This window comes from Lolium rigidum, chromosome 1 (genome assembly GCF_022539505.1).
Source record: "Lolium rigidum isolate FL_2022 chromosome 1, APGP_CSIRO_Lrig_0.1, whole genome shotgun sequence".
In the NCBI taxonomy this organism is placed as follows: Eukaryota; Viridiplantae; Streptophyta; class Magnoliopsida; order Poales; family Poaceae; genus Lolium; species Lolium rigidum.
In genome coordinates, this window is record NC_061508.1 from 6814058 (window position 1) to 6883693 (window position 69636).

General features: G+C 44.9%; 3 protein-coding genes, 1 long non-coding RNA gene and 1 pseudogene across 10 annotated transcripts; 4 read left to right on the forward strand and 1 right to left on the reverse strand.

The window, feature by feature from the left end:
- The first annotated feature begins 1949 nt into the window (after positions 1 to 1949).
- LOC124666659 lies at positions 1950 to 7415 on the forward strand. Of its 4 annotated transcripts, none has more exons than XR_006990984.1 (6): positions 1950 to 3117; positions 3720 to 3814; positions 4247 to 5987; positions 6420 to 6553; positions 6664 to 6724; positions 6856 to 7415. XR_006990984.1 is itself a non-coding variant. In XM_047203999.1 (3 exons), exons 1-3 carry the CDS (start codon positions 6330 to 6332, stop codon positions 7027 to 7029), a joined length of 366 nt encoding a protein of 121 aa, XP_047059955.1. In that variant the 5' UTR covers positions 6263 to 6329; the 3' UTR covers positions 7030 to 7415. The 4 variants fall into 4 exon arrangements, 1 of the variants encoding a protein (XP_047059955.1); XR_006990981.1 differs by having other exon boundaries at positions 1950 to 2231; positions 3034 to 3117; positions 3720 to 5987; XR_006990980.1 differs by having other exon boundaries at positions 3720 to 5987.
- Positions 7416 to 7678: 263 nt separating this feature from the next.
- Positions 7679 to 9049, forward strand: LOC124703540 (annotated as a pseudogene).
- Positions 9050 to 11701: 2652 nt separating this feature from the next.
- LOC124684858 lies at positions 11702 to 16345 on the forward strand. Of its 4 annotated transcripts, none has more exons than XR_006997186.1 (4): positions 11702 to 12133; positions 12223 to 13705; positions 15168 to 15373; positions 15956 to 16345. It is a non-coding gene; the product is annotated as an uncharacterized LOC124684858 (long non-coding RNA). The 4 variants fall into 4 exon arrangements; XR_006997187.1 differs by having other exon boundaries at positions 15168 to 15278; XR_006997188.1 differs by lacking the exon at positions 15956 to 16345 and having other exon boundaries at positions 12223 to 12405; positions 13642 to 13705; positions 15168 to 15908.
- An 859-nt stretch (positions 16346 to 17204) lies between these two features.
- LOC124666681 (leucine carboxyl methyltransferase 1 homolog) lies at positions 17205 to 21943 on the reverse strand. The gene is made up of 13 exons (XM_047204015.1): positions 21841 to 21943; positions 21193 to 21281; positions 20953 to 21089; positions 20633 to 20680; positions 20404 to 20485; positions 19755 to 19857; positions 19267 to 19387; positions 19134 to 19181; positions 18298 to 18381; positions 18162 to 18226; positions 17851 to 17902; positions 17701 to 17739; positions 17205 to 17540 (listed from the first exon to the last, which is right to left on the reverse strand). Exons 1-13 carry the CDS (start codon positions 21933 to 21935, stop codon positions 17508 to 17510), a joined length of 996 nt encoding a protein of 331 aa, XP_047059971.1. The 5' UTR covers positions 21936 to 21943; the 3' UTR covers positions 17205 to 17507.
- Positions 21944 to 43953: 22010 nt separating this feature from the next.
- LOC124666691 (homeobox-leucine zipper protein HOX28-like) lies at positions 43954 to 44870 on the forward strand. The gene is made up of 2 exons (XM_047204027.1): positions 43954 to 44295; positions 44391 to 44870. Exons 1-2 carry the CDS (start codon positions 43954 to 43956, stop codon positions 44868 to 44870), a joined length of 822 nt encoding a protein of 273 aa, XP_047059983.1.
- The last annotated feature ends 24766 nt before the right edge of the window (positions 44871 to 69636 follow it).

Below are 69636 nucleotides of genomic sequence, written 5' to 3' on the forward strand. Positions count from 1 at the left end.
AACTAGCGAGGCATCATCCAACACCTTCACGACCGGTATAGGTCGGGTGGCATCTGCCACTGACGCATCGGGCGTGTGTACGGGCGGAGGCTGCGGGCCGTCGCTCGGGAGTACTTTCATTTTACCTTTTTTTTGTGAGACTCAGCAAACATTTTATATACCGAGTATCCGTAATTTTACACTGGACAAATTTTGGAATACTCGGCATATCAGTATGAGTATGTTGACATGCTAACATTTGAAAAGGAAATGATGTACAGTCGTTGTTTGTTTTATCCGGTGTCAATTTAAAATAGTGTGTGGCTATTTATCAGTCGACTGAGAATTAACTTCGTTCTCCGAGTTATAACTCAAATTGCAATTAAGATTAGCATGAATCACGAAGCAAATCTAACCATCAGTATAATTTTCTTAGTTGCATCCCCAGTTGCAGTTGAAAAAATCCAATTTCGGTTCAACTTTCAATTTATATGCACGAATTATGATGCACGAAAAAATCCAGTTGCATCCCTTCGAGCACTACGTCCCTCCGTTGGCAGCAACGCCGCCAGCCCATGGTAGCAACAGTGCCCGCCGCTGCGAGCACCTCCAGCCGCTGCTCGAAGTAGCGACTCCCGACGCTCGTAGCATCGCAGCCGATGGCTGGCACACCATCGATGGTAGGGCGTTGAGGAGATGTTCATCAAAGCAGCCAACGCTGGAGGCTCCCTTCGATTTCCCGACGCACCTCCGTATCATGAGGTTGACGCGGAGAGATGGAGATGGAGGGATAGTGGGGGAGGGAGAGGATGAAAGGCGCCTACGCCTTCGCACGGCGCGAGGCCAACGAGGTCCACGATGGGCGGCGCATGGTAAATCGGTGGTGGCTGCGTTCTTTGGATGGGAGAGCATTGACGGAGAAGAAAGCATGAAGATTTGATTGGGGATGAACAAAGCGGATGGGGTGAGGTTTGATCAAGAGGATAAAGGTAGGGCAGGAAGCGGTGGAAGTGGGACAAGCTGTAACTGTCGTTTTAATTAACTAGGACAATACCCATGCTTGGCTACGGAGCAAGTATAGATGGATGGGGCACACCACCCTTGCACGTGCGCGTAACCGCACCGTGTCGCCAGCAAGCGGACGATGGAAGCGTTCCATCAGCCAGGGATCGTCACGCTTTCCCATTAACTAGTAAGTGTGCACGTGCTACACGCACGTTTTATATCAATGTAAAACTATTTATTTTGAATCTTAACTTTCTTTTAGTGAGTTTTCTTTTCGATCCCCTTAAATCTGTATCATGGCCACCAATGTGAGCGTGCATGTAACAAACGATCCGCACACATGACTTCACGTAAATTTCACGATCATGCAAACATATTACTTCCTCTGATTCATATTACTTGCCACTAAAATAGGTGTATCTACATTAGTTATAAAATAATTTTATTTCGAAAACAATTACTAAGGAACATTATTTGTTTTCTTATGATGGTTCCCTTTGAAGGTCCACCTATCCTTTTCCCCCATAATGTATCTATACCTGCACCGACTACACCCGGTGCCTCTTCGGTCATGGAATGGAGTAGAGATGGCTAAGATCTGTTGACTGCTATCATATTTATGAAAGAACCTCGTAGTTCACTAAAAATCTAAAGGTTTAATAATCTCATGAGTTGTTAGAAGTGGGTGTTTTGATGCGGAAAGTTCATATCAAATGCACCCAGGAGTTTGATATTTATGATTTTATCCATTGTGGTCATGGATGTAATAGGGTAGCACATGCCTTGGGTCGATGTGGTTCCTTCTTTTTTATCTGTTTTGGTTGCCAACGATATTGCCGAGCACCACGGTTAATAGAAATTTCGTCTTTTTTTAAAAAATAATTATCTAAAATCAATCGGCACTCCAAACTGGTACAGTGGATATGTTTCTCCCTTTTTCCCTGTCACACCTCACTCTCTCCCTCTCTATTTTCTGCCTTTTCCTCTCCACCCCGAGGCTTCTCTCATGTTCTTCCATGGAAAATAATTACTATCTTTTCACCCAAATTAGTCAGTCCACACTCAAATCCAGCATTTCCTCTCCCAAATCCGACGCTGGTAGAGGAATACCTATATATGAACTTTCGGTTTCTTCTCCACAGCTGCTCGAGCTCACAGTCAGCCATGGATGGAGCCCGCCATGGGATCGATTGTCTCCCCTTGCGAGATGGCGTGCCTGGACCGTTGGACGCGGTCTCCCCTGCAGTGTAGCTCCCCTCTTCCAGTCTAGTTCCTTCTCCTTCTCTTCCGTTTAGGTCTGTCCCCCACCACCGTGGTGCCACCCAGCGAGGTCTTGTGCCCCCTCTTCCCATCGCCTGGTCCCTAAGACTCACACTACATCTCGAGCTCGGCATTATTGCGGGTGACCCAGCGCTAAGCGCCGACGGAGGCAGAGACGCTGCCATGTCTCCACCGGATCCTCGGCCAAGGCACATTGGAGGGCTCCACGACGCCGTCCTTGTCCCACGGGACAAGCCGATGAATCGGAGAAAGCATCGAGTGGGCGCTGTTCCGGCCCGGGACCACCTAATTAGCACAATCCCAGCGGGCTGGTGCTGCCGCCACACGGACTCTCCAACAAGGAGTGCCGTCGCGTCCGTCGTTGGGTACCCCTGCGCGGCATACTTCTTAGGCGGAGAGGAATGTCAGATGCCCGTTAGGACATCTTGAGTGTATAAATTTACTAAGCTTTGTACATTCAAAGGGATGTATCCAATCCTCGATCAATAGATATATGTACTTCAGATATATGTTTGTTCTTATTATTTATTGGTTTTGTAGTTTATGTGCAACAATATGAATACTATTCCTGTTACATCTGATGATTGTTTTTCATCCAAATGTGAGTTTTGGACAGTTAGCTTTACGCCTGAAACAGTTTTCGTTAGTGTTTCCCAATCTTTTCTGTGAAACTATTAATCAAATTGGGTCTTCAAATGTCAGTATAAGTTAGCAGATTTGGACACTATGATTAATTCCTAGTCTGATGAAGCTACTATTCCAATGCAGGACAACCTGAGAAGGATCATTGGAGTGAAATAAAGGGAGGACAAGGGAAATATAAAGACAACAATAGATGTTTTATCCTGTTAGGTATGTCAAGTTGAAGTTATGTTCGAATTGGTTATAAATTGGATGGCAGCTATTGAATTCTTAAAAATAGGAAAACCGGATGCTATGCAAGGTAGGACCTATAGTTATGTATAGAATAATGTTGTTCTGAGACTGCTGGCAACATTTTATCTCTAAATGAACTTAAGACATTGCATGCTGCATTATTCTTGTTGCAACACAGATTAGTGCATGCCCAGCCTGTCGTGTACAAGGTGTTTATCATTTTTTGAATTTTTATTATGAAGAATATAGAGAAACTGGTCCAGTTCTTACTATCCTAAATTGTATGTCACTGTTGCAGTACTTGCAAATCACCCCACATCACCTGTCCTGATGTAAGCCATAGACCGGTTGCAGTAGCTGATTCTGTCCAGTTTTTACTGTCTTTTAATTATACTGCTCGTTCGAAGTAGCTGAGAAGGTCCTCTTTAATTCTTTAGTACAGCAAAAGCTTGTAGAAGGCCCATAGCGCAACTTTGAAGGCCTCTCAAATTTGTGCTTGCTCTGCTGCAGCTTTCGTTTGGTTAATCAACTAACCCACCAAGAAAAAGATATTGACATGGTTCTTATTCTTGTAACAGGAAGGGGGGTTTGATTTAAATGACATATATTGAACATTATTGCTATGGGTTTTCCTACGGATAATTTAAGCTCTGGTACTTTTGGATATGTTGAGGTAAGTGTTCTAAAGAGGCTGTAAAGTTTGCTTGTAGGTTGCTGCTTGGTATATGCACAGAAATATCCCAATTATAAAGAGATATGCCCACACAAGTGTCCAGTTCTTTTTTTATGTTAAAATTGGATAGTTTGTCCGGTTAATATTTTTGATTTGTCTTATCATTGTCGTGTGTCTATTTGAATTGCGGTATTCACGTATTTCGTTAATCAATCAATATGATTACTGGAATCCACCACTGCTACTTCCCTCATGCCTTGAGGGAAATATGTGTTGTGGTGGTCAATAGGGCCAACATACATGATAATGCCCGAGCCATATCTAAAAGATACAACATGTTATTAGATAAAATATTTAGTTGTCACCCAGTCAATATATTGTAGTCATGTATAAATATATGTTCATGTAAATTGAATACAATATGCTTGTTAGGTCTGTCACAGGGGCACACATACCAGATTGTGAAGATGATGCCCCCATTTCTTCGAGAGAAACATTATTGCATCTCACAAGATCATCAATGCCTGAACACCGAAAAACAATCTAGATGAGATTGCAGAGTATATTTTTTGTTGAATAAATAAAACATGATGGATGATATTATATTACCTGAAAATTGGGTGAGTGAACCTGTCCTTACAAAATTGTACTGGGCAATAAGAATAGTGTAGTTCCCCTGGTTTTGCTTGCATATGGTATGCATCATTTCTGTGCAACCAATCGAACATGGCTTCAGACACATGCTGTAAGTATATAACACAAAACCTTCAGTAGCCCTGTGAGGGTTGGCAGCTCGCTCGCGGGAAACCTGGTCGAAGCCCCTTCCCACCTCGCCTGCGACAGGTAATCCTCCTTGTCCCTGTTCTGCTCGATTCGCTGCTGTCCGATGCCACTGCCTTGACGCCGCCGATTCAGCTACAGACACACGCCTCGCGACTCCTCCTCCGCCTCCGCCACAGGCCCATGCCTCGGCGCCCTGCTCCCTCCGCTAACCCCACTCCTCAAAGTCGCCGCCACACCTCGCACACCCGGAGCATTGGTCTACGAAATGCTTCAGGAGAAGGCACGAAGATAATATACACTTTCAGAATGGAAGCTTTCTAATAGCATTTTTCGTTGCAAGCCAAAGCTTACACAACCTTAGTGAATTCTAAGCGCCATGGGCTGGCTATAAAGTTTGATAATCGAGGAACAAATGATGTGTGTACTTTTCTTTTCTTTCCTATTGGTATACTTCTGGACTCATAGCTTCTGAATTCCCCCTTTCACCGGTGGATGGTGGTGCTAGCAGATGGGGGATTGGTACATGCATAAATAGGACATAAGTGATAGGTTAAATGTTTATTCTTTAAATTGATAGTATTTGTTTTGATTCAAAATCTGGAGTTGGAGATTTTCAATTGCTTCATGTAGGTCTAGAATTTTTTTATTTATGTATAAATTTTGTTGATGAAGCCACATAGATTTTCTTCACTACCATAGCTCCAAGATTTCATGAGTATGTTTCATGGTTCATTTTTTTTGTTTCGGAAACATATTGGTTTTTTAATCTGGTTAAATAATTTCACTTCAATTCTACTGCAGTCTGACCAAATTTGCCAGAATTTTGCATTTGGCTTGAATCAGTACATCACTGGAATATAGTTGAATCAGTTTGTAGCTCGCAACTTAATTTCCATCACCCTCCTCTATGGTATATACGTATACTCACGTTTGTATGAATCTTTTTATATTATAGGGTCATGTCCACTGTTTATGCAAAATAGTTATGTCAGTATACCTTTTGTTCTTCTCGGGTTTTTTCTCTGGATGTACCAGTAACATCTAGAAATTGAAGCCTCTACGATGTTGCTTAGAGGCATGTGCACGCTACATCATTTTGTTGAATTGTGACAATGCACAAAAAGCTTCTTGTTTGACATTTCTATCTTGTGTTCACTTGCCTATTTGTGGGCTGAACATCATGTTTCTCAGGTCTCTATTGATTATTTCACTACAGACAATGCCATGATATTGTGTGTTTACCTGATTTACCTATTGCTTTTCAGATAATGTACCCACTCATTATTTGTTAGAGCATATAATGATACATGCCATCAATCATGACCAATGGAAAGGGCCAATTCGACAGTTTGTTGAAGTGGGTTAGCCAGCAATTTTTGATTAGTTTCAGGTATGCATGATCAGTATAATCCATGGAATGCAATGGCCCAGAACCAAATGTGGATGAGTATTAACTGATAAACTGTGTGGAACTTTGTGTAGTCGCATGTCTTTTTAGTGGCAGTTACTTTTTATTTCTACACATGATTATTTTCTCTGATTTTCTCATAGAATTTATCAATGCAAAGTGAGTTGTTGATTTCACAATTATGAAAAGAACCTTCCATGCTTACATTATTCACTTGACTTTGATTTCTGATGATCTAGAGAGGTGTAATCTTGGCAAAATGAAACCAGTTATCTCTGTTAAAGTATTTAAGACAGAGAGTGAAGTTGTAGAGCTTAGAAATGGATGACCCCCTGTGGGTTTCTTGGTTTCACAGTTGTGAAAATAACCTTCCATGCTTATATCATTAACTTGACTTCTCTACCATTTTTTCAGTTAAAGCTTGGCTGGGGTGTGATTTACAATGATCTAGAGAGGTGTGAGCGCATATAGATTCTACCATTTCTACATCTGTACACTATTGTCAACAAGGGGAGCCGATGTTTTGTTAGAACCAGCAGGGTTCTGGAGTATGTGAACAAGCCTCTCGACTGTCGTGTTTCTATTTTTTTCTGCAATTGATTATCTAGTAAACTGTGTATTGGGAGGACTTAGTGAATCTCTATATTATGGTTTTCAGGACAATTGTGTATCGTGGTGCATTGGGTGGCAGAGGAGCCAGGGAGTCACTATACATGGAGGTTAGAAAGATTTCCACTCTTCCGAGTCTGAACTTGCTTTCAAGATAGAATGACATTATTCAGGAAGAAAAAAATAATGAATCATTCAAGCAGAAAAAATAACTCACTACAGCTACGTTGCTCTTTGACAGTTTTGTTCCAGGGCAGGGCTGGAAGTACGGCCGGCGATGGTTGGACGCGATGGTGACCTGTGTCCTCGAGTCGGCGCAGCAACCAGGGCGAGGATGGCATGTGGACACCGGAGCCAGGGACAGCTCGCTTCGATGTGCCGGCGTGTCCTCGAGATGCCGCGGCCACAGGGTTGAGGACGGTGGACACCGGAGCCAAGGCAGCGTGCTTTGATGGTCCGAGGCCCGCGGTGTCCTCGAGATGCTGCGGCCACTGGGTCGAGGACGGTGGGCGCTAGAGCTAGGGCAGCGGGTGGCATGGTGCGGTGCTGATCAGCTGAGCGAGTTCGTGAGCGTGGTGTGGTGCGGCGTTGTCCGACTGGGAGCGAGATCGTGGGCATGTTGGCGGCGTTGATCTGCTGAGCGAGATCGTGGGCCTGTTGTGGAAGTTCCGATCGAGTTATTTGTGATGCGCGTGGGAAAATGAAAGCGGATTAGCCATGTACGTGTTGTCTGCCGCCCGTCAAACACGGAAAGGATATGAGGCGTTGGATATTTGGATTGTAGGGCTGAGATGTCTTGGATGGGACTCTCTGGGTCTTTTATTAGTAGTGGTGATGAAGCTCCGCTCCCCCGAGACCCATCAATCGAGAACCAAGCGCACACACAAAAAGAGGCCATAGTTCCATTTAAATAGCTCGGTCAGCCTCTTGTTCGGAAATCGCGAGAACCAAGCAAGCTACCACAAGTCTTTGAACTGGAGGCCACCGATATGATAGCTTCATCGAGCGGAGCGGAGACCAAATTAAGCATGTCGAGCAACGCCGACGCGACGATGACCAGCTGCCCGCCGCCGGCCATGGGGCAGCTCATCACGGTGCTGAGCATCGACGGCGGCGGCATCCGTGGACTTATCCCGTCCACCATCCTCGCCTGCTTGGAGTCCAAGCTCCAAGTACGTGCGTCCCTCCGAACCTAGATACCTAGACATGTTGATTGTGACGGGGTGCTTATACTTTTGAGGGGGGCAGGAGCTGGACGGGCCGGACGCGCGCATCGCGGACTACTTCGACGTGATCGCCGGGACGAGCACTGGCGCGCTGGTGGCGACGATGCTTGCGGCGCCGGACGAGAACAAGCGTCCTCTCTTCGCCGCCAAGGAGATCAACAAGTTCTACCTCGACAACGGGCCCAAGATCTTCCCGCAGAGGAGGTATGTATGTATGTATGGCTTTGCCTCTCTATCCATCGGCGACGTACTGTATATTGGCGCCTTTTTCTCGAAGAATAATCGATCCGTTGGTAATTATAGCTACGGGCTCCTGACTCCGGTGGCGAAATTTTTCGGCGCGGTGATGGGTCCCAAATACGACGGCAAGTTCCTGCAAGATAAGATCAAGAACCTCACCAACAACGTGAACATCGCCGACACTGTCACCACGACATCAAAGCCCTGCAGCCGGTCCTCTTCGACACGTCCGAGGCCAAGAATGAACAGCTCAAGAACGCCCACCTGTCGGACATCTGCATCAGCACGTCGGCGGCGCCCACCTACTTCCCCGCGCACTACTTCAAGACCTACGATCCCTTGGGCAAGATTCCCGAGCGTGAGTACAACCTCGTTGACGGTGGCGTGGCCGCCAACAACCCCACCATGGCTGCCATGTCCATGATCACCAAGGAGGTTCTACGCTGGAACCCCGACTTTACCCTCGGCAAGCCCGCCGATTACCGCAACTACCTCATCATCTCCATCGGCACCGGCTCGACCAAGGAGGCGGAGATGTATACCGCGCCGGACTGCGCCAAGTGGGGCCTCCTCCAGTGGCTCCACAATGGGAGCTTCACCCCGATCATCGACATGTTCTCCCACGCCAGTGCTGACATGGTCGACATCCACGCCGCGGTGCTCTTCAAGGCTCTCCGAGTTGAGAAGAACTATCTCCGCATCCAGGACGACTCACTCAGCGGGAACATCGCCTCGGTGGATATCGCCACCAAAGAAAACATGGAGGCGTTGATCGACATTGGTGACAATTTGCTCAAGAAAAAGGTGGCCAGGGTGAACGTTGACACAGGAAAGTACGAGTTCGTTGACGGCGAGGGAACCAATGAAGAGGCGCTCACACGCTTCGCCAAGAAGCTCTCCGAAGAACGCAAACTGCGGATGCGCAATCCACCCTTGGCTACCACTAGCAGACACTCGGAGCAGAGATGATGATCTAGCTGAGTTGTAACATTGTAATGTGAGTGACTGATTAGCTACTATGAACATTTGCTTGAATAATGACCGTTGGTAACATATCATACTAGTATAGATCGGGTTTTCTGAGTTCCATCATGACACATGGAAGGCCCTTTCCGTGTCTTGTACAGCACGATGTTAATTCCCTAAAATGCTGACCGTCTATCTAGGCACAGCCAGCCCCTAGGGCGAAAATATAGCACACGAAAAATAGATGAAGACCCTGTGTGACTTTTCACAAACGGTTTCGGAATAGACACTCGCATACGGTAATTATATTTAAATCATGTGTATGTAATTATCTACAGTTTTGTTACTTCTGGTGTTATTTTTCCTAATAGCTATCTCATACGCTTTTTGTACTACTTGGGTCGCGTGTAGGGTTTTTCCTCATATTTTTGTCTAAATTGGTTCAAAATTAATTTTCAAAAATATTGGGCGAGAAAGGTGCTATAATTTTCTACTAGCACTTAAGTAATTTGGGGAACTAAATAGTTATTAATAAGTAGTTCTTTTGCACACGTTATTTCCTCAAGTACTTGTGGATGACTGATGGAAGTGCACACCCTGTCTCATCTTTACTATCCCCATCTTATCTCTCTGGTTGACGGGCGACTAACTGAAGAAGCTGCCTCCTCGGCTTCATATCTGGTAGCCTGTCTGCAACACACAAGGTTAGTTACTACTGCTTTCTTTTCCGCTAGTATTAGGTCTTTTTTGCATGAAATAGCCTCAGGTATATTATTTGCCTCTCCTTATATGGTGTGCTTATATTTCTCAATTGTTGGCAAATATAACTAGAAATAAGTTTAGTTTTTCCAGTTCATGCTACCTCGGCACTTTGTTTGTTTAATTATGGTGATTGGTGTTATTTATGCTAAAGTAGATATATACATAGGGTATCACATTGCACACGATTACTAAGTAACGAATCATGTGTTATAATAGCAAACACATTTTATGACGCGCAATTATTTGCAAATATCACACATAGTTTCCCCCTCACACGTCGTGTGATTTGCTTAGTGGCCCGTCAGGACCCATTTCGTGGAAGCCTATTGTATAAAAGGGGACCAAGCATATCCAACAGACATCACGCTCCACAACAGCCCACTTGTGTGCTTACAAGCAATATACCAAAATGAGCACCTGGACGGAGCAAACATCGGCAAGGTGTTGCATCTCCGGTGCAATGTGCATCAACGTCAGCGACACACTGCATCTGCATCGTTACCTCCTGTTCGTATTCATATTATGTTGTGCATGATTTTTTATGTAAGTTAAACTTTAAGAACTTTGATAAAAATATAGATAATAATACTAAGATCTACTATACCAAATGCATATAATATTAAAATATATTTCATGAAAATTTTAAAAATAGTAATTTTCTGTATATGTACAAAGTTTGACCATGACCAAACTTTACAAAGTTTGACCAAAACCAAACTTTATATGCAACTTATTTTGAGCAGGAGGAACTATAATGCATTCACAAAAAAATATTGCTTCTTAAGTTTTCTTCAAACAGGGTTTAATATTGTAATTTATTAAAAGCTAATTGTAATATTTTTTTTTGTAATTCATAAGTTTTAGTTGGTGTGGTGCGTGTGAATCATACACGAGCATGGTTACACCGTTATGCCATGAGCCCATGATACCACTTTAAATGAAAAGATGCATAAAAATTCGGCTAGAAATAAATAGGATTTAGAATACACATGTTATATCTGAAAGACACGTGTTGCATGTAAACACTTACTGACACTGTCGCAGCTAAGTAGGGGCCTAACCGGGCTGTGGCTCGTCCTGGAATTTTGCTAACTCCAGCTCATTTCTACAAGCAGACCAGCAATGCAATGCAAAAAAAAGTCTAGATGCTTATTATTTCTCCTAGGCAAACACAGCCCTCGAGCAAGCCTACGAGACAATTTGCAAAACTGTTGAATGGCATGTCTTTTCTCAATTTTTAGCTAAGCTTGAAAACTTCTGATAATAATATATTACTATACTAAAAGGGAACAACTTCCTTTTTTTCTAGAATTTTGAGGTATGGTTAGAATTAATGTGGTGTTAACACGTTAGCAGTTTGGATGTTTTAATTTTGTTGGGTACTCTCTGTGTGCAGTTTTGATTTCCTCTAAGAATTTTTGGGAGGCTCAGAGTTCACATGCTGCCGCCATGTGGGCACTTTTATTTGTTTTCCTTCCATATGCATCTTTGGTGGGCTTTTTGAGGTGCCTTAGTCGTGTGTCTCTAGCGATGGCTTAGTTTAGATTGTTGTGCCAGTCAAAGCGGTGCCGCCTCCTTTCTGTCCCCTATTTCTTCTCTCTCAGTACCTCACGGCACCCCTCTCAAAGAAAGGAAAAAAAACTCACCACACCTACCGGAGCTCCTCGACCTGGGCGACAGGCGGCCGAAATGGCGAAATCCCGGCGAGGATGGACGGCCAACACTCGCGGAAGGTGGGGCCCGTCGCTGCTCACGAAGGATCCAGTCTGTTCTGGTCGGGGCCGACGGCGAAGGCCCGGAGAGCCGCCAGGTCGCAGGCGCGCCGCACCCTCCTTTCTCTCCCGAGTCGGCTTGCGGTGTGGCGGAGCTCCGCGTCCTCCAGGCCCTCCCGAGGCGGCTGAAAGCGTAGAGGACGACATCGGCGCACTCCTCTTCCTCTTGAGCTGGCGTGGTGCTCTGTCCCCAACCTCCGAATTTTCCAATTTACATACGAGTACGAGGGCAACGATGCAGCCACGAGGACGGGAAATCTCCATCCCCACCGGCTGGTCAGCAGTGTGAGCTCTCGACGGTCATCGACATCGTCGCCCCACTCGCTCCCGAGAAGGCTGGAAGCGCAGAGACGGACATCGGCGCACTCCTCCACCTCCAGCGATGCTCTTTCCGTAATATCCGGCTGGTGGTGAGGAGGAACCCAAACCTCCGGCAGGCGGCCGACAGCTGGAGGCGTCGGGCAGGCAAGGTGAGTTGGTGCACGTGCAGGAGCTCACGCCGGCCACAAGCCGTCGATGCGGCAGCGGGGACGGAGATCGAGCAAGATAAAAGGTAGGAGGCCAATCTAGCGTTCAATCTTGATCCCCTCTGCCCGGTAGGCAGTTGCTGATTCGGGTCTGTTTTTGTGGTTGTTGATGCAGTCTAAGGCAGCAGCCGTGACAAGTTTGATGTTGACGCGCTGGATCCATGGCCACGGTGGAGTGGTCGACGCAAGTTTGATGGCTGCGCTGGATGCGGGAGGAGCCATGGTAGCAACAGTGTACTCTACGGAGGGCGCTAGATGTGGTGCGTTTGGCTCTAGGAGGAGAAGTGATCCAGGAAAGGTTGGACTACAATTCGTGCTCCCTTCCTCTTCCATCTCTCCCTCTCTCTGATTTTTATTTATTTGTTTAGAGCATGTTCATGTACTGTCTGATACTGCTGGTTTTGCAATGGAAATTTCCCTCTATAAGCTCCTTCGTTTTACATTCTCATGTTTCTCAGCTAGATCACTAAGCACGATAGTGTGATATCAGTTGTATTATGTCCACATTAGCTTTTTAAACTCTACACAATCACTCAACACTACTGTCAAACTGACAGATAACCAGACATGCATTGTGAAACTAAACAATTTAGTTTGGAATTCTGCTATCATGTGGCAGCCCATTATCCTACTCCACGCAGATTTCTGTAGAGTTTGATTTGTTCATTTGATTGCCACGGTCATCGTAGGTTCATATGTCATCGTGCACTGCAGCGGCCGAAGCACAGCTGAATGTGCATTGTTAGGCATATCACATACCAGTTATCTAACTGCAAATTGGTGTATAGGTAAAAGGTACATGCACCCATCCACAGTAGGAGCAAATCATATGGTGTTGAACTGTTTTGTTTTCATGAGTTTCTATTGATTATGCATCTGATGGAAAATTGTGCTTTGAAATATTCAGATGTACAATATGGTTTCAACTGAATCCTTCCATTTCCATACCTAAAAATATAGGGCACAAATCTGTAGGTCGACCTCAATGAATATGTCGAAAATCATGGATTTGTATTATGTTGTTAATAGGGACATTTCATATGATGGGGTGATCAATGGACTGCACTTCAAACTATTGGTGTATTTTGCCAAAGCTGAGCCCATCTGATTTTCGTTTATATCCAGTATAGCACCAAGAGAGTGGCATATTTGGAGCCTGAGAACACAAGATATTACAAGTTATTTCTACTCTCCCAAGTCCCAAATCCTCTGTTCGAGCTGAATCTTATTACAAATAATTGAAAGAAAATATGGTTTTACATGCTCTGACTATCTTAGTCTCGATGGGTACCTAACTTGTTCATCTGTAGTCTTACAGTGCACATACTAGAGCACAAAATATCTGAGTTGTATATTTAGAATCTACGTGGCCAACCACTATAAATGTAATTATTTTTTACATTTATTACTTGTGGCCGCCTATTTTAATTATTTTAGTGACTATCGCCTGGGTTGCAATATTTTTTAGCATCTATTGTACATGCCATGTATAAGCTGTTGCCGAATCCGTGAAGAGGCACATACTTTTTTGCAGGGATCTTACATATGCACTACTTGTGAGCAAAGATTTGATTGGCCGGTTTCCTTCATCATTCGAGGTATGTAGTGTGTCAGTCAAATGCTTACCTACTCTTTATGCAAATATTCTCTCAAATAGCTGTTCCCAAATATTTTCTACATTCGAATTTGATATAACAATTATCTTTGAGGTTGTCATGTAATATTTTTCAGTTTTCATCACGCATAATTGCCAATTTTCCTTAGTACTTAACAATATGGTGGTCACTGCTGAATACTTACAAGCTTTTTAGGTGCTAGCTATGGGCCCAAATCTTGAATAAAAAAAATGTCCAGGAAGATGAATGTGCAACCTAATTTTGGCCTACTAATGAAAAAAAATCCGTTGGGGGGCCTTTTTTCAGTATAAGCAGTATGATACATTAAACTATAATCAAGGCCATCATTTATTTACATGTGTTTGACCATGCTGAAATCAATGTTCTTTTTTATTTTAAGGTTTCCAATGTTTTTCTTCTTTCTTAAGTAGAAACTGCAGTTGTATGACCAGATCACTAGGATAGGTACTGTACATATTGGTTTAGTTTGTAATAGCATTGATGTATGCTGGTGAGTATCCATGCATATTTAACATAGTTGGTACCTGGGATATACACAGTTGCAGAAGTGGTATTCTTATCATGTAGTTATGTTGCCATTGAGTACCATATTACCAATTTATTGTTGGTCAACGCATGTTTTAATTTACATCCTCAAATGAATATGGGTTGTAAAATTATTTTAGTAGTTGTTCAAAGGAAAGTGGCAAATGTTTCGTCGTCAACGCAATTATATCTGATGGTTTAGCCCAGCCTTCAAAAACCATATTGGTAAAGCCCACAAGGGGGTTTTGATTGATTTGGACTTACAGTATAAGTTGCATGTCCTACGATTGGATTGATAGTGTGAGCAGTTGGTCCTCCTTTCACTTACCATGGTCTCTACAATGATTTAGTAAGTGCGTTATTCCTGATTCTAATCCCCAACTTCTCATGCTTATGTGTTTCTAGAACGCTTTCGCCCTGTACATTAGGTTATGCATTGTTCCTGGTACTATGTCCAGGAGCCATTATTTAGGTTCTTTTTGACAAAAAAAATTCATATGTAGTAATCAAGAGTATTTTCTTCCAGTCCTCTCTGTGTGTGTGGATTGTATGTGTGCTTAACAGTAGCAAAAAGAATAATAAAGAAAAAAAAATGTGAGCAAACAGAGTTAACCTTAAGGTACCACTTCACCTTTTCTTCCACAATATTGGGCAAACAGAGTTAACTTTCTGGCACCACTTCAGCGTTTTGACCAAATACATATATTTGTCACAAAGATTCTGGTTGCTGAGGTGAGATTTCCAAGCACTTTATTTTCTTATTTTCACTTCCGCTATTGTTGAAAGAGAGGAATAGTTAGGTTTTTCCAATATCAAATGGATACCTTTTTTTCCTTTTGCTCAATTTTTATTCTTTCCTTGTATAAATAACCTAATGGAAAATGATTACTTCTCATAGGTGTGGATTCTTTATGGCAAAAAAAGTACTAGCATATGTAGCTCAGAATGGAGGGGGATCTACATCTACCACGGTGGTCCAATTTTGCTGAGGCGAAAGGTGTGACTACAGGTGACATTCTGACCTTCACATACATCGCCAACTCTATGAAGAATGTACCCCATCTTTGGCAACAACGGGTGTGAAAGAGAGATCAGCCACATTGAGTAAGCCGCTTCGTGGAAGCACTGTTAGTATAATAATTAGCCATCATCGAGCTATTTGCTTTTATTCTCGCTTTTGCTGCCCCAGTCACACTATTTTTCTGATCACCTATTTGTTAGCATGACGTTCTTAATTGTTTAAATTATATATCATCGGACTGCAGTGACACTACTAAGCACCCTAATTATTTTAATAAGGCTGTATTGACCTATTGTGTTCATTATATGGATTACCTGCCGTGTGCCTCTGTGTCTTCAATAATAATTTCATCTTTACATAATGTATTTATGATTCTTTCGCTCTATCAGAGAGTACACACCGCAGAGCACTTACAGAGGGTGCTTAAAATGGCAGTTATGGCAACCTATAAGAGCCGCACTTAAAAGTTAAGCGTCTGACACAAACTAAAGCATCGGTGCCTAAAAAACGAAGGTGTCAACAATAAAGTAAAGCAATTCAAAGAAGTAAGGAAGCGGAGAGATACAAAAGGAGAGAATGAAGATAGATATGTCGAAACTTTTTGTTGTTGTTCTTGGATCCAGATCCGTTTCTTTTCTTAATGCCTTTTTTCTTATAAATTGCAGATCCAGTTCTTCTTAATTTACTATTTATTCCATGTCACCTCCCACCAGCAAGAGAAGTCCACCCTATATGGAGAGTATGGCGCATACAGAGCTATGGAGAAAACAAATGCTACTGCAATTTCAATTTCCTGGGCTAGCTTGCCTCCTGAAACCTGAATTGCTCTGAGATTTGGTTGAAAGATTTGGCTTTCCCAATGGTCTTTGGTTGGTTTTTCAGTACTCTTGGATTTTATTAGTAATGTTGGCGCAATACAAATATTAGATTTCTATAGTGAAGTGCGGCATACTCACAATCTAGCTATAAATTGATATTTATTTTGTATATGTGAATACAGGTATTGCACCTATTTGAGTTTGGGTATTTCGTCTAGATGGAACAATTGGTTTTGGTTGTTGTAGATATTTGAGTTTGAGTATGCAGTTCTACTGATGAAAATCCAGTCATTTCGCACTACCAGAAATCACTATCACTCAGCTAGACATGGCGCGGCGTGCCGCCGCGCCCATCCTTGCTAGTAAAAATCTAATGTGCTTACTAGTCTTCTGCAAGATGATTGGGCCTTTCTGATTCGCATGCACAAAAGCCTGAAAAAGACAGTACTAGCGACTTAGCGTGATTTGCAGGAATAAAAAATGTTTAGGCAGCAAAGAAAAACGAAGGAGTTCTAACAAGGACGAGTTGGAGGAATATTCAAATCGGACCCCACTTCATGTCTTAAATGACGTTTCCAATGTAAAGAAAATCTGAAAACAATTTGACATATTTCTAAATGTTTATGGACATTGGATAAGTTTTCAAGCGGATATATTTTTTTCTCCAAAATAAGTGCAAATGATTTATGCAGGAAAAATTGTAAGAATCAAAATTCCCTGTAAATCCTCTATTTTTTTGAAAAACTAAGTAGAAATAAAAGAAGGACCAGTTTTTTTTTAAGGAACTTGCGAGCACCTTACTGAATCAAAATATCATAGTAGTGTACCCTTAATGACCTCAGGAGCAACACCATTTTAGGAAGAACTAAAAGACCAAGACGTCTTTGATTTGCAGTCTCGTACAAAAACAAATTAAAATAAATTCATAAACCTTTTTTTTCTGCTTATGCCCTCTGTTGTTGTCTTCTATTGGTGTCAGCCCCATCTAGAACATGCATCCGGGCCGGTTCTATCGTTACAAGGACATCACTATCACTTGACAAGATAAAAGACTGGAAAAGAAACGGTACAGACAGTCCGCTTGATGAAGATACCATTGCAAAAACTATTCTGATCATTCAGGGGAGGGAGGCCCATTCAGGCTCCACAGAAGTAGGTGCCACAGATCAGATGCCACCAGAATATCAGACCAACAACACCACCCAGCTACCAACAGTAGTAGTTATTAAAGAGAGTATCGAGTGAGGCGTGCCACTAAGTTCAACCACGTGCTTGCAAACATAGTATGTACAATGTTACAGACATTATTCCTCTTTATCTGGAAAATTGTTTCTGTGGGGCTTCTAGTTCAAATCATCTTGGATACACATGATTCTGCTGCATCTAAAAGCGAAGAATGCTACTCCTTGAATCCAAAATCATCGAATATCCCCTGAAAGTGGAAGAGGGAACTAGTTAGCCCTTTCAAATGCATGTCAAGCCTTGAAGGTGCGGATCGATTAGAACATATATTCCAAGATCATCAAACATGCCAGTGGGTATTTTTCAATTATAGATAGAGCGGTTGGTTACGGAAAGAATCAAAAGCTAACCTCAGCGTCATTTATTCCATATGCAACACAATAGTGTTCCTGAAAACAGAAAATGTAATGCATGGAAAATCAGAGCACAGACATATGTAACTATATTTGTATGGGAAACGGGATTCGCTCAACTGATAAGCATTATTTTCAAGGACTTACCTGCATCATATGCCACTCTTCAAACTCATCAAATAACTCTAGCCGCTCAATCCTGCAACCACACAGTTTCATGAGTTGTGACGGCAAGAAAATCAAAGAGGCGTGAAGTAACATAAACTGGAATTTACATCCTGTTCAGTTCAGGTAATGATATCAAACAGCACCACTCAACAAACACATGATTATTAGTTGAGTTTGACATTCATCCATAGCTTATTAATTGACAGGAACTAAAACACATTAATTATCTTTCAAACCTGAGAATCTTCCAGTATTATTCCGTATTTTCCAAGGACAGACAGAAAAATTACCTACGCCTTTCTGCACTGTCGATGAAATCATTATATATTTTCAACATGTCCCGCGCAACAGCTCTCTGGAAAATCAACCATAAGATCCCTAGAAAGGCTTCCTATATTAGAATTCTATGGTTAATCAAATGTATACCTTCCATCCATGGTCAAGAAATAGTTTTTCCTTGTGACCTAAGGTTGGTGTAGCATTTATACCAAGGAGCGGGCATCCTCTACTCTGTGTAGGCAACAGGAAGCATTACACTATGCATCAATGGTAAAGATGAAGTAGCAGTTACCTCACTAATCAATATATATTTCGATAGCAGAGAAAATAACACATCCTAACCAACAACAAAAGCAGCATCTGGCATTATTCATGCATCAATGTTAAAGATGAAGTAGCAGTTACCTCAGTAATCAATATATATTTCGAAAGCAGAGAAAATAACAGATCCTAACCACCAATAAAAGCAGCATCTGGCATCATTCATGCAAGTAAGATGTACTCAATCAATTCAGATCCACAAATCAAACATACTTGACCAAATGCCTTCTGATATTTGATCACAAACTTCAACATGGCAATGCAGTTTTAATTGCAGTCTTTCCATCCCCCTGAATTGCGCACATCCAGTGCACTTTTAGTTTGCCTTCTTCCTCTTCAGGTATGCATATAATAACTCCCTGTGCTCTATTGTTTAGTTGCCATAGAGCTGCAACTGACCAGCTGTTCTATGGTTTTAAAGATGATCTAATAACAATTACATTGATTGTGATGAATAAATAAAATAAACACCGTCCATTACAAGCAAAGGTCACATTTATTAGGTTTTTTCTATTTAGAGTATGACACGGATGATATTCGAGTATTAATTTCCTAGATGGACAAAATATCATGCAAGTCATAAAACAATGTCCCGATATTTGCAATCATTCCTCAATACAAATGGTTCATGCAACCATAGTGAAACAAAGGGGAAATTGTACCTCAAGATTTCTAATCATTTGCTCCCCGAATGCATCATCTGGATGGATCTGCATCAGCACAAAAGTTAACAGTGCCAAAAGCTATCACATATAAAGAGTGGCAAAATAGTACATCAAGAGAGAATTATTTAACCTGCTCGTATAAGAAAAAAATTGCAGTGGAGAACTTTTCAGATGCCCAACTAACAATAGCATCGGTTGAAGTTGGATCTAAGTAAATTAGCACACACTCGGCAATTATAAAGGTCGGCAAGCTGATGGCAACAGAAAGATTTATCAAAAGCTTGAAAACCTGTGATTTAAGTCAAGAATGGAAATAATTGTGCAGCGTACTCCAAGCCAGTGTAACTTTCATTAGCAGATAAAATAGGATAAACGTTCTCACCCAAACAGTGAAACAAACTAATCCAAAAATAAATTAAAGATATGTTCATATGAACAAGGAAAACCCTGCTTTTCCGTTTCTGTGACATGCATATTAATACGAATATAGATAAAATTAAGTTATAATACATGTGACAACCATGCAGGCTAGAAATTTTGATTAAGCTACCGAACTTGCCCACTTTGTACATCATAAATAAAAAAGAGAACATAAGAATAAGGTACAATAGAATATACCTAGGATCCATTCCAGCCATGTCAATAACTCTATCTAGTTTCGGTATTTCACGAATATCAGCAGAAAATAGCTTGTAGTGTGTACTCGTCACTTCACCTTTTTCTGAAATATTTGGCCAGTATTAATTATTGTGCAGGCACATAGGAAAAGAAAAGTACCAAACTGGAAATTCTGTGACAAGGAGTAGTCACTTCAACTTACAGTTATTGCTGGAATTTAGCAGTGTTGTAACTAAGGCTGGTACATTTTCAGTTTAAGTTCTAACAGAGATAAATTCCTTCCAGACCGAATGGAAGATGAAAATATAACACAAATTATCTACAACAATAACCAATACAACATGCTTCCTAGAACAAAACCAACTTGCTGTAAGTCAAGTTATAACCGACGGTACAACCTCTCTGGACCATAAGATGGACAATAAGCTAGGGATACTGTCAACTCAGCAAACAATCCATCATTGCCTGGTGTTGACATCAATATTTCTGCTAAAGGTACCAAAATAACACACCGACTAGCTATACGTAAAACCAAGAAAACGAAAAATAGTGGTATCCAGATTTGTGGGTGTATTTCAGTACAATTAGGACTGCCCTTAGATGAACAGAAGCAGGCAGGCAGTAGACAGAACATAAATGAGAGAAGTACCAATTGAAATAGTAGCTTCGGGTCCTAATTTTTCCTTCATTTCAGTATAGTGGTTGATGATGGCAGCCTTTTTGCTGGTTACCTGCCAAACATCAGAAGTTGCCATGCATGTACAAAGATAAGAAGCTGGTGTTGGGAAGGATAATCAATGAGCATAGTGAGTATTAACACAAAAATGATAGTTCATGGAGGCTACAACTTGAATATGCAAAGGAAATTATTTACATACCTCCTGAAAGTCCAGCTCTACATAAAGGTGTGGAGCAAGCCCTTCGCCCTATAATAATAAATACAGGGAAGAAAAAAAAAAGAGAAATTAATAATGTTTCTTATAAAATCACCAACACGATTTACGCAGTTTAATCATCATCAGTCCCTCCAACCAAAATAGAATATTAGATTACCCACAGAAATACATACAATAACAAATGGTGCAGCAGGTTCAACTTAAATGTTAAAATGGCATGAACGATACAGGGGGGAAACGTAAATGAACATAGGTCAGGAAAAGGGCAGTGATGCCCATGAAATGCAGAGCTGGAGACTAACTTGCAGCTGGAAAAATGTGGTGTCAAAGCCTGCGCCAAGGGATAATATCTGTTTCCTCTTCAGATCAGTACCGCCATTCCCGGCACCGAGGAACTGGAGCATAAGCTTCCTAAGGACAGACCAGCGGGCATAGTAGCCTTTGCGAAACCATTCGAATCGAAGCAAATCAGAATTTCCACTCACATAATGTAAATTCAGAGAATCATACTATTTAAAACAAAATACGGAAGCACTGCCTACCACGATTGATTATGGGCGCCCTCTTTGTTGTCCGCCTCACGAAATGGTGCACGTAATCATCCTTCATGTATCCTTTAGTGACACAGGACCTGCAGAAGATGATGATCATGCCATGTAAGTGAACGGTTAAACCCCATGCTTGCTCTGCATACCGAGACCCCTAGCCTGGAAGCAATTGAAGGTTTAGATCATGGATTTGTTCGAACGGATAGTGGTAATTTGTCAGAAACAGAGGCGGAGCTCTCGGCAGGACATTTCTGTCGCATCGTATGATCCATTGCAGAAATGATGCAGGAGAAATGGAAACTAGCTTAGAGCAGATTCATTTGAAAATAAGATCAGCCCGGTGTCCTGCTTCCCTAACTAGACGAAGCAGCATCAGTGCCTGCACGAAGGTTACCGTGGCTCAAGTGTTTACTTAAACTCGATCTACCACAACAGAAAGCATGCTAACGCACGAACCAGCCGAGCTGGATTCTACACAAATCAGAGTTTCCTAGTCCTCTACTACCGTAGCAGGGGAGAACACAAAGCATCCGTAGGACACACGGCAGAAAGCAGCGGCCAACGAGGCGGGGAGGCGCGGCGGGTGGGGGATGGAGGAAGGGGCAAGTGTGAGGAGGTGGGGGGGGGGGGGGGGGGGGTTACAGCTTGCTTGCCGCGGCGTCGTCGTTGGTGGCCTGCACGGCGGCCGGGCTGCTCCTCGCGGCGGCGATGCCGCCTCCCGCCTCTGCTGGCTCCATCGTACGGCGCGTGGCAGCGCGGCGGTACGGTGAGTCGATCGGGCGCCGGCGGTACGGTGAGTCGATCGGGCGCCGGCGGCACGCGCGCGGGGACGGGGCGCCGGGATGGGAGAGGAGGGGAGAGCCGGTGGGCGCTTGCACGAGAAGCGACGGAGCTGGAGGAAGAGGAAACACGAGAGGTGGAGTTGGGCCACGACCTAACCTTTTGGACCAAAAGCCTTCTGGCAGTTACACTTGGTGGGCTAACGACTGCGCAGCCCATACTTCTAGCGGCCGGCCCAGCCCACCACAGTTCACATTTGGACATTTTTGGATTTTGACCGTCTTCGTATTTCGAACATTCTATTTTTTTCAAACATTTTTGGATCCTGAACAATTTTTAGTACATGAACTTTTCTCAAAACTGAACTGTTTTAAATTTTGAACATTTTTTAATCTTGACTTTTTCAAAATTCGAACAATTTCCAAATCTAAACTTTTTAAAAGGTTGAACAAATTTCGGATTTGAATATTATCGAATCTTGATTTTTTGAATTGAACAATTTTTGAATATGGACTTTTTTCATCGTTTGAACTTTTTCCAGATTTGAATTTTTTGAATTTTGAGTTTTTGCCGATCTAGCTGTCTTGCACATATCTTCTATCTCTAAATAGTTGGTCCCATTTTACTAGCTTCTCGCGCAGCCACGTCACCCCATTTTCTTCCGCACTGTGGTCGCGCATAGCGTCGTCGCGGATGGATTCCTCTCACTTTTGACCGACATGAGCTAGATGAAATGGGCTGTAAATCCGCTGGCCCGCTCGCAAATGGGCTAGACTGGCTGGTCGTTCGTCATAAAAAAAAGGCAGCAGAAGCAATTCTATGAAACTTTGTTCATCTTCCTCCTCCGCCGCCGCGACCGTCCATCCTCCTCCTCCTCCCCATGAATGTACCACGCCTAGCAGCCTTCGGTTGGTGCCAGGCCGCTCCCCATCCTAATTTCTTCTTTATTTTTTCACAATCCCTCAATATATCTTCCGAATCTTGCAGGTTGAGATCCGGATGGGATTCCGCATGACGTTCTGCGCCTTCACCCGATTCCAATGGATTATGTCCGCTGCTACCTCAGGTTCTCCCGATTTCTTTGGATTTCTTGGCTTCTCAGTCTGCTCGCTGGAGATTTCTTTCAGTTGACTTCTCAGTCAGCTGGCCATCATAGCCTCAACTGCCCTGCGGACACTCATTTCCAAATCCCAATCTTATTCATATCCAGTGTCGAAGGATTGTGTTGCTGCCTAGGCAACTATTGCAAATCAACCCATGTACTCAAGTTTTGTCGCTACAAGGCATCTCTGACCGTGGTGTCGTTCACAGAGCAGCAACTATATCATACACAGACCTTGAGTTTTTTCTACACAAATTATCTAAGTATAATCTGTTGGTTATTGTTATAATATTTTAATCTTTCTTGCAGGATGCACACTTGTTATAGATAAATTCGTCCCGTTTGGACCTGTACCGTGCAAACTATCTTTGGAAGTCTTGAGAGATGAAGACGTTGATTTATCCGTGCCTTTTATTTGAATAGTGTATATGATTTAGAAGAAGCAACGGAAGGAACATTCATGGTAAATAAGACATGGGAAGTGAGATTCCTAAAAAAACTCAGTAATGACTTTACTGCTACTTCCAGTTGTTTATCTGATCCCTATTATGATTTGTTTTTCATTGTCACTTTGTCAGCCTTGCAGGTGCCTCGATCGGTCCATAATGCAGGCAACAACTAAAGGTGTATTTGTATTCTATCAAATAACAGTGGTTCACGTAGTAGTCAGTATACTCCACAAGCAATCTCTCTTTCTTCCAGCAGCATAGGTTAGCAAGAAGATATACTGTAGTCTTTCACAGCTTCGCTTTTTGTCGTCCTAAGTTTTTATTTCTGCACAATTATCAGCACATGTTTTTAATACGATGGTATAGAACTACTGGCCTTCTCCATGCCTTATACTTCTATTATTTCGCACAGCCTTTTGCATGATACCGGTGATCTGATAATGCGTCCTACCTTGCTGCAGGGCTATTGCTATGGTAAATTGGATTGATCATTTCATTATTACCTGTAAAATATACTTAATGTTATTTTTCTTTTTTTCACCTCAAGATGCATATAAAGTTCTTGATAATTCATATTGTAATGCTTCTTCTGTCAACTTTGTGCAATATTGTTCATGCCATCCCTGGGAACGATCCATTCCCTTTTGTCCCTTGATTTTTGTTTGGCTTCAGACAACACATGACACCCCAAATCTTAGTACCAACTTGATTGAGTTAACAAAGGTTAGCACACATGTATACTGGGCATGACGCATTGGGTCAAAAACTCATGTCAGAGGCTATTTCTTCCCAGGTTTCTAAACACATGATTTTGCAATCATTCCCATACAAATCAACTAGGCATGCGTCTGTAAAAACATTAACTAGGTATGCTAGGTCCCATCTTTATAGTCTATGTATACTAACCCATATATATTTATTTATGACATTGCTGCTTTTAGGTCTGCAACAAGTTATGTAATCTTATGCAATTCAGTTTTCATTGGTTTACTGGCTCATAAATGTGTTTTTTTCATGTAGATTTTTTTCTACTGAACCTAGGGTGATGTGATTTCAGAAAGTAAAGTGCAAAAATTTGGTGAACATGGTAAAATGTCTGATTTTCGACATAAGGGCGTCAGATTCCGCATGTTTTGGGCTCATTAGACATAAACAACTTACATCGCTAGCTACTCCAATTTCTGCAATTGTTTTGTAAAATTAGTTCTGAACTCCGTCATCATTCAGATGTGTGCTATGTTCTTTATCTTGAGAGCTATCTATCATTCCCCACTTCTATATGTCTTAATTTGGTTCAGACAAGCCTTTATGGATCTCAAAACATGCTTCTTTCAGCTGTAACATCTCAAGTAAATTTGGAACTATTATTGGCAGTTTCATGTGCCTTCTCTAAAATGTGTCACTCAATAGTTGACCTCAGTCATTGATTTGTTTCCCGCCGCAACGCGCGGGGTATCATCTAGTACTACCAAAACATCGAACGACATCCCTATCCTGCGAAACTCGAGCTAGGGGATCGCAGAATTAGGCTGGCCCACCCGGGGATGCCTCGACGCGGACGCTAGATCCCTTTCGCGTCGAGAGTGAAATAGGGTGCCTTGTTCCAGCAAAGGAAGGATGCGTCGTGTACCCACGTTGAACTTTGGGCCCGGCCCAACTAGGCCACGCGACGTTTTTTTCCTAGTTGGCCGGTTTTATGGGATGGTTTTGTTGAGCGGCTTTCTATTTGGGAGGTTGTATGTCAGGTCCAATTTTTTAAAGTTTCTTATTTTTTCCCTCTGTTTGAATCTGGTTTTTTAGCCGACTTTCTATTTCTAGTATGGGTTTCTGAGGGGTTTTTTCTTTCTTCCTTCCTTTTTTTTGCTTTCTTTTTATCCCCTTTATTTTCTGAAAAAAATATAGAACTTATAAATATTTTAGATTTGAATTTTTTTACATAAAAATCAGTTTTTTTAAAAAAATGTTCAATTTTTGAATGGTTTGATTTTAAAAAAATAGTTTTGAAAATATTCACATTTTGAAAAAACTAAATTCTACAATGTTCAATTTCAAAATTATGAGATTTTGAAGATAGTTAATATTTCAAAAAAGTTCAAATTTTGAAAATTATCTAGATTTAAAATTTGTTCAGATATGAAAAATGTTTAGAATTAAAATTATTCAAAAAATCCCAAAAAGGAGACAAAAACACCCAATTTGTTGTGAAAGTCCAAAAAAATATGTTTCATATTAATCGTACAAACGGTGCGAACAATTTCACACGTTAGGAATTAGCCAGAATACATAATAGGCCCAACTTGGGCCTATGTTAGGAAGAGCATCCGTCCCGCACTGCATCGAGCGGTGTATAGGACCACCCCATATTTGGCGATGGTTCCACCTGAATCCTACATCCTACATGTCGGCCGTGTCGGTCGTGGCTCGTGTCGCACCCCCCCTCATTTGTGTTATGGTGCAGTCCATAGTGATTTTGAGGCCACCTTTTGTCGGTTTCCTTTCGGTTTTTAGGTTTTTGTTAGGTTAAATGTTTTTTTAATCTTAGTTAAAAAATAGAATATTAACAGAAAAGATACACCAAAAAAGTGGAAAAGAATCATACTGATCTAATGGCCGGTGGTCCTGCTAACCTCGACCTGGTAATTTCAACACTTTTAAAAAATATGGTAATTTTTAAAACATTAACATTTCACATCAAACCATTTTTTGAAGAATTTTTAAAAAGCATAAATTTATTTTAAATTTTGAACAGTTTTCAAAATCTCAAAGTTTTTTATAAAATAATTGCATGTTTTTAAAATCAAAACAATTTTGAAATCTAAACATTTTTTATTCCACGAAATATTTGAAACCTAAGCCCACACCTTGATGGCCCGCTGGGCTTTTAGGCTATTTTCTGATAATGGGCTTGGGCCTATTTGAAATCTACAAGCGTTTTCTAGCCTGGTCCGAACTCCGAAGCCCGGTATGCTCTCCTCCAGTACTGAAAAAACTATGTTGATTGAGCCGATTGCAAGCGCACACGCTCGGCTCCCGAGAGATGCAGCCGCGACCGCGCGCACCTGGCGTGTCGGGCGATCTCGCGCGCTGGCCACATGATCTGCTCTGACTACCCAATCATGCGGTCAAAATTCACTCGCTGTGGCGTGCGTGCGGCACAGTCACCGTCGGATTAAAATAAGCCGAGCCCACATGAGCGAATGATTGGGCCGAGCCGACCGGACCGTGTGCGCGCGCCTGGCCCACGCGTGTATCCTCCTTCCTGCCACCACCTTGCATTGCTGGCTGCCGGTGCCGGAGCTAGATCTCGCGCCATGGATTTTAGCTCATGTGGGGATTTGATTAAGGAGCGCTAGTGGTGGTTAAGGGTGGTGCACAAATCATTCGCTACTCATACATGCGCGCAGGCCGGCTTCGGCTTCACGAAGAAAATAGCGCGTTAATTCGGTGATATTATCGCAATAGCATATTAAAAAGGTTCATCTTGAATTTCAGCAACTTTGCTCGCTATGATGCCATTTGCGAAATGACATGCTACGTCATCTTTTTCCAGCCTATTGGCCCAAAGATCCAAGTTCTTCATTAGAAAGAAGATGTTGGTTCATATTTGTAGTGGTGATGGCATGTAATCTATTGGTTCTTTTTCTTCTGAAGATCACATCGGTAATCCAGATAATTCTAAGTAATGTATACTACGATGTATTGCAGTTACCTCTGTGGGATGTCGATGTTAGGTTTCTAGACAATTGGAGAAATGCAATTTTTTGCTTTATTCCTAAAATCTTTTATTTTTGATATCTGGTATTTTCGTCATTTATAATGTACCATGACATAGCGGCTATAGCATTTGGACTAGGTTTTCACTAATTCTTTTAGCACGATATTTTAAACATTAGTTTCACCTACCGGCAACAATGACGACTAGTTAGTGTGATCGTAATCGCTTCGACTTCTGGTTTTGACATAAATGTACGATAATAGCATTAAATTCTGGAAAAGAGGCAAAGAAGTAAAATAACCATTTTTTTAGGCAAAATTATGTTGGATAAGGATGGCAATGGGTAGGGTATGGACAAGATAGAACAATAACATACTCGCGCCTATATAGTTAGTGGGTACCAATCTCATATTTTAACTCATGTCAACAAAATATAGACATATCACATGAAAATGTAGAAACTTGTGGGTATACCCGCGGGTATAATGTCATACATGTGTCCTACCCATAACTTAACGGGTATAGTATGGGTACTACACATGGGTACAAAGCGTGTCGGCGCATATCCTGCCCATGCAGGTAAGGTACCCGTACCCATGGGTGAAATTAGCAGTCTTAAGATCAGACTATGCCTTTCCACCACTAGACGTACCCCTAGTTTTCCCAAATTCCGTGAAACCTCGCCATTGTCACCACGTAGACCTGATGCGAAAAGGTGGGTTGGAGTAGGCGACAGGGCTTGAACCATGCATCACCGGGACGAACCACCGGCGACAACATGGCCAGGCAGACGGAGCCATGCTAGAGCATACAGCGAGGGTATGGGCTTGCGATGAGCTTGGCCGGAGGGAATGGGCGACTAGCGGCCTACCCTAGCCAAAATCAAGGAGCAGGGGAGGAGCTAGATGTAGGGACGAAGAAGATATGGAAAAAGGGATGAGGGTGGCGGAGGTGGTACTACATGTATCTATTATGATGGAACCCGTGCCATACTGCAAAACCCCTTTGTGTAGAGCAAACAACTTTTGTGATACAGAATTTTGCTTGATGTTCTAGATATCGATGGTACAACGATGTTAATCCTTCCCCGGTTATACAAGTTGACACTAACATGTGTTTGATTCGTTATACCGTGGAAGAAACATAGTAGTAAATGATTACAATAGAAAATAGTTTCCATGTGATCATTATTTCAAACCATACAAAAATAAAGCTCATGCTGAAATTCCTTCGAGCCGAAGATGCCTGGTGGTAGTGCGATAATGTCGTGGTGGTAGTGCGATAATGTCATACAAAATAGACGGTCAAATCATCTCATTAGAGAGACCGTACAGTGGGCTCGAAACATATATACAACTTGCACGGAGGAATGCAATGGAGTATACTGTCGTGTGCTCCGCTACATGATCAGCGCGCACATTGGAATTTAACACAATCATCACTTCACCAGCTATCCCAATTAAAGGCCATGTGCGGCCACAAATGATTCAGCAGTTAGCCAGATAGCTAAGCTAGCTAATCAAATTAAGCTTCCAGAGATCGTTACGAGAGCCGCCCTGATGATCGAGTTAGTTACAAAGTACAATTAGGCAGCTGTTGTATTGGTACACCATCATTCGTATAACATGGCCTTGTCGAGCTAGCTATAGTAAGTAGGATCTTGCTACGCATCATTATTGTCTCGTCAGCTAGCTACTTAATGGCCATCATACAATGTGTGCTATACGAACTACTAACCATCCAATTATTCCCAAGATTGATCGTGCATAACGATTAATTATTTGTTATGACGACGTTTGTTAAATTTTACAAATGTATATATAGTAGTACCTTTTTTTTCCCATTATGCATGTTTAACTAACATATGACAGCTCGATATTCTCTCGAGATGCTCTAATAACCGGCCAACGGCTAGCTAGCTGGACTGGGCAGTCAGGAGAATCGGATCGTACCGTCATGGAATTAACAGTCAATTAACTTCTCCTAACTTCTCAAGATCCTAGTCACGGCCATGATCATGCCAATCTTCATGTGCATCGTCAACTGGGAGTTTAAACTAGATTAACCACCTCCATCGATTATGCATGTCCTGCTTTGTTGTACTTGGACTAAATGGAATCTAAACCATAAGAAATAAGAAAACCCCAACAATAAGTCAAGAGCATCGATCAACGAGACCAGCTATCATAGGAAAAAAAGGGTTTATGAATCTTCTATTATGAGTGTGGAGCTAGCGATTTTGCTTATTTCTTGGATCTGATATGATGTGGTGGTAGTTGTTCTGGGTGGGATCACCTTGGGCAGCAATAATGCTGATGGCCAAGATATAATTGCCCATGCCCCTTCCTCATCGAGATGGTGTTTCTTGCGGCGATGGCTTCATGTCCGATTTTTTCGGATGAATTATAACCTTCCTACTTTGGCAAACTACTGACGAGAGTTAATTAGTTATCCAACCGAAAGTTATTTGTTTTCCACTCGGTGAGTTTGCAAATTAGTATACATGTATGAATTAAAATTAGCAATCAGTTTGTCTTATTTGGATGTGTGCTTATAGTGTAGTTCTTGTAGCCATTTATGTCAACTAGTGACAGTGTATGGTTGAAGTATTTTTGAAATATGATATACATTTCACCAACACACATGTGAAAGATGGAAGAACTTACCGTCGTTTTCGACCCCCCCCCCGCGTACGTCTTGACTTCATACCGAAACAACATGCTCCACAACAAAGAAAAATGTGAAAAGGGGCATCAAAGGATAATGTGTTCCAAAGAATAAAACTGCATATCATCGAATCGGATCAGAACCACATTGTTGGTAGGTCTTGATGAAATCCACAATCCAAATTGTTACACATGTCACCTGCTTGCCAGAAACTAAATTGTTGTTTGGAATCATCTAGAACGGACCACCTTCAAATTGTATCAACGGGCATGGTAAAGTTGCCTTGTAGGTTTTCGCTCTATGGAATGCTAGGTGCCCTAGGTGTGAATACAATTTCTGACTTTAAAATAGTTTATTTATTTGTAAACGCTGACATCTATTATATACTAAAAGCACAATACTGGGTTATATTTTCATGGCACCACGTTAATCCACATGGTTCTATTTTTTTGGAACCGTTAGATCAATAATTGATGACTAAGATTTAGATAGCTTATTAGATTAAACATATGGCGATACACTTCTGTTTACGCAATTCCAACACCTTCCGAACCAGCCCCACCAAACCAGGCTCCACCCTTAATAAAACATGCTCCTAAACTAGCCCCCACTCTTTAAAAAAATGCTCCCCTTCGGTACATAACAAGATATACTTCAAAACGTTTGAGATTTGAGAATAGGGAATAGAGAAAGAAATAGTAGATGGACTATTTCCTTTCAAACACGTACAAATCAAATACAAACATAACTCCTCTTAGCTATAGAGACAAGCTCCTATATTGAAAGATTTCATGAAAAATTAAAAATAATTACCCGAAAACCTCATGTTAATTCACACCATTTAAATTATAATAATATTTAGATCTAAAACTTATGGCTGTAATTTAATTAACATGATAACACAACTGTACATAATTATGATACATGGTCACGTTAATCCAAGAAAATAATATCTAGCCATCAATTCATAATTCCAAAAAGTAATAAAATTTGATCAACTCACCAGCTAGCAGATTAAGGGGATCTCTTAAGTTACAAACCCGTACGCATTGAGGAAAACAGAGATATTAGATTTGTCTAGCCGAAGCCGGCCGTGCGCCTTGGGAGGCTACAACCAGATGCCTGGTCCACTCCCTCTCCAAATCTTTGATTCCATGCATTAAACGAGACCTAGCTAGCTTGTAGATAGATAGCTGTGTACAAATGGACAAGAGTAAATTAAAATCGATGAAGCCCCAACCACACGATATAAAACGAGAAAAGGTAACCACACGATATAAAACGAGAGAAGGTAAACCATATTGGGTACACATGATCGCGGTTTTCTTTTGCTCCGTAGGTACAAAATACCAGTGGGCACTGACATATCCGGTCGAGATTTGTCAAACGAATTTACTAATTAGTCTAGAATTTTTTACATTTAAGCAAATTATGCAAATACTGGAAATTTTCATCCGCCGTTATTTTTTATTTTGTACCAGTGTTAACTGGTAAAACCTCTAGCGAAATTTTGGATTTAAAAAAAACATGCATGATAAACCTCTAGATGCAACTTAGGTGTTAATTAATTAGAGTGGTATAATTTTTTATATCTGAAAAGTTGGTGAAATATGTGTTCTAGGTACTAAAAAGATTTGTTCAATAATATAATATATCTTGGGCTATACAAACATGAAACCATTGGGGTCTCTCCAATGGAAAAAAAAACTCTCCACATTTGTCCTTTTTCCCGTAGATCACAAACTAGAAGATACTCAGGTAAAAATTTAGTCACTCATATTGGACATCTATAAGAATCTGCAGGCCATTTTCAGAATTTCTGGGATTTTAAAATGATGTTTTGATGAATTTATGATAAGAACAAGCTACCTCTAGCCGGGAGCTAAAGTAACTTTTCACATACTTAAATAATATTACTATATCCACACAGGAGTGATCTAGACTCAACCTAATCACGCGTAATGTCATGTAGAACCACACTAAATCATTAATATATAGAGAATCCTAAATATTTCCTTTAGTTCCATTTTAATTATGGTTTCGAGAACTTTGACACCATCTTCGAAAATTCAATTTGATCTCATAATGTATTACCATTGTAAGAGCTCAAATGTCATATATTTTTTCATATTTTGGAACTATTTCCATGATAAATATACACATGATTTTGTATTATCCAATCGCAATTACCATTAACATATTGGTAGCCCAAATGGTTGCCTATGTGCAAAACTCAACTTTTATTAGGAAACCAGGATAATACTCCACTAAAAATAGATATAGTTTTGATGGAATTACAAATGTTTAAAATATTTCTTTTAAAGTCTACAACATAATTTATTTAATGAAAGGAAATACCAATGTTATTTGGGAATGCAATGTTTATCACTACATCATCACACAAAACAAGCTATAATTTTCCACATATTTCATGCATCACCATGTAGACTAAGATTTAAATTGGTCTGATATCTCTCTGGAACCTCCTACTCTTTTAAACTTATTTGCAGTCACTTAGAATACACTAAAGATGACTCCCTCACATTTGTGAGGGCCACATTGCTAGTTCCATTAAATTTAGATGGTAGAATCACCGTACAAGGCCCTGCTTACATCGACAGGGACGTGCTCGAACCACTCTTGGTGGCCAATTTGCACGCCATAACTAAGGCTCCTAAATTGTGAGCTGATTTATTGCACAACAGAGCATCTCTAGTTAAGTGAATGTTGTCCATGTATATGTGTCATCATTGTCAAATCTTTGTATCAGGGTTTTTTCCCAAAGTTAACACATCGTCACACCGACCATCCCTACGCTAAAGACCAAATTATGTCTCAGAGAAAATACAAATAAGTGACACAAGCAAGATAAGAGACACAAAATTCAAGAAGACGAATCGCATCACCGCCAACTTGGGAGAAGATAACCAAATATCCCTAATCATCAATGAAAATTCATATCATAAAGAAGACATCTATGAAAATTGTGGATAACATGTTGGGCCGCCATACTTCTGATCCGTGAAGAGCAGATAGGTGGAAGAAAGAGAGGCATCTCCTCCAAGAGCAGCCCAATTTCTTGTGGGCGGGCTCACACTGGGCCGAGGCCACATGCATATTCTTGAAGTATTGGGTTTTCTCATTTCTCCCTCCGAACGGAGTACATGCCAACATGCTCAACGAAGATCAACGTCGATGATGCAGTCCATAAGTAGGAGAAAGTGGAAACTTTTGCTGCAGTCCGTCGATCGTGGACATGTGCTTAATTTCATTGGAGCATCAACAATAGTAATGCCAGGTATCGAGCATAAGAAACATCTCCGATCTCAAGGGCCAAATCAATGCAGTCCGCATAAATGGCAGCTGAACCTGTCCACCAGTTTCTTATGCTCATTGTCCAAGAGAAGCGAATAAAACTGCTCATGAGTTAGCTAGAGTTTGTTTCATAGATAAAATTCCTTGTAATTGGGACGATGATCCCCCTAGCTTCCTTCTTCGTAGCCTTCTTGATGATGTAAATGAACTATGATTGAAAGGCGGCAAGTTTCTGACGCACTCTTTTTCTTCCAGGGTACCTAAGGGGGCTAGAAGGTTTTTAATGAGGCGGCTTGCTGTCCTAATATATGGTGTTTAAATTTCAAAAAAAAAAGTAATGCCAGGTATCGATGATCCTGCCACTCTGGAAGCCCTAGCTTGCGTGAAGCCTTAGCATTGGCCTCGGATCTCCATCTATCGAGGATCGACGTGGCTTCGGATTGCCTCGAAGTAATAAGTGCATGGAGATCCGCTATCTCGAGAAATTTGGAATAATCACGCAAAAAATAAAGGAGAGAGGCGCCGACTTCACCTGAACTAGTTTTGTTCATGAGAGAAGACCGTCGAACACGGAGAGGCATGGGCTTGTCCGTTCGTCGGCATACCATGAATATGACTGCCATGTTTGGGTTAGGGAATCTCCAGCGGCGCGACGCAAACGGACGCTGAGCGCCCGTTTGTGTCCACCGTGACAGGAAATGCGTCTGGGGCCTGTTCTAGCGAGGCGACGCAAAGTGACCGGGCTATCCGCGGAGACGCAAACCTGGCCCAAATATGCGCTAGGTTTGCGTCTCAGCGGACGCTCGGCGGACGCGCAAAGTGTCCGCTCTCTTCTCCTCCGGGCCCGCCTGGCAGCGAGCCTGCATCGAGGGCATCGCTTCGGCGGTCAGCGCTTCCGTGTCTGCGCCGCAGCCTTCGCCATCAATGGCGCGGCTGCCTGTTCTGCACGCGCACTGGCAAGCGGCGGCTGGGCTTCTGCGACGCCGTCAATGGCATCGTATCCCGCGCGCGGCCGCCCTTAAAAGTCCACCGGCCGCGTCGCTCCTTCACCCACACCACGCCTCCACTCGCACGACCACCGCCGCAGCGCCATGGGGAAGAAAAACGACTTCGAGGCCTCCGGCAGCGGCTGCAAGAGGGTGCCGCTCCCCGTCACGGCGGGAGGCTCATGCACGGAAAATGGATGTCGTGCGACGACGCTCGGTCCAGCGTGCGGCTGCTCGGCGGTCGGCGGCTCGACTGCCGTCGGTGCCCATCCCTCCGAGCACTCGCGCGTGAGCCCGATCGGACGGCGGAGATCCGGCGCAGGAGGCGGTATTCGCCGGCGGACCTCCGCGACGATCCGGCGTACGCCATCGACTCGGAGCTTTGGCGTACGTACCTGTCCACGGAGACGGACAGGAGACGAAGGGCAGGCTTCATGGGCGACAGGGATTACCCCTTCGGCCCTGCACCGCCGGCTCGTCGTCAGCAGGCGCCGACGCGTCGTCAGCAGACGCAGCACAACGACGCCGACGACCGCGAGGATGACGACGAAGCCTACGCCGTGTACGACAACGACGACGACTACGTCGAGGCGCTCGCGTACCATAGCGAGGAGGTGAAGGACGACAGCGAGTCGTCGCTGTCGTCTTCCACGAATGGCAGCAGGCCTTGGCGGAGGGCCGGAACTTCGAGTTTCCGGAGAACATGACGGACGACGAGATGGCGAAGGTCGCCGTCCTCGTCTCCGAGTACGACGCGCCTGTGCAGCCGCCGCTGCCCCGCTACGCCACCGCCGTCATGCCGCCGGGCCTGTCGGCGGATGAAGCACTTCGATAGGCGCTCCGGAGTCGGCGGCGCCTCCGCCACCGCCGGACACGGCCGCAGCAGCTGGGCGCTCCACCGCCGCCACAGCCGCAGCGAGTGGGCGCCTCAACCGCCGCCACGGCCCGCGGAGCCATGGCCCTTCCACCGCCGCCACAGCCGCAGCACTGGGCGCCTCCACCGCCGCCACAGCCGCATCACTGGGCGCCTCCACCGCCGGCACAGCCACAGCACTGGGCGCCTCCACCGCCGCCACAGCCGCAACCTCCTCAACCTCGAGCACCGGCGGCGGTGCGCCCGGCGTACGCTCCCCTGGATGGCAACTGGCCTTGGATCATACCGGAGCTTGTCGTGCTCGACAACAACAAGGAGCAACGCAGCGACGAGGAGCAGCACAGCGACGAGGAGCAGTAGGCGTTTTAGGTTTATTTTTAATGTTTTAAGTATGTAAACCATGTTTCATGTTTAAAAAAATAATTCGTCCTACAAAAATGCGTCGTGCCGCTGGAGCCACCCCCGACGCAAACGAACGCACGGTCGATTTCGACCAAAAGGGTCGACGCAAACGGACGCGTGTGGACGCTAAAATGCGTCGCCGCTGAAGACGAGTCCCCAGATTTCTTTTGTATTCCTAGAAACATTACAAATGCATTTTTACCCTTAAAAAAAGCATGCCGACCGGTTAAAGCCGCTGGGCAGGGCGAGCTGCAGGCCGGCGCACGTGTGCTGGGACGCGGCCGTACGCTCGTTCGCGCTGGCGTGCCTCGGGATCCCCGGCTCGTCCACATGCGCGCGCGTGCATCCATGACTGCATCTGCCCAAGGTGCTGCAGCACAGCAGCACTACTGCTGCTACATGCTCTTCAGTTCGCCGCAATAATATCCCAATTATTCAGATGCCACCAGGGCAGTGGGCAGCAATGATTAGTGGAAAATAGCATGTCCTCGGCTGTCCTGCCTTGAATACTCCTGTGCAACTGACCCGTCCTGTCGTCCCTGCCTGTTTCATATTCCTCTTTCTCTTTGATAATTTGATTAGTTAGTTTGCTAGATCTGGACTACTGTACATAGCAAGTCCAAACCTTTTTTTTATGCTAGTTGTGTCTTTAGAATATGTGTACTGTGTACAGGTCCCACTTCGACCTGCATGTATGTGAATGTGTTCATATGACAAAAAAAATGTAGTGATCTTTTTAGTTTGAAAAAGGACAATGCCATAGTATGCATCTTTTACTATGTTGAGATGTGTAAAAATAAACTACATGATTTTTTTTTTTGCATGCATGTATTTCTTCAGGAAATTACTGTAATCGTTACAACACTTTTCTTTAGAATGATAGCTCATTCTCCTGTAGCATAGTTTTTTTTTCAAAAAGGTTCTCCGGTCTATCCATCATACTCCCTCTATCCCATAGGAGGTAGCATTTAAACTTAGTATGAATCCAATGTTTTCAAACTTTGATGAAATATATTGAAGAAAATATCAATAACTATATTATTAAATAAGTATATTATGAAAATATATCTTATGAAGAATCTATTGATATTCATTTGGTATTATAGGTCTTCATATTTTTGTATAAATTCTTGGCCAGAATTTGAAAACAATGACTTTTTCATCTAAGTTTATAAGCCACGTATTTGGGGACAATGGATTAACCAATATTAGTACAAAAATCATTAGAAGCAACAAAGAACACAACATGATCCTTGAACCACCTAGTGACAATGAAAATCATTGGAGTGTGCCGAGTCATCGCCCCTCTCTTACTGGAGCCGAGCAAACCTTGTCGTACATGACAATCGGGAAGTCGGCGTGCTAAGGCCACAAGAACAGGCACATTAGAGCAACAACCACGGGCAATGAGAAATACGTTGATCGGAAGGGTCGCACCTGGAACCACACATTAGTACGATGAAGATCTAGTCAAAGTCCTCGTTATTGAGTAGACATGCTAACGAAACTAGTACAATAATCAGTAGAAGTAACAAAAAGAATACAACAAGGTCCTTAGCGACCATGACAAGCATTGGAGCGTGCCAAATTGTGACCCCTCATTTACTGGAGCCGCCAAGCAAACCTTGTTGTACGAGACAATTAGAAAGTCAGCGTGCTAATGCCACAAAGAACGAGCGCAGCAGAGCAACAACCACCGCCAACGAGGAGAAACGTAGATCGGAAGGGTCGAACCTGCAATCGCATATTAGTACGATGAAAGTAGTAGTCAAAGTTCTCGTCATAGAGTAGACATGTTAACAAAAAGGTCAACAAATAGATTATTCTTGGATGAAGTATTCATGTATACGTTGGATTATTTGAATGCGATCATTCCTAGGGAAAATGATTCTCGGGAGAATCATTTGATGCTTCATTACACTATGTGCATGTTACTAGTATCGATCGGATGTATTAGAATATCACATGCACGTACATTCGCAACGACTAGCCAGACACAGTTAACTGACGGTCGATCGAGCTATATGGCAATCATTTGAATCGCCAGCAGCGACGGCATTGATCAGCAGCATTTAGCTAGACAGTGTGACAGAGGCCAACAGGAACCCCATGTCCATGTGATGTGTGAGGGTGAAGTTGATCGCATGCACGCAATGATTCGACGGTTGTTAATTAGTCTTCGTCCACTGATCATCAGATCGATCGATGATGAGGTCGCTCGCTCGCGAATTCTGAGCTGGTTAGATAGATCCGATCCATTCCCGATGGATGATCACGCACACACGTACTACTCCTGCCTTTAGTCGTTTGTTGCATGCATGATTTCCCCACCACATGGCTTTGTCGGAAAATTATGTGTGCTATGCATATACTCTCGATCTATGCTGGTTTAGGTTTTAGCTGTTTAGCCAGCTCCGAAGCCATGTCGTCTGATGAGGTGCTAACATATGGAAACTTATTCTATACTTCTTTTTTGCTTATTATAGATCAACTGGAGAATTAAGTTAGTTTTAAGTCCACTTTTTTTTACCAGGAAAGCTGTAGGGAAGGGCCCTACGGTGTAGATTTTTACTGATTATAAAAATATATGTACAGAAAAGCAAGAGGAAATATATACATGGAAGGGTGAGAGAGAAGAAAGCTAAACTAAAAGAAACTAAAACAGGTCAAGCCATTAGGTCCACTTTAGGACCATTAGATTTGCATCTTGATTTCACATGAGGATTGCACATGATAATTCTGCAATTGCATTTGATATGCAATTACATATGAGTGTATAATTGCACATCGTTTTTCCAGTTGCACATGAATTACACATAAAATTGTGTGATCATCATCTGGCCAAGAAGAACTAAGCTAGTTCTATGTCGACCAAAAACTAGATGTGTCCATGTTGCAAACAAATGTACGGTTAGTACAAAATGCGGTTTATTCGTAGAAAAAGGTAAAAAAATGTGCTTTAAAAGAACGGTCTAAACTTTGGCAATATAGCTTGGTCTCTTACATTGCACAGTTGTTGTGGCGATCTTGCTCGTCCTATAATCTTTGCTAGCAATGTACCAACTGACAACTTGTAGTAAAATGACTAAGTGAACATGACCTTATGATTTCCACCAAAGCTAAAAGTAGCAATCAAAGGGTTAATAGACCTTGCTAGCTTATCATAGTTCATGGCACACTAAAAAGATGTACGTTTTGTGTTTTCCTACTTAACTAAAATTATCTAAAATCAAGCTAAGGCTAGTCATAGTGGGGAGTAACTTAGACTAGTAACATGGCATATGTTACTAGTCTAAGTTACTACCTTCATAGTGGGTAGAAACTTACATGTGGTGTCATGCATTGTGTCATTTATTATGTTGTAGACTCATCTTATCTTGGGGTGTGTGATGTTATGGTAACATAGCTAGTTACTACCTTACTCTCTTTCTTCATTCATTGCCATGCTATGACACCAAAATACATTAGGTTGTGTGATGTTACTATTTATGTTACTCCCACTATGAGCAGTCTAATGCATTGCGAACATATGGTTTTCCGTGCAAATCATGGTGTCCATACATATGTTTCCTTAGCATGACTTTTTACAATCTCTGCCGAGTAAGACTTTGGCTGATTCTTTGTTAATTTTTTCTGTAGCCGGTCAACCATGTGTATTTTTATCTATACAAAGGGTAAAATTTTATCAATATTGATTGCACGCATCAGAGGACACCCTATGTTAAGTCAGTCAAGCTATGACAAGGTCATTTGTATCCACGACAAGGGGCTCCTAAATTTATCCACCTCTTCGAGGTGTAGGAGGGGAGGGAAAATATAGCCCACTTCTAGTACTCCCTCCATTCATGAATACAAGGCGACATTGTTTTTTGTGTCAAACTTTCACTCATAATTTAATTAACCAAATATAAATTATATATCATGCAAAAATATGCCATCAAACATTTCATTGAAATGTGCATCCGATGATATAGTTTCAAATAACATGCAAATCATACTTGGTTGAACTAATTATTAGTCAAAGTTTGTCTTAAAACATAAAGTGGCCTTGTATTCAAGAACGAAGGAAGTTGTTTTATTTTGTTTCGAGAATCACACACGACTAGTTCCAAGTTCCAACATGCAAGAGAGTCAAACGGTACATAATTACACTTCTCAACACTCCGTCTCATACTTAAAAACACGTAAACTATGGGCGATATCATTAATTACAACCAATTATATCTCTATACTCCTAAGGTTGGTCATAGTGGGGAATAACTTAGATTAGCAACAAACATATGCTACTAGTTTAAGTTATTATCTCCATAGTGGTAGTAAGTTATATGTGGTTTCATGCATTGTGTCATTTATTATATTGTAGACTCATCTTGTTTTGCGGTATGTGATGTTATAATAACATAGCTAGTTATCTCCATAGTGGGTAGTAAGTTATATGTGGTTTCATGCATTGTCTCATTTATTATATTGTAGACTCATCTTATCTTGCGGTGTATGATGTTATGATAATATAGCTAGTGACACCTCATTCTCTTTATTTATTTATTATCATGCCATGTCACCAGAATATCTTAGGGCGCATGATGTTACTCCCTATGTTACTATCACTGTAAATAGTCTAATCGTAACTGCTTAGTTTGCACTGCATGTGGTTGCTTGTTATCATGCTTATGCTACTTTCACTATGGTTAGTCTAAGCACTATGCACGGTAACATTTGAAATCATGCAATTCCCTCTTCACCAAAACAACTAAAATGTGGCAGTCAAAGAGTTAAGAAACTCCCGACATGACGATGTTCCGTGTATCCAACACAATGCTAGGTATACGTATGTACCTCTTCCATGGGTTAACTCACTGAACCCTACAATTTAAAGTGCGGGAAGATAAAATATAATCGGTGCTCTAGTTTTTTTTTGCTGGAATCACACATGCTAGCTCCAAGTTCCAACACATTTCGAAACCCGAACTTTTCGACCTCTTGTACCGAAAAACTTCTAAACCTAAATGACATAATTAATTACCATTGATCATATCTTCAATTGTTAGTCGGAACTTAGAGTATTTTCAGTTGCGCTCACATAACCCTCTCAGTAGTGATATTGGAGGTGCCGGATAAATGAACGCGCTCAGTCACGGCCCTGATGGCGCCTTTTCCATCCGGGTGGGCCAATAAATTGCCTAATGCTCCCATGCTGATACCGACCCACCTAGATCCTCGTGGGAGCGCCGGACATAAGCTACAACCCGCTAGGACAGCCCAAAGTTGAACTTTGAGACACCACCTTTAACAAGGGCATGACGCAGACACGCGTTGATAGTGCATGATTGAAGATCTTGTGTTTCCACCGAGTGCACATACGCATCTTAAAAACCGCATCTACCATCATCACTTGATCGGCTAACAACACCTCAATAGCTGTATATCACTACAGAAGATTCTGGAAGACGGGACGTCCCAAACTGCCACGCTGCCAGCCGATGTGACACCACCTTCGGTCCAACAAAATAGACATATCTTGACGCCTGCATAGGAGCCACGGTGCATAGCCCCTGCCGGCGATATGCATGACTTTTATTCAATCGGGAGATGATGAGTTCGATCCCATGCGCCACAGGACATGGAAGGCCATAACCATCTCGAGATCCAATCTCTCCATCGTCCACCTGAGAGCAAAGGCCGTCGTCGTCTAATAACCTGGGTCGCCGCCCTATTGCCAAACTCCTACGCCCACCAGCCGTACGACGGATTCCCGTGCTACCAAATCATGGATGCCCTGCGTCACGATGCCCTGTGATGAGAAGAATTGGGCCCATCACCGGAGAAGCCATGCGGGCTTTCAACCCATTAAATATACATGTTTGTAATCATATTCGAAAGATTCAAATGGCATAATGTGTTTACCACATAACATATATTTCATTGGTCAATGTTAAATCTTGAAATCATACACCTTCTTTTGGAGAAGGGAGGTATGTAAGAAAACACATTGGAAAACAATTTTGTTTGTTTTGGTTGCCGGGTGGCTATATTTATCCACCTGTTGGGTGGGTTTATTGGTGAGCTTACTCCCTAGAACTTGAGGTACTAGATGGGAGATAAAAAAGAAAACAGACAGCTCCCTAGTTTTAGTTTCTACTATCATGCACGACTAGTTCCAATAACTGGACGGCCGAACAGTGGAAAACCCACTTCTCAACACTCCTACTTTTAAAAAGCACAAATCATGATCGTTATCATTAATTTTTTTTAAACATAAGGCTCGAGAGCCCAGCTTTAAATTAATAAAGCCATCAACCGGCTAGGATACAATGGTGCTGATTACACAAACTTGAACAAGGTAAAAGAAAGAGGCAAAGCCCTAGAGGAACTACAGAGAATTCCACTCGGCAGGCGCCACCAAAGAGCCCACAAGTACAAGCTACGGAGAACTGCCGCGGACGGAAAGAGACGTGCCAAGCGAAGAGGAGAAGCACCAGCGTCAAAGAGATGAAGATCCGGCTCCGAGACCGCCTCGCCTTGCTGCCGCCGAAGGAGGGACCCTTCCCATCTCATCGGCCAACACAGAACATAGAGGCGGTTGAGCGCCCAAAAAAGCCTTGAACTTGCTGACAGCCGCCACAAACCTCACCAAAGACACACCCAAACCGCACCATTGTCATTGTCACCACACCGATAGCCCTCTGTCCCCTCAACCCAAAGCGGCGCCTCCAAGGAGGAGAACGACGCATTGCGCCATCGTCGCCCGGCCGTAGCCTGAGTTTTCACCCGGGAAGAAGAGGAAAAGGGGAGGGTTACCTCACCAGCCCTTCAAGAAGGAGAACGGCGATAGAATCGTCGCTGCCGATGTGGCTGGCACCGAGCCAGCCAAGAGTTTCCCCGGCAGCTCCCCCCCAAACTCGCACGGACGCAGAACGGGCAGTCCGAGGACCAACCATGCCGTATCCGGCGCGAGAGAGATCGGAAAGTGGAGGCGCCAACGAACACGGACGAAGAACGCGCCGGAGCACGACCACGCCGCACCCAGCCACCCACCGACTCCTCACCGTCCACACGGCCAAGGAGATCGGCCAGCACCCGCGAACGCCACCCGCCTTCCGGTCGACGTCGCCACCCACCGTCCGGGGCCGCCGCCCGGCGTCCAAACTCCGCCCGCCGCAGATCCGAGGGAGCCCGGAGGACCACATAGCAAGGGATCCGCCTCCATGAGCGCTCGTCGGCCAGCAGCACCACCACGGACTCGGAAGTGGCAGAGCAGCACCTGCAGCCCCATGGCTGCCTGTGGCACTAGATCTGGGGATTTGGTGGGCTCGGCCGGGCCCGGGGCCCCTGCCCCGGCCCGCGCGCGAGGCGGCCGCCCTGGCCGCGCTGCCCGTCCGGCTCCACTCACAGGTCGTAGCGCCGCCGCCCGACCGCCAGGCGTCGTGGACGCCCACCCTCGCGCCGCGCGCGCCCGCCTCCATCGGGCCGCATCGGGCCGAGCTCGCGCCGCCCGCCGTGGCAGAAGCTTCCGCGGAGCCGCCGCCGCCCGAGCACGCACAACCTGCAGAGCCGCCGCGCCGCCGTCGAACAGCCGCGCCGCCACGCCCTGCCCGCGGCCGCGCTCCCTCACCGATGCCGCCCGCGCCGCCATCACTGCGAGGAGGAGAGAAGGCGCCCCGCCGCCGCCGACGCCGACCGAGCTTCGCCCGGTGGCGCCTCCTGGCGGCGGCGAGGCGGGGGAGAGGAGGACGGGGCTGGCGGCGGCGGCTGACTAGGGTTTCGCCCTGGGACTCGCGGGAGCCCAGGACGAAACGGTGTCTGTATCTGTCGATCGTTATCATTAATTACCATCGATCGTATCTTCCTGCTAATTTTCTTATCTTTGCCTCTCGAAGAAGGCTAATCACAGGTAGCTGCGATCTTCCAAGGAAAACACTATGCATGGTAATGCTGAAATCATGCAACAGCTTGCACATTGAAAATCGTATAATATGTCACACTTGCTTGTACTCCTACACTGGTGTACTATCATCTGCGTATTTTACACGGATCGAACGATTTCTCTTGCAATGGAAGTACTAGCTACAACAATATAGTTTTGGACGAGTTCCGTTCGTCTCTTGCTTGCTAGTGCTAGCGAGCAACCACATATTCCTATCTTAATCTAACCTTGCCTGGGAACCTGGATTAGCCAGCGATTAACCAGTTGATTACTCCGGTAATGCATCCCTGGTGGCGTCTCAAGGGTCAAGGGCCGCCATGGAAACTCGCCATAGAATCTCCAAAGGAGATCCACCCCACGCGCACCAGCTCATCATTGTCGCCCGCGCGCTCCCTTCCATTCTCAGTGACTTGATCTATTCCACTATTTAAGACCGCGCACCTGCGCATCATTTGCTCATCATCAGTCATCACCACCACCGGCGGCGAGCTCGATATCTGTTTCGTCTCTGCCTGCACGGACAGAGTTTAGCTAGTAAAACATGGCGCGTCCCAGCTTGGATCTTGGCCTGAGCCTTGGCTTGGGACTCGTCCCCCAGCCCCAGCCGAGTTTCTGGTACTCCGGCGGCAATGTGGCGCCGGAAGTCCAAGAAGTAGGTCCTCCGCCCGCGGCGTCGACGGAGGAGTATGGGACCTGCTCGGCAGGCAGCCCGGTATCAAGCGGCAGTGGCAGCGGGATGAAGCGCGGCGCCGAAAGGTCGGCCGGCAGCGGCGACGAGGATCAGGAAGACGACGGCGGAAACGCGCGCAAGAAGCTCCGGCTCTCCAAGGACCAGGCCGCCGTCCTCGAGGAGTGCTTCAAGACGCACCACACGCTCACTCCGGTACGTTCTCACTGCACTGCACACCATCGATCCATCACATGGATTATTCATGCAAAGAACGGGGAAATGACATGGACTTCTCGTGGTTTTTGCAGAAGCAGAAGCTGGCACTGGCCAACAGCCTCGGGCTGCGGCCGCGACAGGTAGAGGTGTGGTTCCAGAACCGCCGCGCCAGGACCAAGCTCAAGCAGACGGAGGTAGACTGTGAGTACATGAAGCGCTGGTGCGAGCAGCTCGCCGAGCAGAACCGTCGCCTCGAGAAGGAGGTTGCCGAGCTCAGGGCGCTGAAGGCGGCGCCGGCACCGGTGCCGGCGCACGGAGGCGCGGCCGGGCCCCTGACAACGCTGACAATGTGCCTCTCCTGCAAGCGCGTCGCGTCGACGTCCTCATCGGCATATGCCGCGCCCACCGCGTCAAACCTTTACACCGCTGTCGGCGCCAGCAATGCCGGGATCGGCATGGCACCTCCAGTGGCACTGCCCGGTCATCGGCAACTCTTCTGTGGGTTCGGAGAAACCGGAGCCACGTACGGAGGCTCGTCCGGGCATGGGAAGGCGGTCAAGGCGGCCAGATAGAACGATCCTTCTCTACTCTAGCGCCATGACCATGAGAGCGTGGCAAAGCAAGCTCGGTGAACGGCGCCATTGTCACAAACTCACAAATTAAAGCAAGTTTAGTAGAAAGCTTAATCTTTTTTCTCTGTGCCTCCGAGGAAAATGCAAGTAGTTTTGACAACTTAGGATCGTTCGATCAATGAGCTCCTGGCTGGACCAATGTATGCATGTGAAAAGTTGGTGAAATAACATGAGAAACTAATTTATTCGAACCTAATTTTCTAATTTCCTTCTCAGTTTTGCGTAGATGTTACACTGATCAGTGAGATCGAGAGCTGCTATTTATTATTTGACCACTGAGTTGGTTTCTCTGATGTATCATCTACTCATGTTTTAGCTGCCAGACAAGTTGTGACTTAAAGGTCACTTCTGATTTAGTTTGGTCATCTAGCAAAGATGCACAAGTTAGGTAGGTTACTATACCATTTCACTTTACCTGCCTTGCAGTTTTTTTCGATATGGGAGCATAGCTCCGGCCTCTGCATCAATAGATGCACACAGCCCTACTTTTTATTAAAAAGGGAGTTCAAAGAGTATACTTATTACAATCATGCAGTATCTAAGGTCGCAACAAGGACCAACCAAACAAAGATGAAAAGTAAACAAAGACTATCCATCTTCGATTCTTCTAATATGCCGCCATCCAGTAGCCTGGAAATAACAGTCCCGAGTGACCGTCAATAGATGGTTGCATCCAGTAACCATAATATCCCGCTGCTCCTCCGGGAGAAGGTATGCCCATAGCTGTATCCAATGCGCCGCACGAAGAATAACCTGCAAAAAATTGGTTCCCTTCTGTTTATTAAACACAATGTCATTTCTAGTAGTCCATATCGACCAGCAAATTGCAGAAACACCAATGTGAATACGTTCTTTATCTTTTTTATTCACTCCGCCATTCAATCAATTACCAAACATATTTGTAATATTAGATGGAGGAGGAATGTTATAGGAAAAGAAAACCATCCTCCAAATTAGTTTTGCAAACGGACAAGAAATAAACAAGTGATCAATAGTCTCATTCTCATCACAAAAACAACACTTTTGACTACCTGTCCACTTTCTCTTTGTCAAATTATCCTTTGTCAACAAAACCTTATTGCTAAGGAACCACATAAAAATTTTAATCTTAAGGGGAATTTTAATCTTCCAAAGATACTTACGCAGAAATCTAGTATGACCATTCATAAGATCCAAGTACATAGATTTAACTGTAAACAAACCCGACTCTATTAACTTCCATACAAACTTATCAGCTTCATTAGTTAGCTGTACCGACATTAAACGCTCACATAGATGCAGCCACAAAGACCACTTATGTTCATTTAGGGATCTCCTAAAACCAATGTTAATAGGCACTTGACCCAAAACCGTGGAAACCAAAACGTTTTTCCGTTGGACAATATTGTACAGGGATGGATATTGCTGCGCTAAGGACACCTCACCCAGCCATACATCTTCCCAGAACCTAGTTCTTGACCCATCCCCTATCTTGAATTTTCCCCGTTGAAGAAATCAGATTTAACCCGCATTAAACCCTTCCAAAATGGAGAATCGGTGGGTTTCTCCTCAACTTGGGCTAAAGTCTTATGTTTGAGATATTTATTATGTAACAATCTGTTGCCACATTCCCTCCTCCGTTAGTAACTTGAAAAGCCATTTGCTTAGCAAACATTTATTTTTCAATTCAAGAACTTCAATGCCTAAACCCCCTTGATCCTTCGGTCTACATATTATATTCCAACTAGTCAATCTATATTTCTTCTTATGTTCATCAGATTGCCAAAAGAAGCGAGATCGATAAAAATCAAGTCTCTTTCTCACTCCTATCGGAATCTCCAAAAAGGATAGCATAAACATAGGTAGACTAGTAAGAACTGAGTTAATAAGGGTAAGGCGATCCCCATACGATAGCATCTTACCCCTCCAACAACCTAATTTTGCAGCAAATCTATTTTCCACCGGATTCCATTCAGAATTACGAAGCATACGGTGATGAATCGGAATACCAAGATATCTAATAGGCAAAGACCCAGAAGCGCACCGAAATATTTCTTTATATTGGTGTTCCATCTGAGATGCTTTACCAAAACAAAATAATTCGCTCTTATGGAAATTTATCTTCAACCCCGATAACTGCTCAAAAATGCACAAAATAAGTTTCATATTAACCGTTTTTCTATATCATGCTCCATAAAAACGATGGTGTCATCTGTATATTGCAAGACCGACACCCCCCCCCCCTCAACCAAATGGGGAATAAGACTACCCACATGACCAGCTTCCTTAGCCCGCATAATCAAAATGGCTAACATATCAGCTATGATGTTAAATAAAATAGGGGATAACGGATCTCCCTGCCTCAGACCCTTTTTTGTTTGAAAATTATGACCAATATCATCATTAACCTTTATCCCAACACTCCCCCCGTACAAAACTTTTAATGCGATCACACCAAACTGGGTTAAAACCCTTCATCCGCAGAACTTGTTGAAGGAAAGGCCACTTCACCTTGTCATATGCCTTCTCGAAGTCAATTTTAAAAAGAACCCCATCCATCTTTTACGATGTAATTCATGGATCGTCTCATGCAAAACAACAACCCCTTCCAAAATATGTCTACCAGGCATAAAGGCCGTCTGAGTAGGTTTTACTATTTTGTGTGCCACTACCGAAACTCGATTAGTGGAGACTTTGGTGAAGATTTTGAATGACATTTAGTAAGCATATAGGCCTATATTGCTGAATCTGCACCGCATTCTCTTTTTTAGGTAGTAGAGTAATGATCCCAAAATTTAGCTTGAACAAAGGGAAACCCCCAGCCTGGAAGTGGCCAAACATTGCCATTAGGTCCTTTTTAATAACCTCCAAAATCTTTGATAAAACTCCATGAGAAACCCATCCGGCCCCGGCGATTTGTTATGTTTCATTTGAGATATGGCTTCAAAACCTCTTCCTCGGAAAAATCAGCGGTTAGGAGAGCATTTTCCTCTTCAGAAATTTGGGGAATATCATTAGTACGAGTTTCCATCATTTCGAAAGAATTGTCTTCAGGAGGTCCAAAAAGTTTCTTATAGTATTCAGTGATGTATACTTTCAAATTATCATCACTTACATGCCAATTTTTCAAGTCCAACTAATATGTTAGGTCCATGGTTTTGTTTTCCTTATCATGATTATTAATTTAGATATATTCAGCTTTTCACTTTCTATGCCGTTGGAGCCTTCTAAATTTGGTCACAGAATCAGAATTTGGGAAAATATGTATACATCTAAGTCGACTTAGATTTTATAATGTCCAAACCGATGATGCAAGGCATCTCGTCTTCTCTTGATTGCTAGCTCCATCCATGAATCTCAATGCTCCACTGGTTGGCTCAAAGCGTGGACATAGATGTTATATATGTGAATTGTTATGGGATGCGTTAAACCCTAACCGGGCCGCATGTGGTGCTTATATATCATGGACAAACACAGTGGGTCCACCTTGGTATACAAGGGGTACATATACAGGAGAATACAAGATCTATACAGCTACATATACAGGTAGTTTAACACCCTCCCTCAATCATAACTTGTCCAAGTTAAGATTGCGCCGAAATGCCTGTAGCTGCCTTGTAGCAAGAGACTTCGTAAAGCCATCCGCTACTTGATCTCCTGAAGGAACAAACCGAATGTCCAAAAGCTTCCAAGCAACCCTCTCACGAACAAAATGATAATCCACCTCAATATGCTTAGTTCTAGCATGAAAAACAGGATTAGCAGAAAGGTACGTTGCTCCAATATTATCGCACCACAAAACTGCCGCTTGAGACTGCAACGCTCCCAACTCAGTCAACAATGTTTGCACCAAATGACCTCAGCTGTAGCATTTGCAAGTGCTTTGTATTCAGCTTCTGTACTCGACCTTGAAAGCTATGCTTTGTTTTCGTGCATGCCATGAGATCAGATTAGACCCCAAGAATACAGCAAAACCACCAGTAGACCGTCTATCATCTGGACAACCTGCCCAGTCAGCATCAGAGAATGCACTCACCAAAGTGGAAGTACACCTACTCAAACGCAACCCAAGAGAGATTGTACCACACAAGTACCTCAGAATTCTCTTGACTGCTGTCCAATGCACTGTAGTTGGAGCATGAAGAAACTGACAGACTTTATTAACTGAGTATGCAATATCTGGCCGAGTCAAAGTAATATACTGTAAAGCACCAACTATGCTCCCGTACCGAGTAGCATCTTCACTACTCAAAGCTTCACCATCCACCAATGACAACTTCTCAGATACTGACAATGGTGTATCAACCGGCTTGCATCCAGTCATGTTCACACAACTTAACAAGTCCTTAGCATATTTCTCTTGGGTAAACAAAACACCATCAGACACCGACTTCACCTCAATACCAAGGAAGTAATGTAAAGTCCCCAAGTCCTTCAAAGCATAGTCCAAGCCAAGATCATGAAGGAGAGCATCAACAACCTTCTCTGATGAACTAGCAACAACAATATCATCTACATATATGAGCATAAATATAGACACTCCCCCTTTATCGTAGAAAAACAGAGAAGTATCAGCTTTTGATGCAGAAAACCCAAGAGACTGAAGTTTAGAGCTGAGACGGGAGTACCATGCTCGCGGAGCCTGTTTGATCCCATAGAGAGCTTTATCCAACTTATAGACATGTCCCAGTCGAGACTCATACCCAGGAGGCTGTCTCATATACACCTCTTCTTCCAGAACACCATGCAAAAACGCCTTCTTCACATCAAGTTGACGAAGTGTCCAGCCACGAGAAACAGCAAGGGCCAACACTAGACGAATAGTCGCCGCCTTGACTACAGGACTAAATGTGTCTTCATAGTCAATACCATATCGTTATTTGAAGCCTTTAGCAACCAAGCGAGCTTTATAGCGATCAATACTGCCATCCGCCTTGTGCTTTAATTTATATACCCATTAACAGTCGATAACATTCTGACCACAGGCTGATGGAACCAGATGCCATGTTTTATTATTCATAAGCGCCTTATACTCTTCATCCATAGCCGCTTTCCACGAGGGAGTGGCAAGAGCCTCATCAACAATAGTTGGCTCAAGAATACTGCAGAAATGACCCTGCCGAAGATGATCATAACGAACCGTGCCATCGGCGTACGCCTTAGGCTTGGAGATGCCACTCTGTAGATGGATATGGCGACGTTCGACGGGAGGCACAACCGAAGCTACAGAATTCGCTGGCGCAGACGATCCGGGCGCCCTGGCACCATCTGGCGCAGCGCCAGACGCAGCCACAGCTGATCCTGTGGCCTGGGAGGAAGAGGCAGTGGCCGATGCAGAAGATCCAGTGTCACGATGGCAATTTTATCCACGGATCCGGGTATCCACGGATATTCGACCCACCGGGCACGGGTATGGAGGGTTGGTTGTATCCACGGATTTCATGGGGCGGATATCTCATAATTCATGGAGCGGGCACGGGCAGAGCTTTTGGTCCATGGATATTCGATGGATATCCAACTGACATGTGGGACCCACATGTCAGTGACACATGCGATTTTACCTACGATTGGTTGTCCTTTTTAGGCCCAAATCACCAAACCCTTAATTTAAACCTTAATGATTTTATACTCTAAATAATCACGGAACCGCCTTGTGCTGGTAGGGCTTCCGCCGGCCGCATTGACTGTGGATCTTCGTTGATTGCTCCGCCTCCTCGGTAGTGTGATATATTGTTGCTTTGATATTTCTATGAATTGTTGACATAATTACGGCTGAAATGCTAATGAAATAATATCGAAATGCTGCCAAAATATTCATGTTAGCTTATTATTGATGAAATGCAAGTGAAATATTGTTGAAATGGTACTCAAATTTTATGGGCGGATATCCAGGTATCCATCGGATTTGGATTAGGGGCCTTATCCATGCCCATGGATACTTTCGTGGGCGGGGCAGAGCGAGGCTGATGGATTTGGGCATGGATCTGGTTTTCCTATATCCGTCCAAACCCGCTCCATTGCCATCCTTAATCAAGTGGATCCATCGCTGTCAGCCGACATGGGCCTGCCGGGCGTAGAGGGCAGCGACGCGGACGAATCAGAGGACGACAGTCCCGTCCCCGGCGTACACACACCCGCAAGAGGATCAGACGAGGATCCCGGGGCAGATTCGGAGCCCGATCCCGAGGCAGATCGCATATGAGTCCGTGCCAATGATTGGCCACTGTTGGTGCCAGGTGAATCGTCATCGGATGTGCCAAAAACACCATTTGAAACAGAATTTTCACCTGATTCCTGTAACAATGAATCAGCAGAGGGATTAGCAGCAGGATTATCATCAGGATTATTCTGTAAATCATTCCCCTCACGAACATGCACTAAAGGGGGTTGCAAATGGAGAGGAAGAAGGTTAATTTCAGCCTTCAAAAGAGCACCCGCATTGGAATGGAGAAAGGAAAAACCGACTCATCAAACACAACATCGCGAGAGATATAAACACGCCCAGTGGAAATGTCTAGACACTTGTAACCCTTATGAAGATTGCTATACCCAAGGAAAGCACACTGTGTGGAGCGAAAGGATAATTTGTGCTTATGATATGGACGAAGGTTTGGCCAACATGCACAACCAAAGACTCGCAGAAAAGAGTAATCACCCTTATGACCCGAAAGATGCTCAATAGGTGTTTGGGATTGAATAACTTTACTGGGGAGACAATTGATGAGGTAGACAGCTGTAAGGAAGGCTTCATCCCAAAACTTAAGTGGCATGCACTAGTAGGAAAAGGCTCATTAGTGGTGCACCAAAAATAGATTCTGTGGCGCATGGATGGTGCGCCACAGAAACTTCGCCACAAAAATAAGGTTTCTGTGGCGCACCTTCTCATGCGCCACAGAATTAAGGTTTCTGTGGCGCACCAGTACTTCGGTGCGCCACAAAAAAAAGATGCGCCACAGAAATTGCTCGTATTATACAAGATTTGAGCTCCCTGCCATACACATACAGGTTATACACAGCAGTATACATATATTATACAGATTATATACATTTGCAGATATAATATAAATAGCATGTACATTGCACAGATAACATAGACATCATCATCACATTATTTAGAGCCCGATCGAGATACATATATAGTGACAAGTGTCAAATGTTTTACATACAACTCTTAATTCCTACAAATTTCACCATTTCGAGATACAAAGCGGTCTTCATCCGGTTCCTCCTTTGCTCCCTCCTCTCTACCCGCCAGGATCGCTTGCATCAGGGACTTCATCCGGTTCCTCCTCTGATTAAAGTAGAAGAAACTGAGACCAAGTCCAAGTCCGATGCACAATAGAAATGGAATAAATGCCTCATACATTGTTGGTCAACACAAATATTAACATTTAGGGATGGCGTTAGTGAGACCAAGTCCGATGCACAAGAGATTGATATTTGTGCTATCTTACCAGGCTCACTAACGCAACCCCCAAGTGTACGGTGACCAAACGATTTAATCATCGGTACTAAAATGGAAGAAAGGCCAACAAATCCGATGCACAAGACAAAATGGAATAAATGCCTCATACATTGTTGGTCAACACAAATACTATGGTCAGAAACCATAGTTGCAGTATACGCCGCATTATACTTTGCAGAAGGGCCCCCCTTTCCCCGGCTTCCGTTCCGTGAACGGGTCCTTGACGAGACAACAACGCCGACCTGCCTCTCCGGCGCAGAACCACGGCAGTCCCATCCGCCTCCCTTGTGGCCGCGTCTCCTGCGCTCTTTTCCATGGCCGGACCATGATTGGACTCACCGGGGGCATAATGATAATCGCCATCACCACTATCGTCAGACTCCACGAGTGCAGAGTACACGACAGCGAGATGCCACTTTTCTTCCCTCGCCGTCCAGTGAACGAGTCTTTGATGCAAAGACCGTGCCGGCCCCTGTTGCCGCGCTTCAGGCCGTGTCTCCCACGCCCTGCACTCTTCGCCTTCTTGTCCGGTGAACCAATAGACTGATCGTTGTAATAAGGAAACCGATGACAGCCGATTGCGATCGGCTGTCATTGATGTCTACGGGTGCTTCTATTCTTGTAGACAGTGTTGGGCCTCCAAGAGCAGAGGTTTGTAGAACAGCAGCAAGTTTCCCTTAAGTGGATCACCCAAGGTTTATCGAACTCAGGGAGGAAGAGGTCAAAGATATCCCTCTCAAGCAACCCTGCAATCACGATACAAGAAGTCTCTTGTGTCCCCAACACACCTAATACACTTGTCAGATGTATAGGTGCACTAGTTCGGCGAAGAGATAGTGAAATACAAGTAATATGGATGTATATGAGTGGTAATAGCAATCTGAATAAAATATGGCAGCGAGTAAACATGCAACCGAACAGTAAATAAACGGAGATTCGATGTTTGGAAACAAGGCATAGGGATCATACTTTCACTAGTGGACACTCTCAACATTGATCACATAATAAAACCACTCTACACTCTCTTGTTGGATGATGAACACCACTAATTGTGTAGGGCTACAAGAGCACCTCAATGCCGGAGTTAACAAGCTCCACAACATTCGATATTCATATTTAAATAACCTTAGAGTGCATGATAGATCATTGCAATTACACCAAGTACTAACATAGCATGCACACTGTCACCATCACACTATGAAGGAGGAATAGATCACATCAATACTATCATAGCAATAATTAACTTCATAATCTACAAGAGATTACAATCATAACCTACGCCAAGTACTACATGATGCACACATCTGCCACCTTTACACCATGGAGGAGGAATAGAGTACTTTAATAACATCACTAGAGTAACACATAGATGAATAGTGATACAAAACTCATATGAATCTCAATCATGTAAGGCAGCTCATGAGATCATTGTATTGAAGTACATAGGAGAGAGATCAACCACATAGCTACCGGTACAGCCCTTAGCCTCGATGGAGAACTACTCCCTCCTCATGGGAGATAGCTGCGGTGATGAAGATGGCGGTGGTGTCGATGGAGATGCCTTCCGGGGGCACTTCCCCGTCCCGGCAGGGTGCCGGAACAGAGACTTCTGTCCCCCAGATCTTGGCTTCGCGATGGCGGCGGCTCTGGAAGGTTTCTCGTACCGTGGCTTTTCCGTCAATCGTGATAGGGTTTTCGCGACGGAGACCTTAAGTAGGCGGAAGGGCAGCCTCGGAGGGGGCCTGGTGGGCCCACACACTAGGGGGGCGCGCCCCACCCCTTGGCCGCGCCGCCCTGGCGTGTGGGGCCCCCTGGATCCTCTCCGGTACTTCTTCGATGCTCGGAACCATCGGGAAAAATAGGATGTTGGGCGTTGATTTCGTCCGATTCCGAGAATATTTCCTTTCTAGGATTTCTGAAACCAAAAACAGCGAGAAAACAGCAAGCGGCACTTCGGCATCTTGTCAATAGGTTAGTGCCTGGAAAATGCATAATAATGACATATAATGTGTATAAAACATGTGAGTATCATCATAAAAGTAGCATGGAACATAAGAAATTATAGATACGTTTGGGACGTATCAGGTCATCGGTTTCCTTATTCCAACGATCAATCTATTGGTTCACCGGGCAAGAAGGCGAAGAGTGCAGGGCGCGGGAGACACGGCCTGAAGAGGGGCAACAGGGGTCGTCATGATGCTGGGCAGGCCGGCACGGTCTTTGCATCAAGGACTCGTTCACTGGACGGCGAGGGAAGAAAAATGGGATCTGCTGCAAAGTACTCGTCACCTTTGGAGTCTGACCATAGTGGTGATGGCGATTATCATTATTCCTGGCCCCGGTGAGTCCAATCGTGGTCCGGTCATGGAGAAGAGCGCAGGAGACGCGGCCACAAGGGAGGCGGCCGGGATTGCCGTGGTTCTGCGCCGGAGAGGCAAGTCGGCGTTGTTGTCTCGTCAAGGACTCGTTCACGGAACGGCGGCCGGGGAAAGGGGGGCCTTCTACAAAGTATATTGCGGCGTATATGTGACCAAACATTCTAATCATCGGCACTAAAATGGAAGAAAGAGCCAAGTGGTATCTCAACTAGATATCATATGCCTCATACTTTGTTGGTCGAAACAAATATTAACATTCAGGGATGGAGTAAGTGAGGCCAGGTAGGATGCACAAGAGATTGATATTTGTGCCATCACACCAGGCTCACTGGCCCCACCCCAGAGTGCACAAGTGACCAAACATTCTAATCATCGGCAAGTACAAATAAATTAAAGACCAAATCATTTATAAAGAAAACCATTTAGCATGGAGCAGATGCTCCGTAGGGATTATTCATCACTTGGTATAGACCAAGTGATGCTGGCAAAGGAGAGGCCAAGCAAGAACCAGTAAATCCGATGAAGTGGTAGATATGCCTAAACAAGCAAGAACACATAGCATATCCCAGGTAACCGGATGAGACAAGTCTTGGTAGCCAAGCCGAATCACCTAGCACCACCTAGCCTTTTAAAACCATCAGAAACAGTCCATTTTCTTCAAAGGATACCAAAGTGGCATTCATTTACATGATCCCCTATTGTGGATATCTCTATTTTCATCAAAGCCAACAACTAATAGAAATTTATCATTACTCAGTTGAGTTCAAAACAAAGCTGGGGTACCATAAGGGATTAATCATCACTTGGTAGTAACCAAGTGATGTCGGCAAGAAGAGAGGCCAAGCCTGAGCTAGTAAATCCAGTAGAGATGGATATGCATAAGTAAGCAAGAACACATAGCCTATCCAAGTTAACCGAGATAAAACCAACCTTGACAACCAACTTAATAACCTAGCATCACCTAGTCTTTTAAACCATCAGAAACTTCCCATTTTCTTCAAAGGATACCACAGTGGCATTCATTTACATGATTCCCTACTGTGAATATCTCTATTTTAGTATACCATCATAAGCATTCCATTTAAATCACACATTTTAGTATCTGTTCTTATCCAAGTTTTTGCCTCAGCCTTTGCATCATTGGCTGAGCTAAGACATCAAGCATCTGGCCAGGGAGCATTCTTTCTTTTTAGGGAACTATATGAACTATATGCACATGATCCAGTAAGCATCCCCACTAATCAGAGCATTATAAGCATACCATAAGCTCACAAGAATCCATCAAGTAAATCATCAGGGGTCCAGAAAACTTGGGGTCCAGAAAACTAATCCCAACGAGAGAATTACTTGGGGTCCGAGAAAACTAATCCCAGGCCAACCAAGAGCAACTATAAATATGTATGTATACAAGCCCACCAGGTAGCATTTCATGCATTTAAATTCCTATGAACCGGTTAACCTCACATCGAGCACAACAAGCATTTAAATGAACCAGGTAGCATCAAATTCCTATGAACCCATCAAGAAAATTGTTAACGAGTTAACCTCCTGAGCACAACAAATGAACCAGTAGTAATAAGCCATCAAGATTAACAGTTAACCTCACTGAGCACAACAAATGAACCAGTAGCATTTCATGCATTTAAATGAACCAATATCATCAAATGAACCAGTAGCATCAAATGAACCAGTAGCATTTCATTTTTTGCTATGAACCCTAAACCAGGGCATCAAATTCCTATGAACCCTAAACCTGCAGGGCATCAAATTCAAAGAGGGGATCGAACCAGGGCATCACCGACGATGACGGCATTTCGTCGAGCACGTTGTGCTCACGCGGGAGAGGAAGAGGGAGGGGAGGGGAGAAAGCTCACCGACGACGACGGCATGGGTGGAGGTCGCGGCGGCTCCTCCACCTTGACGCGGCGGCGGCTCCTCCACCTTGACGCCGCGCCGGCCCCTCCTCCTCCACGCCGCAGCGGCTTGTGCTGCTGGTGGCGGGGATGGGTGGAGCGTGGCGGCACGCGGCCCTCGCGGAGGAAGGCGGCGGCGGCGGCGACGGCAGCGCTCGCCATGGAAGGCGGCGGCGCGCGGCAATAGGGAGAGGGGAGAGAGAGTGGTATGGGCGAGGGAGGGGTACGTCATGATATAGGAGGTGTTATATCTGTGGCGCACCCGCGCCAGTGCGCCACAGAACACGTTATTTCTGTGGCGCACCGAGGCTAGTGCGCCATAGAATACATTATTTTGTGGCGCACCAAGTGCAGTGCGCCATAGAAAAAGTAAAACCAATAATTGAGCGTGACAGGGTGTGGGCCCCACCAAGTTTTTGTGGCGCATGGTTCCCTGGTGCGCCACAAAACTAAGCTATTTCTGCGGCGCACCGTGCCTGGTGCGCCACAAAATAACTTTCTGTGGCGCATTTTTAGTGGTGCGCCACAGAACTAAGCTCCACCTATAAGCGTTTCCCTACTAGTGATGGATGCATGGGCGAGGAGAGACAAGCCCACTTCAACAATGTGTCGATGTTTGCGTTCAGCCGGGCCATTTTGCTGATGTGCATGAGGACAAGAAACAAGATGAGATATGCCAATGCGCTGAAAAAAAGAATTCAACTTTTGATACTCACCCCCCCCCCCCAATCAGTTTGTACAAGAATTTTCTTGTCAAAGAGACGCTCAGCAAGATGCTGAACATCATGAAACTTCTGAAAGACATCAGATTTATTTTTCAAGAGATATATCCACGTAAACTTGCTAAAATCATCAATAAAACTGACATAATATTTATTCCTCCCAACAGAGCTTGAAGCAGGACCCCAAACATCATAAAATACAAGTTCAAGGGGGAGGATGAAACACTCGAAGACCTAGGGTATGGAAGTTGATGACTCTTATCCTGTTGACAGACATCACACACAGACTCTTTATTGGACTCACTAAATGGAATTGCATTATCTCGAAGAACTTGATGAACCACCACCGAAGCAGGATGGCCTAGACGCCTATGCCAAAGCGAGGAGGATGACTTGAGAGCACCATGGGCTTGCCGACCAGAAAATGAAGTGGATGACGCCGGAAAAGAATAGAGACCGCCCACACATCTACCTTGAAGTAGGATTTCCCTCGTGTCATGATCCTTAACAAAAAAATAATTAGACCAATATTCAACAAAAGCATGATTATCTTGGGCTAGACGACTAGTTGATAATAGACTCTTGGTGGCTTTGGGAACATGGAGAATGTTTTGAACATGCAAGTCATGATGAGGGGTATGAATTACAGAATTACCAACATGACGAATATCCATACCTGCACCACTAGCAGTGTGGATTTGCTCGTTCCCATTGTAGTGATCTCTCACATGAAGCTTATCAAGTTCACTGGTAATGTGATCAGTTGCACCAGAATCACTGTACCAGTTAGTGTCGATGCCATATGAGTGTGTGCCAATAGCAGCTCCAGCTGACCTCACAGGCCCATGGTAGCTCTTATTGAACCTTTTCCAACAGGCTAATGCAATGTGACCCTCCTTGCCACAGACTTGGCAGGTTGGTCGGGGTCCATTGTCACCTCCACGGTATCCGTGATGATTACGACCCCCATTGCCACGGCTGTTGTCATAGCCGCGTCCACGGTAGTTGTCATGGCCACGATGCTCGTGGCCTCCTCCACCGCGCTGATCATACCGAGGCTGATCATAGCCTCCTCCTCCACGGGACTGGTCTTGATAGCCACCACGCCCACCGCCGCGACCATCACGGCCACGTCCACGACCTCCACGAGTCGCGGTGTTGACAGACAAACCCTCGCTTGGAACACGGCCCTCAATCCGGGCTTCAGCAGCAAGAAACATCGAGTACAGCTCGCTGTCACTCAGATCCTTCTGTGCCTTGATCAATGCATTGATAGACGCCACAAATCCATCATACTCTTCATCCAGACCAGCCAAGACATATGAGATAATGTCATTCGTGTCCAGAGGTTTGCCGGCGGTCGCCATCTCATCGGCCAGGCTCTTGATTGACCAAAATAGACGGTGCCGGTCTTGTTCTCCTTGCGGGTCTGATTCAGCCTCGTGCGAATATTCACCACACGGGATCTGCACTGCAATGAAAACATCTCCGTCACAACGCTCCAGACATCCTTCACCGTCGTGTGTCCAACCATCTGGACGAGCACCTCCCTTGACATATTCCTAACAAGGTAACCCAACACGTACTGGTCTTGAGCAATCCAGCATGCATACTCTGGGTTGGGGATTGAAACCTCCACACCGTCTCCATCCTTCGCCTTGATCTCCTTCCCTGGCTTTGTCACCGTCCCATCGAGGTAGCCAAACAGCTGGGCTCCACGAATATCCGGGAGAATCTGGGCCTGCAGAGGAGGTAGTTCTCGGCGTTGAGCTTCTCCGTGACGGTGGTTGTGAGGGCACCACCACCACCCGACGAGGAGGACGACGAAGCTTGCATCGTGGCGTCGGCGGCGCTAGGGTTATCGGATGCAATCGAAGAAGAGGGGCTCTGATACCATGTGATTTGTTATGGGATGCGTTAAACCCTAACCAGGCCGCATGTGGTGCTTATATATCAGGGACAAATACAGTGGGTCCACCTTGGTATACAATGGGTACATATACAGGAGAATACAAGATCTATACAGCTACATATACAGGTAGTTTAACAATATAGACTTTATATAACATGCCACTAATATTCTATGAAATATGCACATAAAGCCAAAGAAATAGAAAGTATGATCATTATATGGGCAACTTTGCCAAAAATCACATGTACAAATTCTAAAATCATGGAGAAAAAAATACATGAACAAAATCATTCTCTATGCATCGACAATGGGGTGGCCACTAGAACAGTGCACTCACTAGAGGACCAAATCATCGGGGCACTGTCAAAGTCAAAAGACAACGGAGACAACTTTTTCATTCCTAAAGATCTCGGCATCGTGTAATTTTCACGGATTCTAGAGATCAGTGGGTCAGCCTAGTGATCGTGCGAATGAGAAGATGTGTCTCAAGGCGCGCGTCGAGGCGGGCGACTCCGAAGACGCCCTGGCCGGCGACCGGAGCTGGGAGAGGGCTCCCCCTCCGCGGGCCGCCCTGGGTAGAAGGAAGCTCGCCGCTGCTGCGCCGGGGCGCAGAGACGGGCGTCGGTCAACTCGTTCGCGTTCCTGGGAGAGATCGTGGAGGACCCGTCAGAGGAGCAGGGTGAAGAGGTGGTGGAGGATGTTCGTGTGGCTCGCCGCTCTCCGTGGCTGGGGTCGTTCCTGGAGCAGGCGTTCGACCGTGCGGCGGGGGAAGGGCCCTCGCCGGCGGCCCCGGCGGCTCAGGTGGTGGCGCAGTCAGATCTGAGCCAGGCGGTGCCCCGGTGTCCTCTTGTTCAGCTGGATTCGGTGGTGGATTTCCCCCCTCTTCCACAGAGCGGTGGCGCCGCGGCGTCTCTCGGTGTCGCGAGGGCGAGGACGGCGGGCCCTCGTCGTCGTCGCCGGCGATCCTCATCGGGGAGATTCCGGTGACGCTAGCCAGGGAGCCGGCGGCGGCGCTGGCCGGGGAGTCCGCGGTGTTGCCTCTAGGGTTTCCAGGGACGGGCCCTGGAGGAGCGTGTGGTTGGGCCAGTTGGGTTGGGCCAACGGCCTCTGGGCCGAGTGGGGCCAGTTGGGCTGGGCCAATGGCCTCTGGGCCGAGTGGGGCTGGGTCGGCCTCTCACTCCAGTGCGCGAGCGGAGCCGTCAGATGAAGGACACGTGGCCCAGGGGCAATTGTTGGCGGTTCAGATGGAGTTTGGCCAGGCGTTATGCGAAGTGGACAGTTTTACCCCTCCCCGAGTGGTACTTAACTGGTGGTGGCTGCCGGTTGGAACCCTAGATCGGGAGTTAGGGTTTCCAGCCGCCGCAAGAGACATTCATCGACACCGCTTCCGGGCGAAGAAGCTTGTCGCTGTGAGAGAGAGTGGATCTTCTGAACCAGTGCTCAAGCTTGTGAGGATGGATAGGGAGAGGAGAGGGAAACGGCCATTCGATCAAGTGGGCGGTTAGGAAGGGAGGCGCAGAGATCTGGAACTCCGCCAGCGTTTGGACCGCGAGGAAGAGGAGCAGCGCCGCCGACAGTCCCAGTGGGACGCCGAGGCTCAGAGGCGGAGGGAAGAGGATGGGTGGGCCCGGGAGCGTAGGGGCCGGGAGCAACGTCGCCACCAACAGCCACCGCTCCAGAATCTGCGGGGGCGCGATTCGGGACGGGGGGCTCCAAGATCCTTGGGCTCCGCTCAGGGAGAGCGGGGAAACCCGGGTCGTGCGCTGACGGAGGGAGGGACTCCGGCGACGGGTGAGACTGCGCACATCGTCTGCTACCACTGTGGGAAGCCCGGGCACATACGGAGCGGTGCAAGGATGAGACCGTTCTGCGTCAAATGCAACATGAGTGGGCATCTGTCGGCTATGTGCGCTGCTTTGTCCAAGGCGACGGATCCCTCCTGGGCTGGCTTTGGCGTGGAGGGTAGGGGCTTCATGTGCTGTGATGTGCCAGAAGAGGAGCTGCTGCCCCCGGCGCCAAACGCGGCGTTGGTAATCCTGGAAGGGGGAGACCTTTCTGCTGAACAGATGGAGGCCGAACTCAAAGACCTGGTGGATGAAGATTGGGGGTGGCGCGTGCAGAAGCTCAACCGCTCAGACTTCGCTATGTTCTTCCCGTCCAAAGAAAGCCTGCGTATGGCGATCAGGGGCGGAGGCCTTACTCTGCCTTCTAGCAAGCTGCACGTCATCGTCACCTCCAACGCCGGTGACCCCGCGGCGGTGGAACAACTTGTAGAATGCTGGATCAAGCTGTTTGATGTGCCTCCCCTTTCGAGACAGGCGGTGCGGATCCTTCCGGCAACTAGGGAGCTGGGCCGCCCCATTGCTTGTGGATGCACAATCTCTTGAGTCGCCTTCAGCCCCGGTGCGGGTTCTGATCGGCTGCAGAGCTCCGGTCTGCCTCCCTCAGTTCACAGTGCTCTTCGTGAACTCACAAGGCTTCAAGGTTCGTATTGCCAGGGAAGAAGGGGAGAGGGAGGAGCCTTTTGACCCACCGCCGCCTCAGAGGAAGACATCGGAGGACAGAGAGGAGGAGCTGGAGGAGTCTGAGGGAGAAGGCTGGGACGGGAGAAGGGGCAAGCACTCCAGGAAGGACAAAGGCGCGGCCAAGGGTGGGGGTGGCTCGGCCTCAGAGCCCAACCACAAGTCTGCTCCCATCTCGACGCCTGACGAGCTGCCAGGGGGTAAAGGACAGAAGCTTCCCAACACGGCTTTCAGTCAGTATGGGTCAAACTTAACGGAGGGCGGAGATATCTTTCCTGTGCTAGCAGGGATGCTGCAACCTGCCAATGCTCCGGCGGAGTCATCTGGGGAAAGGGTGGCGCTTTCTCCTTCTGCTGGTTTCCTTCCAAGACTCCCCGCTTGGAGGGTGGAGATTCTGTCAAGAGCCGTCCGTCTCTGTGGAAGGCGCAACAGCTGTCGGATGAGGACCGCGTTGAGGCTGGTATTGACACACCGGTGACCTGGGAGTCTGACCCTCTTGCCATGCGCTCCAAGGAAAGAAGAAGCAAGGCCAATGCTGATCGCCCGTCCTTAGCGCTCAAGCTGGTGGCGCAACAGCTGTCTTTCAACGATGGGGACGCGGCGACCCAGGCCCCAGAAGAAAGGGAGCCGCGCAGGATCGAGGAGAGGGCGCTGGAAGGGGCTATGGGAGGAAGGAGTGGCTGTGGAGGAGCTGGCGGCACCAATCAGCAGGGCGCCAAGGAGCAGGGCGTCCCCGGTGGCGGCGGCAAGGACCAGCGCGCGGGGCTCGGGTTCTTCTGCGACGCCCATCCTGGAGAAGGCGATCCAACGTGCAAAGGACAAGACGACAGGTATGTCCAAATCGGTTGACAACTTTGCCATTCTTCAAGACATTCCCGACTCCTCTCTTTTGTCGGTTGCCCGCGATAGTTGCATTGTTTTCCCCTCTGCGGCCGGCAATCCTGCGCCGCTGTTGTCTATGCTTCGGGCTCGCGAACTAGCTCAGGCGGAGCTAGCACTTGCTAGGGACAAGGCTTTGACAGAGGCACAAAAGAAGAAAGAGGCGGAGGATTTGGCGGAGGCCCAGGAACAAACCTGCACGTCCCCTCCCCCAGTTGGGTCTGGTGGGAGCGGTGCAAAGGAGATAAGGCAAGTGAGGAAGAAGAAGATCCAGAAGAAAGCGCCTGTCTTAGGGAAAAGAATTCTAACCCGCCAAGCACGGGGTCGGGCAGTGGTTAAGCAATGAGAGCTCTTTTCTGGAACATCCGCGGGTTTGGCGCGAGGGGACGCCGGACCTTGCTAAAGGACTATCTCCGGACTCACAGAATCGACATTGTTTGCCTGCAAGAAACTATCAAACAGGACTTTACGGACCACGAGCTCACAAGCCTCGAGATTGGGGAGAAGTTTGTGTGGTGCTGGCTCTCCGCGTGCGGGCATTCAGGGGGAATGCTGTTGGGTTTCCGCGATAGCGCCTTCGATGTTGGGGGCATCGACAGGGGCAGGTTCGTCATCAGCACTGACATCATTTGCCGCGCGGATAATCTTCGGTGCAAGGTCATGGGCATTTATGGACCGGCAGATCATTCGCGCTCTGCGGAATTCCTGCAGGAGGTTTCCACCAAGGTGGAAGCGTCAGAGGTGCCTATCATCATGGGAGGGGATTTCAACCTCATCAGAGCGGCTCACGATAAGAACAACGACAGGCTTAACTGGACCAGAATGGACTTGTTCAACGAACATATCGCTAGCTAGGGCTTGCGAGAAATTCCGCGCACTGGGGCGCGCTACACCTAGAGTAACAAGCAGCTCAATCCTGTTCGATGCGTGTTGGACCGGGTGTTCATCTCACCATCGCTGGAGCTGCACTTCCCGCTCTGTGCGGTCTCGGCAGAGACCAGCCTGGGCTCTGACCACACTCCTTTGATCTTTGACTCGTGGGAAGGGATTCCGCCACGGAGCAATAGATTCTTCTTCGAGTCTAGCTGGCTGCCGGTTTCCGGGGTTCCAGGAGTCCGTGGGGAATATGTGGGCTGCTCTTGCCAATAGAGTGGGTGGCGGGGACATCCTTGGTCGGTGGAGTTTCATGAGCGGGGGCTTGAGACAACAGCTTAGGGGCTGGAATGCTAACAAAGGAAGAGAGGCCAGAGTTCTCAAACAGGATTTGCTGACTCAAATCAAGTCCTTAGATGAGAAAGCGGATGCAGTAGGGATTGATGAAGAAGAGTGGGCGCTCCGCTACCACTTGGAGGACCAGCTGCTGGAAGTTTTTCGTGCGGAAGAAGAATACTGGAGACAAAGGGGTCGAGTTCGGTGGGTCTTACAAGGTGACGCCAATACCAAATACTTCCATGCTCTCGGCTAACGGGCGCCGCAGGAAGTGCTGCATCTCCTCGCTGAGGGCGGATCATGGGGTGATCACGGATAAAAAGCTCATCCAACAACACATTTACGAGTTTTATCGGCTTCTCCTGGGGACGGAGGAAGCTAGGGTGTGCGGGTTACACCCCAATGCTTGGCGCGCGGAGGCGAGAGTTTCTCAGGAGGAGAATGACAACCTGATGCGTACTTTCTCGGAGAAGGAGCTGGAAGAGATCGTCATGGATATGAAGTCTGACTCGGCCCCAGGCCCGGATGGGTTCCCTATCTTCTTCTTTAAGAAATTCTGGGCTCTTGTCAAACTTGGGATCCTCCATATCCTCAGTGACTTCATCCTCGGGAGGATTGACACAGCGAGACTCAACTTCGGGGTTCTCTCGCTTATCCCTAAAATCCCCGGGCGAGACAAGATTACACGGTTCCGCACGTTGAAGGTTGATGGCGGCGGGATGTAGTGCGGCGCAACACCGAGATTCCGGCGCCAACGTGGAACTGCACAACACAACCAAGCTACTTTGCCCCAACGAAACGGTGAGGTTGTCAATCTCACCGACTTGCTTGTAACAAAGGATTAACCGTATTGTGTGGAAGATGATTGTTTGCGAGAGAAAACGGTAGAAACAAGTATTGCAGTAGATTGTATTTCGGTAAAGAGAATTGGACCGGGGTCCACGGTTCACTAGAGGTGTCTCTCCCATAAGACGAACGGCATGTTGGGTGAACAAATTACGGTTGGGCAATTGACAAATAAAGAGAGCATGACAATGCACATACATATCATGATGAGTATAGTGAGATTTAATTGGGCATTACGACAAAGTACATAGACCGCCATCCAAGCTGCATCTATGCCTAAAAAGTCCACCTTCGGAGTTATCATCAGAACCCCCTCCGGTATTAAGTTGCAAACAACGAGACAATTGCATTAAGTATGGTGCGTAATGTAATCAACAACTACATCCTTAGACATAGCATCAATGTTTTATCCCTAGTGGCAACGGCACAACACAACCTTAGAACTTTACTGTCCTATGTCCCGAGTGTCAATGCGGGCATGAACCCACTATCGAGCATAAGTACTCCCTCTTGGAGTTAAAAGCATCTACTTGGCCAGAGCATCTACTAATAACGGAGAGCATGCAAGATCATAAACAACACATAAGCATAACTTTGATAATCAACATAACAAGTATTCTCTATTCATCGGATCCCAACAAACGCAACATATAGAATTACATATAGATGATCTTGATCATGATAGGCAGCTCACAAGATCAGACAATGATAGCACAATGGGGAGAAGACAACCATCTAGCTACTTGCTATGGACCCATAGTCCGGGGGTAGACTACTCACTCATCACTCCGGAGGCGACCATGGCGGTGTAGAGTCCTCGGGGAGATGATTCCCCCTCTCCCGGCGGGGTGCGGAGAGCGATCTCCGGGATCCCCGAGATGGGATCGGCGGCGACGGCGTCTCGGTAATGTTTTCCGTATCGTGGCTCTCGGTGCGGGGGTTTCGTCACGGAGGCTATTTGTAGGCGGAAGGGCAAGTCAGAGGCGGCACGGGGGGCCCACACCACGGGCCGGCGCGGCCGAGGGGCAGCGCCGCCCTAGGGTTTGGCGCCCCTGTGGCCCCTCTTCGTCTCTCCTTCGGACTTACGGAAGCTTCGTGAGAAAATAGGCCTGCTGGGCTTTTATTTCGTCCAATTCAGAGAATATTTCTTTACTAGGATTTCGAAACCAAAAACGAGCAGAAAACGACAGCTGGCACTTCGGCATCTTGTTAATAGGTTAGTTCCGGAAAATGCACGAATATGACATAAAGTGTGCATAAAACATGTAGATAACATCAATAATGTGGCATGGAACACAAGAAATTATCGATACGTTGGAGACGTATCGGCATCCCCAAGCTTAGATTACGCTCGTCCGAAGCGAGGTAAAACGATAACAAAGATAATTTACGGAGTGACATGCCATCATAAACTTGATCATACTATTTGTAAAGCATATGTAGAGAATGCAGCGATCAAAACAATGTGTATGACATGAGTAAACAAGTGAATCATAAAGCAAAGACTTTTCATGAATAGCATTTCAAGACAAGCATCAATAAGTCTTGCATAAGAGTTAACTCATAAAGCAATAATTCAAAGTAAAGGTATTGAAGCAACACAAAAGAAGATTAAGTTTCAGCGGTTGCTTTCAACTTGTAACATGTATATCTCATGGATATTGTCAACATAGAGTAATATAATAAGTGCAATAAGCAAGTATGTAAGAATCAATGCACAGTTCACACAAGTGTTTGCTTCTTGAGGTGGAGAGAAATAGGTGAAGCTGACTCAACATTGAAAGTAAAAGAATGGTCCTCATAGAGGAAAAGCATCGATTGCTATATTTGTGCTAGAGCTTTGATTTTGAAAACATGAAACAATTTTGTCAACGGTAGTAATAAAGCATATGCATCATGTAAATTATATCTTATAAGTTGCAAGCCTCATGCATAGTGTACTAATAGTGCTCGCACCTTGTCCTAATTAGCTTGGACTACCTGGATTATCACCGCAATACATATGCTTTAACCAAGTATCACAAAGGGGTACCTCTATGCGCACTGTACAAAGGTCTAAGGAGAAAGCTCGCATTTGGATTTCTCGCTTTTGATTATTCTCAACTTAGACATCCATACCAGGGACAACATAGACAACGAGATAATGGACTCCTCTTTTAATGCTTTAAGCATTCAACAACAATTAATTCTTTTCTCATTAGAGATTTGAGGATGTTTGTCCAAAGCTGAAACTTCCACCATGGAACATGGCTTTAGTTAGCGGCCCAATGTTCTTCTCTCACAATATGCATGCTCAAACCATTCAACTCGGTGTAGATCGCCCTTACTTCGAGACAAGACGAACATGCATAGCAACTCACATGAAATTCAACAATGAGTTGATGGCGTTCCCCGAGTAAACATGGTTATCGCACAACAAGCAACTTAATAAGAGATAAAGTGCATAATTACATATTCAATACCACAATAGTTTTTAAGCTATTTGTCCCATGAGCTATATATTGCAAAGGTGAATGATGGAATTTTAAAGGTAGCACTCAAGCAATTTACTTTGGAATGGCGGGGAAAATACCATGTAGTATAGGTAGGTATGGTGGACACAAATGGCATAGTGGTTGGCTCAAGTATTTTGGATGCATGAGAAGTATTCCCTCTCGATACAAGGTTTAGGCTAGCAAGGTTGTTTGAGGCAAACACAAGGATGAACTAGTACAGCAAAACTCACATAAAAGACATATTGAAAGCATTATAATACTCTATACCGTCTTCCTTGTTGTTCAAACTCAAAACTAGAAATTATCTAGACCTTAGAGAAACCAAATATGCAAACCAAATTTTAGCATGCTCTATGTATTTCTTCATTAATGGGTGCAAAGCATATGATGCAAGAGCTTAAACATGAGCACAACAATTGCCAAGTATCACATTACCCAAAACATTTATAGCAATTACTACATGTATCATTTTCCAATTCCAACCATATAACAATTTAACGAAGGAGAAACTTCGCCATGAATACTATGAGTAGAAACCAAGGACATATTTGTCCATATGCTACAGCGGAGTGTGTATCTCTCCCATAAAGTGAATGCTAGGATCCATTTTATTCAAACAAAACAAAAACAAAAACAAACCGACGCTCCAAGAAAAAGCACATAAGATGTGGCCGAATAAAAATGTAGTTTCGGGGAGGAACCTGATAATTTGTTGATGAAGAAGGGGATGCCTTGGGCATCCCCAAGCTTAAACAGCTTGAGTCTTCTTGATATATGCAGGGGTGAACCACCGGGTGCATCCCCAAGCTTAGAGCTTTCACTCTCCTTGATCATGTTGCATCATACTCCTCTCTTGATCCTTGAAAACTTCCTCCACACCAAACTCGAAACAACTCATTAGAGGGTTAGTGCACAATATAAATTGACATATTCAGAGGTGACACAATCATTCTTAACACTTCTGGACATTGCATAATGCTACTGGACATTAGTGGATCAAAGAAATTCATCCAACATAGCGAAAGAGGCAATGCGAAATAAAAGGCAGAATCTGTCAAAACAGAACAGTTCGTATTGACGAATTTTAAAATGGCACCAGACTTGCTCAAATGAAAATGCTCAAATTGAATGAAAGTTGCGTACATATCTGAGGATCATGCACGTAAATTGGCATAATTTTCTGAGCTTCCTGCAGGGCAGTGGGCTCAGATTCGTGACAGCAAAGAAATCTGGAACTGCGCAGTAATCCAAATCTAGTACTTACTTTTCTATCAACGGCTTAACTTGGCACAACAAAACTCAAAACTAAGATAAGGAGAGGTTGCTACAGTAGTAAACAACTTCCAAGACACAAAATAAAAACAAAGTACTGTAGGTAAAAACATGGGTTGTCTCCCATAAGCGCTTTTCTTTAACGCCTTTCAGCTAGGCGCAGAAAGTGTGTATCAAGTAACATCGAGAGATGAAGCATCAACATCATAATTTGTTCTAATGATAGAATCATAAGGTACCTTCATTCTCTTTCTAGGGAAGTGTTCCATACCTTTCTTGAGAGGAAATTGATATTTTATATTTCCTTCCCTCATATCAATAATAGCACCAACGAGTTCGAAGAAAAGGTCTTCCCAATATAATTGGACAAGATGCATTGCATTCAATATCCAAGACAACAAAATCAACGGGAACAAGATTATTGTTAACGGTAATGCGAACATTATCAACTTTACCCAAAGGTTTCTTTGTAGAATGATCGGCAAGATTAACATCCAAATAACAATTTTTCGGCGGTGGCAAGTCAAGCATATTATAAATTTTCTTCGGCATAACAGAAATACTTGCACCAAGATCACATAAAGCATTACAATCAAAATCTTTAACCTTCATCTTAATGATGGGCTCCCAACCATCTTCTAGCTTTTTAGGAATAGAGGCTTCGCGCTCTAGTTTCTCTTCTCTAGCTTTTATGAGAGCATTTGTAATATGATGCGTGAAAGCCAAATTTATAGCACTAGCATTAGGACTTTTAGCAAGTTTTTGCAAGAACTTTATAACTTCAGAGATGTGGCAATCATCAAAATTCAAACCATTATAATCTAAAGCAATGGGATCATCATCCCCAATGTTGGAAAAAATTTCAGCGACTTTATCGCGGGCAGTTTCAGCGGTTTTAGCAGTTTCGAGGCGGTTTTTCGCGCTTTGCATTAGAAGTGGAAACATTGCTAACACCAATTCTTTTATTAGTATGAGTAGGAGGTGCAGCAACATGTGTAGCATTAGCATTACTAGTGGTGGTAATAGTCCAAACTTTAGCTATATTCTTCTCTTTAGCTAGTTTTTCATTTTCTTCTCTATCCCACCTAGCATGAGTTCGGCCATTAATCTTATA

Excerpts from the sequence above, each read along its gene's own strand:
- LOC124666659 (XM_047203999.1), top strand. The coding sequence starts at position 6,330 with ATGACCCCCTGTGGGTTTCTTGGTTTCACAGTTGTGAAAATAACCTTC. Across the intron at positions 6,461-6,663 it reads ATTTACAATGATCTAGAGAG|GACAATTGTGTATCGTGGTG; the intron begins GTGTGAGCGCAT and ends TATGGTTTTCAG. Across the intron at positions 6,725-6,855 it reads GGGAGTCACTATACATGGAG|TTTTGTTCCAGGGCAGGGCT; the intron begins GTTAGAAAGATT and ends GCTCTTTGACAG.
- LOC124666691 (XM_047204027.1), top strand. The coding sequence starts at position 43,954 with ATGGCGCGTCCCAGCTTGGATCTTGGCCTGAGCCTTGGCTTGGGACTC. Across the intron at positions 44,296-44,390 it reads CGCACCACACGCTCACTCCG|AAGCAGAAGCTGGCACTGGC; the intron begins GTACGTTCTCAC and ends TGGTTTTTGCAG.
- LOC124666681 (XM_047204015.1), bottom strand. The coding sequence starts at position 21,935 with ATGGAGCCAGCAGAGGCGGGAGGCGGCATCGCCGCCGCGAGGAGCAGC. Across the intron at positions 21,282-21,840 it reads GACGCCGCGGCAAGCAAGCT|GTCCTGTGTCACTAAAGGAT; the intron begins GTAACCCCCCCC and ends CATCTTCTGCAG. Across the intron at positions 19,858-20,403 it reads CGAAGCTACTATTTCAATTG|AAAAAGGTGAAGTGACGAGT; the intron begins GTACTTCTCTCA and ends CAAATATTTCAG.